Raw genomic sequence first — 72,089 nt, forward strand, 5'->3', positions numbered from 1 at the left:
GCCTTCAGCTCACTCGATCAACTACGTCTATAACTAGGCTTCCTGGCCTTCAGCTCACTCGATCGACCACCTCTATAACTAGGCTTCCTGGCCTTCAGTTCACTCAATCGACCACCTCTATAACTAGGCTTCCTGGCCTTCAGCTCACTCGATCGACCACCTCTATAACTAGGCTTCCTGGCCTTCAGCTCACTCGATCGACCACCTCTATAACTAGGCTTCCTGGCCTTCAGCTCACTCGATCGACCACCTCTATAACTAGGCTTCCTGGCCTTCAGTTCACTCGATCGACCACCTCTATAACTAGGCTTCCTGGCCTTCAGCTCACTCGATCGACCACCTCTATAACTAGGCTTCCTGGCCTTCAGCTCACTCGATCGACCACCTCTATAACGAGGCTTCCTGGCCTTCAGCTCACTCGATCGACCACCTCTATAACTAGGCTTCCTGGCCTTCAGTTCACTCGATCGACCACCTCTATAACTAGGCTTCCTGGCTTACAGCTCACTCGATCGACCACCTCTATAACTAGGCTTCCTGGCCTTCAGTTCACTCGATCGACCACCTCTATAACTAGGTTTCCTGGCCTTCAGCTCACTCGATCGACCACCTCTATAACGAGGCTTCCTGGCCTTCAGCTAACTCGATTGACTACCTCTATAACTAGGCTTCCTGGCCTTCAGCTCACTTGATCGACCACCTCTATAACTAGGTTTCCTGGCCTTCAGCTCACTCGATCGACCACCTCTATAACTAGACCTCCTGGTGTCACTTACAGTGTGGGAAAGATTAAGTGCAACACAAAGGGATAAGGTGATGGGAACCCAACATTAGAGAAGAGGGCAGTGGAGACCCCTATGCAGATCTAAGGTCACCCTCTCTGCCCTAAGCATCCCTATATAGATTCTGAACCTATTACCGAGCAGGATACCTAACTCCTGCTTGACCCTGGCAATAAGGCCTGCATAGGGAAGGACAGGATGAGCACTAGTCAATCCCTTCTACCTTTAAAGACAGATGGGATACACAAACAAGGGAACATGAGTCGCCCACCAGAGCAATGGGGATACTCGGTACAGGGTCCAGTCCCTCTTAAAGGGGATGTCATGGTGGCTGAGACCCGGTCCGTGGCCCTGGGCACTCAATAAAAGGGGAAAAGTCTTTAAAGGGAATTTGGTAATAAAGTTTATTCGTAACCCCACCTGTGGCTCTCGGTCAGAGGGACCGACGCTGCTTAAAGGGGTCCTCTGGGGAGATGTTGTTGCAGCAAGTTGGTGACGCTTCCCACAGGTGAAGCGGGGTCCCCAGGGCTTCCAAGGTGTATGGCAAGGATGGTGGGTTGCCGGTAAATAACAGATGACACAGAGTTGCAGTCTTTACCTGGTTTACTGATGGTAACAGGCCTCAGTCCAGGGTACTGGCAACAGGTACAGAAGGAGTCCAGGCAGCCTGAAAACAAGTAGAAATCTCCCTGGGCAGGTCAGGTTGGGAGCCTTCCTCTGTGTGCTGGTTTCATGGGCCCTTGCTATCTGTAGTTCGGTGGCAAGGTACCCCTTTCTCTCTCCTGTCCTGGGACAGTACCTGCAAGGCAGGCAGCTTGAGCTGTTCTCTTGCGGGTCTCAGACAGGGTGACTCCAGGCTCTATCTGCCGCTGTATCCCAGGTATGGTACGGGCAATTAACATACAGTCCTATGCCCTACGGTTCTACTGTGTACCTTGCAGTTATCCACAATCTCGGGCTCCCGATGCCCGGTTTCTGCGCTCTGGCTCACAGGAGGCCCAATCGCAGCCTCCTCTCCCTTCACTGTCTACTCCAGACTGAACTGACTCCTCCTCCAGACCAGGATGGATATCAGGGAAGTTCCCCTAAAACAGGGTTTTGAGCTCCCCTTTCTGGCCTGGAGTTAGATTATTTTGTGTGTAAGATTTATCTGCCAAAGAGATCTCACTTGTCTCCAGGCATGGCACTACCCTCCCTGAGAGGAAGGCAGCATCACTGTGGTACCCGAACTCCTGGGGTGCCACAAACACCTAGCATGAGTAGACTCAGAGAGAAACACAGATGTCCTCCATCAACACCAAAGAGGAAGATAGCCAACTGCTGTAGCTCCAAGCTTCAACAGGGAAATGGAAATATCGCCGGTAACTCCCAGCAGCAAGCTGGGAGTTACAAACACCCCAGTCCAGGTGTGTCAACTAGAGCCAAGGGAGGTTGCCACTGGGTCCTAAAGTCAGAAGGACCAGGAAGGAGTCTGCGATGCCAACCCCTGAGACCTTCTGCAGCCAGATGCAGTGTGGCTGTCTGCAGCCACTGACACACCCATGACACCTGCCCTTCAGCTCACTCAGTTGACTACCTCTTTAAGTAGTCCTCCTGGCCTTCAGCTCACACGATCGACCTGACGTGGACTAAGGTCCTTGTCCTGCTGTTCTGAGCGATACTCAGTTCTGTCATTCAGACCTTCTTGCCTGGACCAAGGTCCTCGTCCTGCTGTTCTCCCTCTAAGGTCCGGCTATAAGCCAATTGAATTGACATCGCATATCTGTGTTGGTACAAGTCTAGACAATGTTTCACCCTCTGCTTTCGCCTCAGCGGTTTTCATATTTTCTAACTGCGTCACAGTAGATCATATGTCCCTGTGCTTCTGGACTCTCTCCTCTCACTATTTAATCAAGCTTCTTGTTTTAGTTCCTGCATTGTTCTGTTCGTTCCCATCTCTTTTGTCTCTGGACAATAGATGGTGACAATCGTCCACACAAGTCTCCATGTATATTCCAGATGCATTATTTTTATTTATTATTATTATTTATTATTATAGCACCATTTATTCCATGGCGCTTTACATGTGAGGAGGGGTATACATAATAAAAACAAGTAGATGCATGAGTCACTTACTCCCTTTTTACGCAGATTCCCCCCAATAAGTCCAGGAGGGAATAGGCTACTTCAGACCTGTGTATTACCAGAGGTCAGGAGAAGAGTGGACCCAGTGATTCGACACGCGAACATAGAGGAGAAAGATTTATGAAAGTATTCATCGTTATTGGCCCAATTGGGGCCCTAATAATGGGATGACTACTATTTGGGAGCTCTGTTATTGGGGGGTGACTACTAAATTTGACTACTGCATAGAGACACTAAATGGGACCGTGACTGAAGGGAATAACTGTCAGTAGGCACTAAAGACAACTACTATGAAACGGGAATTATTAAAAGATATGGACCCCTTTGGAGTATTTTTTTTTTTACTTAAATTAATGTATTTTTAGCGGAAATTTTTTTTTACAATTGGGTTTCATTAGAATTTTTGCACCATTTGCTTTCTATAGTCTTTTTGCTGCACTGTCTATTGCTGGCTAGAAGATGAGTTCACCGAGAACCCGTCAGTGAGTTTGTTCTGATGGGAAAGCTTATAACTCTTGTCTTTCTTCTGAGATCCTGATTTATGATTTATACAAAGTTCAGCTCAACTTTAATGTGAGAATAAATCAGTACTATATGCGATACTTGAAACTTTATACTATAGCTTTCATAAAAAGAGAAAGTGCCTTAACCTTCTTCACAACCAGAGGACACTATCTCTGTAAATGTTTAGGCCCCGTCTCACATAGCGAGATCGCTAGCGAGTTCGCTGCTGAGTCACAAGTTTTGTGACGCAACAGCGACCTCCGTAGCGATCTCGCTATGTGTGACACGTACCAGCGATCAGGCCCCTGCTGTGAGATCGCTGGTCGTGTCGGAATGGCCTGGACCTTTTTTTGGTCGTTGAGGCCCCGCTGACATTGCTGAATCGGTGTGTGTGACACCGATCCAGCGATGTCTTCACTGGTAACCAGGGTAAACATCGGGTTACTAAGCGCAGGGCCGCGCTTAGTAACCCGATGTTTACCCTGGTTACCAGCGTAAATGTAAAAAAAAAAAACACTACATACTCACCATCTGATGTCCGTCAGGTCCCTTGCCGTCTGCTTCCTGCTCTGACTGAGTGCAGCCGTACAGTGAGAGCACAGCACAGCAGTGACGTCACCGCTGCGCTCTGCTCTCACTGTACGGCTGCACTCAGTCAGAGCAGGAAGCAGACGGCAAGGGACCTGACGGACACCGAAAGGCGAGTATGTACTGTTTTTTTTTTTTGGGTAACCAGGGTAAACATCGGGTTACTAAGCGCGGCCCTGCGCTTAGTAACCCAATGTTTACCCTGGTTACCCGGGTGCTGCAGGGGGACTTCGGCATCGTTGAAGACAGTTTCAACGATGCCAAAGTCGTTCCCCTGATCGTTGGTCGCTGGAGAGAGCTGTATGTGTGACAGCTCCCCAGCGACCACACAACGACTTACCAACGATCACGACCAGGTCGTATCGCTGGTCGTGATCATTGGTAAATCGCTATGTGAGACGGGGCCTTTTAGAAAATCATCTCAGTTACATGAAACAATAGTTAAGGAGTGGGGAGAGGAGGGGGATGCAGCTGCAGTTTGTCAGTTAATCTGCATGACAGGGAAGAGAGGAGGAGCAGGGAGAGTTCTGATTGGCTCAGAGCACATAATACAGTACAGGAAGAGTCCATTTACCGGTAAGAATGGGGGGGTGACATGTATTTGCAGAAAGGAACATAACATAGGAATACACCCAAATAATGCAAGTTACGGACATCATTTCTGGCTGGCAAATACATCTGCTTTCAAGAAAAATCATATCAAGCGAAATAGCACTTTCATTTTTTGGGTCATCGTAAAGTTCGACATGAAGTGCAAGTAAAAAGTATATAAAATACAATATTTGGTATAACTGTATATAATAAAGTAAACATTTGCCATAAATTCCCCTTCGATACTTCTGCATTTTACTGTTTGACTAGACTTTTCCCAGTTATTCCCTTTAATTCATTGATATTAGCGCATACATCAGACCCGTTACGGGACGATATGAACCAATAAAAGTTTTATATTTACATATTTTTCAATAAAGAGAAATGTAATGTAATAAAACTCTGACTCATGGCTCCAGAAACCACATGAATTTCTGCTTGGTTGCCATACAGGATAGATAGCGCATAAATCAGATGGAAGACTGCAGAGGAAAAAACGAGATGCAGGAGAGGAAAAGCTCGGGAATTAATGTCATCCTGAAAGCCGCTCATTCATTCCCATGTCAAGATTAATATCCTATAGAGAAAACGTCACACAGCCAGGAATCCGCAGCTGCGGAAAAAAAAGGTATCTCTCTGTATGTAAAGGGTTAATTTATCGGAAAAGATTAGTCATTCTGTAACGTCTTCGTATTACTTTTATAGTCCAGTTACTATTAGTAGAAAATTAAAAAGTAACAAAACTTTTATTTATTTATTTTATGAAAGTTATGAAACTTTGCAAATCACTTTATTAGGGTATGTGTCTTCATTCCTGTAGAAATTGCGCAAAAGTGGTTTCCAAAAAGTTTTTCTGATTGTTCTCGGAAACAGTCAACAATTTGTTGACAGGCACACCCTTAATAAGTCAAAGGGGTTGGACAATCTACACTTATTAGAAGGCTCTCCAGACGATCACTTAGCTATTATTTGGATCTCTAGTGATCACCAGTGATCTATGGGTAAACTTGGCAGTAAGGGTTCAATTCCCCTGCAGCGCCCCCACAGGCGAAACAGATAATTACCCAGTGTCCTATTAACAGTATAGTAAGGATTCTACCGACCTTTACAGACGCTGAACAAGAAGAAAAATTAGTTTTAGATTTAACCCCTTCCCGACATGCACCGTTCATGTTTGTTCCATGTCAGGTACGGTTGCATGGATCGGCCTCCGGAGCATCTGCCTCTGCTAGAACAGAGCAATGAAGACATAAAAGTAAAGGGATCTTCCCATCTTCATCAATGGGTGTTGCTGGATACTGCTTGTAAATACAAGAACAATCGTAATTTACGGCTTATTAAAAATTTCAGCTGTTCAAGAGATATTATCACTTTTCTTTTCTTTTGTTTGCAGCTTGTTGCCTTGGAGATCGACCACCGCTGCTAGACCGCTGCTATTGAGTCTGTTAATACTTGTTTCAAGTTGGCCAAGATCGCTGGAGCGCACTGTTTTCACCTAATTCTGGCCAGCTTCAGCATAGTGCTTACAAGCTCAATAGAAAAGAGCTTGTAAGCACTGAGCATGTTCTGCTGTCTGATAGCAGTCGTCGGTAAACAAGGAAACAGGGCGTAAACAAAAGAAAGAAAAGTGTTCAAATCTCAAGCACAGCTGAAAAGTTTAAGAAGCAGCGAGATGAAAAAGACTATTCAACAAGAGATGGGAATGACCCTTTTATCAATCCATATGGTAAAGTGGAAAAAAGTCGAAACGCCAGACAATAACTTTTTGGTTGTCACAAAAAAAAAGATGCTATACAAAGTCATCTGTACCCCAAAATCTTACCTATAAAAATGTCACCTCACCACGCAAACAAGCCCCTTAACAGCCTCATGGACAGAAAAATAAAAAATAAAAACTAGTCTGCAAAAATTGCAACACTGGGCAAGTTTTTTCTTTTTGCAAAGTTCTAAAAAATTTTAGCCATTAAAATATATCTGAAAAAAAAAAAGAAAAAACTATACAAGTTTGTTTTTGATGTACTGTAATCAGATTGGAGCATCATGATGCAGGGTAATTTTTCGATCGAAAAATAAAAAAGTTATGGTTCTTGGAAAAAGGAAAGCAAAATATTGCTCAGTCAGGAAGGCGTTAAAGGTGTTGTCTCAACTTTGTCACAAAATAGAGGATAACTTGCTTGCAGATCCCTGGTGGTCCCACTGCTGTAACCCGCACCGATCCAGAAAGCAAGGCTCTGAAGTTCCCATTTAGTGTATGTGCCAAATGAGTCTTTTTGCTGAGTTTTAGGACTGGAATCTAGCGGAAACTCCATGTTTTTGATACATATTTGGCGTTTATACTCAGAAAATATGCACATATTCATTATCTATCAAACTTCTGTAAATAGCCATGTACAGTGCTTGGCTGATACCTGTACATTCAGGGTGGGAATGACCCATCAATGTATCAGAAGTACTGGCATAACAATGAGCTCTGTAATACAACACTGCCATAAAATATCCAGCACAAGACAACCATATTGGACCCTAGGAAACCTACTCTGACTCTGAACACTTCTTCTTGTTCAATTACCGTATATCAATAATATATTTTTTTTAAAAACAGCGCCACCCCTGTATACAGGTTGTGTGTGGTATTGCAGCTTAGTTCCATTCATTTCAATGGAACTGCAAAACCAGACACAACTATTCAGAAAAAAACAACCATTCTTTTTTTTAACAACGTACAGTATATCATTTGACACAATCTGTAAACGTTTTTTGGCAATTTTTTTCAAGTTTTTTTTCAATATGAAACTTTTAAAATTGCTAATGGAAGGTTGAACCTACCTGTGATTGACTTTCCTTCCAGACTGTGAGCTCATATGGACGGTGACCTGCACATATAGTATTATCCTAATGATACAATATTGGCCTAGTTATTATGTTTTTATGTACCTTACGGCAATTTTATGTTGTTGCCAGGGATTTTTTTTTCCTTTAAAACAGTCATTTTTGTAATTCTGTGTCAAAGTAAATGAAATTGAACATATTATAGACATACATCAAAGGAGTGTAATTTGCGTGACCCTCCCGAACATACAGTAGGTAATGCACATATAAAGTGCACATCTCGGCCCTGGCGTTGGGAGAGGTGATAATAGGACTATCCTCGCTGCTACTTGGCTTTCATTAGTCAGCGCTGACAGCTCATTTTGCAGTGATATATACAGATAGTTCTTTTGCACTTCCTCCAAAAGTTTGAGGATCTTTATAAGATTAGTAAAAGAAAGGGCTAGCTTTTTCTATTTTTCCTGCAAACATTACTACTTATGGTCACAGGCAGCTTAGTGCTATTAAGTGGAATTTCTGCAATACCAGGCACAGCCCGTGGACAAGAGTGGCGCTGTTCTTGAAAGCAGATCCTGTTTTCTAATCTCAGACCACAACTTTCATTTCTTTATTTTAGCTGATGGCTTCTGCAATCAATACGCAATCATAAATTCACCTGATCTTTGTGTATGAAACATCTCAAAATTGGGACACAACATACAGATAACACAGTTCTCTACATATTTATTCAGAATTACCATATTCGTAATAACTTTTTTAAAACGTCTAAGTTGAGTTTTTTGTGTAACCATGCCCCCTTTAAGATGTCATGCCCTTTAGACCCCTTCTTATGGACTGACCTGAGTTGGAGTAGTGGTATTGCAACCATTAGTGGCAGCACTGGCAGGTTTCGTAGTCGGGAAATAGCCAGTGGTCGGTACACGGTAGCAGCAGTATAATCTTGAGTTTAAGCAGCAGGTAGAAAGAAGCTAGACTAAAGGCTGGGAGCTCAATAAGCTCGCAAGGTAGGAAGTGCAATGCCAGGTTTAAGTAAGGTGTTCAATCAGGAGAGCACAGGGTGGAGCCAATTAGGAACTTAGGGTGGAGACAATCAGGAACAACACAGGTACTAGTATCTCAATTAGCAAGGAACTGTTCAGTGAACTGCATAACTCAGAGGGAAGAGCTGCTGGGTTTGAGTCCTGACACCCCTGTTTCTCACCGTCACAAAGGGCTTTAAGGAAGAGACTTTAAAGTTCCAGGAGACATTTTCCAGACCCAGGAGATTTGCCAACTCTTGCGATGGTCCAGGATTCCAGGAAGTCTCTTTTTTCAAGGACCCATCTGCACATTTTAAGAGTGTCCGTTAATTATTACCCCTTGACTTGCTTATTTTTCTCCTGAAGCTGCATGTTATATTAAGCAGTCTTCTCAATTCCCAAATATCTGCAAGAATCCTGCATATTTTTTTCAATTAACAAAATGCAAAGTGAATGAACAAAAGTGAAATCTGTGTTTTCCCTTTACTGTGACATCACTATGCTTATTTTATCTGTTCTGTGACGTCACTGTGTGTATTATCCCTGTACTGTGACACATTAGTGTTTATTACGCTTGTACTATGACATCACTGTGTTTATTATGACCCTCCTGTAAGATCACAGTTTTATTATCCCTGTACTATGATATCACTGTATTTATTACAAATTTACACTCATACTATGACTTCATTGTATAGGATGGATAGATAGATAGATAGATAGATAGATAGATAGATAGATAGATAGATTACTAAATAGATAGATAATAGATAGATAATAGATAGATAGACAAATAATAGTTAGATAGATAGATAATAGATAGATAGACAGACAGATAATAGATAGATGATAGATAATAGATAATAGATAGATAGATAGATAATAGATAGATAGATAGATAGATAGATAGATGCTAGATAGATAATAGAAGATAATATATAGATAATTGATAGATAGATAATAGATAGATGGATAGATAGACAAATAATAGTTAGATAGATAGATAGATAGATAGATAGATAGATAGATAGATAATAGATAAGATATATAATAGATAGATAGATAGATAGACAAATAATGGTTAGATAGATAGATAGATAGATAGATAGATAGATAATAGATAGATAGATAGATAGATAGATAGATAGATAGATAGAATCATATAAAGTGCGTTATGCCTTAATTGATCATAACCAGTCTCAGGTGTACATCTTGATTGGAGACACGACTGACCCAATAATCATCACACTCGTTGTCTTATATATGTGATACTTCAGATTTTGTATCTACACTACAGACTAGAAAATTGGAAAAGGAAGGCATTTTAGCTTCATTTGATGTAGTTTCCTTATTGACTTCTATAGATAACAGAAAAGGAATTGAAGCGATAAGACGGAGATTGCTATCCACCAAATTCATGGATATTAATCAACAGTTTGTTATTAAGCTTTTAGATTTTTTTCCATCATAACTATTTTTTGTTTGGTGACGATTTTTAAATACAGCAATGTGGAACCACGATGGGGGCCAACATGGGGCCCACATATACAAACTTTGTCATGGCCACAATGGAGGAGGACCTAGTCTATGTATCCCACCACGTCACTTCAAACATGTGATGACTTGATGGAGGTACATAGACAACATCTTCCTCCTTTACACGGGCACACTGGCAGGGTTATATAATTTTCATATATATATGAAACAGATTGATGCTACTATTAAATTTACACAAGTTATCTCTAACAATAATATACAATTTCTGGATGTCCTTGTCACGCAGGAAAATAAAAAACTAACAACTTCCCTGTACGTTAACCCTACGGACTGTAATGATTCTTTTTAGATATAATAGACATCATCCAAAATGAATGATAGTCATCACCATATAGTCAATACTTAAGGATTAAAAAAATTGAAAGTGCTGAAAATAAATTACAAACTAATTTGGAAGTACTACCACATACTGGTGACTACAACATACTAGTGACTACTATGTACTGGTGACTACAACGTACTAGTGATTACTATGTACAGGGGACTACATCGTACTAGTGACTACTATGTACTGGGGACTACAACGTACTAGTGACTACAATGTACTGGGGACTACAACGTACTAGTGACTACTATGTACTGGGGACTACAAAGTACTAGTGACTACTATGTACTGGGGACTACAACATACTAGTGACTACTATGTACAGGGGACTACAACGTACTAGTGACTACTATGTACTGGGGACTACAACGTACTAGTGACTACTATGTACTGGGGACTACAATGTACTAGTGACTACTATGTACTGAGGACTACAACGTACTAGTGACTACTATGTACTGGGGACTACAACGTACTAGTGACTACTATGTACTGGTGACTACAACGTACTAGTGACTACTATGTACTGGTGACTACAACGTACTAGTGACTACAATGTACTGGGGACTACAACGTACTAGTGACTACTATGTACTGGGGACTACAACGTACTAGTGACTACTATGTACTGGGGACTACAACGTACTAGTGACTACTATGTACAGGGGACTACAACGTACTAGTGACTACTATGTACTGGGGACTACAACGTACTAGTGACTACTATGTACTGGGGACTACAACGTAAGGGCACCACAATGGCAGTTTGCAATTTTCACTCAGCAACATGCACTGCTTCTGAAAAACACACATGGAGTCAAAATCGTTACTACATCTGTAGATACATTTCCTAAGGGGTATAATTTCCAAAATGGGGTCACTTAAGGGGGGATTCTACTATTCTAGCACTTACGAGCTCTGTATATGGAGACCGCAAACTATACTAGCAAAATCTGCGCTCCAGGAGGCAAATAGCGCTCCGTTCCTCCCGATAGCTAAGCAGTACTGTACAGCCACATATGGGGTATTTCTACATTCAGCAGAAATTGTGGGAAGAATTTTGGTATCAAACAAATTGTACCACTATCATGACGCACAATATATCATGTGAAAACATTCTCAGAATCGCCGGGATCAATTGAAGTGTTCCAGAGTTCAAGTGTTCACCTCATAAAGTGACAGTGATCAGAATTGTAAAAATTGGCCTGGACGGGAAGGTGAAAACAGGCTTTAGGGTGAAGGAGTTAAACTTTTTTTCTTACAGTATATAAATGTTTTGGAGCAACATTTTAATTCTTCTTTATTTATTCTTTACTTGCAGATCACTATTTCCACAATCCGTTTTGGGGAGAATGACTCATCAAAGATGCATGAAAACAATTTTTTGGCAAAGAAAGGATTTTTTAAAAATAGTTTTGTTTTCTGAATTATTTACTGGCCTTTATAGGGGTAACCTGCACCCACAAGCAATACCCATCAAAATATGGATAGATAGAAGATAGATAGATAGACAGATAATAGATAGATAGATAGATAACATATAGATAATAGAGAGATAGATAATAGAAAGATGATAGATAGATAGATAGATAATACATAGATAGATAGATAGATAGATAGATAGATAGATAGATAGATAGATAGATAGATATGCAGCGCCCCCACCGCCGCAGGGCCGAGGGGTACCCGGTACCGGGCCTCTGAGTCTCTGCTCTGGGGTTGTCACGGTGGCTAGGCCCGGTCCGTGACCCTGCTGGTGGGGAGGCGACGTACAGTGAATGATAGATAAGGATGGTGATGCGGTGTAGTGCCGGACGCGGTAAAATAATGAGGACACCAGGTTGCAGTCTCTTTACCTCTTTACTGAAGATCTCTGGGTCCTCAATCCGGAATACGGTTAACCAGGCTGCGCAAGTCCGGCCGGTCCAATGGCACCTCCAGAGTTCTCTTTGCAGGTGGAAATCTGTGCCTTCCTGCTAGCGCTATGTGTTGTGGTCCTCCCCTGCTGTGCTTACGGGATAGTCCCCACAACTGTTGTGTCTGTTTCTTAAGTTCCCTCACAACTCAATTAGATGATGTTCTGCTAATCTTCCGTCCCTCCCTGATGTTACGGTTAGGACGGCACCCGTATGACGGGTAGGCTCGGAGCTCTTCCGGGACCCTAGAGTCGCCCCTCTCCACTAGTTGCCCCCTATGTCTTCGTAGGTGTTTTAGGTGAGACAGCCCGCCTATGACTGACTGTCCTGCCGTTGGTTTGAAGTATTGCTTGAAGCTAGATTTATGAATACTTCCTCGGCGTTCCGGCCGCCGGTTGTGCGCCTAAGTAGAATCTTGCAGCACGACTCCTACTGGTATTCTCCTTGTTGCTTTGATCTCGTTTCTCACTCAGCACAATCTATCTCGCTTCCAATCCTTCCTTGGGCACCGCCGCGATACTGAGCAGGCACGGTCCCGTTACATTCTCTCCAGTTGCCAGGCCTCTGTCAGGATCACACCCCTGACAGGGACCCTACCGAATCTTCCCCCCACAACACCCTCTGCCACAAGGTGTTGCTTGGTTCCAACCCAGTCAGCTTTCTTCCTAACTTCCTGCCTGACCCCCAGTTTTACCAGTATGTGAGGAGTGGCCTAATGAATAGAACCCTTAGCTCCCCCTGTAGGCCCGGCTGTGAAATGTATTGGTGTCTGTGATTCCTGGTCAGATGAACTCCTTCAGTGCCATCAGACGTACCATAGCTCCCCTTAGCGGCAGAGCCACAGTACTGCAACAACCAGGACTCTGGGGCGCTGCACTCCCCCCCGGTTAAATCCAGTACTCCTGGACTGGGAAGAAAACAACAATACAGGTTAGCAAAAAGACATACAATTTTGTTGAGTGCAATAGCAATAAGTATACTTGAACAGAGCTTCCCTTTATGGGAGGTGAGGACACTTGAACGTTACAAACATGGTTAAATACTTTTAAATAACTTTTCTATAAATAACTCTCTTTACCCAACCGGGTATTCTACTAAGTGCAAAATTTTTAGACATTAATTCAACATTGCCTTTAAGGATGTACACTCTGAATCCACTAAAGACCTTCTTATAACACATTATAAGGCAATTAACTTCATTCTCCTTCTTTAAATCTGCAGGACCGCCTGTCCTAACGGCTCCAGACCTACTGCCTCTCCTTTCTTTACAGGACCGCCCCTTTCAGCCTGGGCCTACTGCCTTTTCAACTACTATACACTGTATAGAACATATATATTTTTTTCTTTCAATTTAAGGTCACTCAGCCATCTCTTTTTGGCTCCTAAGAGGACTCACCAACTAACCCGTACGGGTTCACTTTCTGTCCTCATTTTCTATCAACGTTATCAAACATTTCTTACAGTCAACTAGTTAGGTACACGTAACTTTTACATGTCAACATTATTACTTTCTTTCAATGCATCGTTATCACTTTACTGTTTTAACGCAGTATTGCTCATAAGTACACAGGTGAACATCCCCTTTAAGAGGGGACCAAGTCTTTATGAGGTAGCGCATCTTCTCAAGCTACCAGTCCATACTCAGCAAAGGCTCCGGTGCGGTATCTTCGCAAAGAGTCCTTCTTTAAGTAAAACCAGTAGGAAGCACCTTTAAGAAGGTGCAAACTATTTACAAGCAGTTTGTATCATGCACTGTTCATGATGGCCGCAGTTCTTTTCAACAGGAAACAAAAAGTAGAAAAAATAACCAAAAAGCAATAGGGATCCCGGGTCAACAAAGGGATCCCTTTAAGAGTTAACCCTGGACGGGTTTTAGCAAAAACAAACAGTTTGGAGAACTATTTACATATTCAGAATATTAAACATTTATCCGAACCATTCAGGAGGCAGCACCGGCGGAGGCAACCCCTTTGGGTATTGCGAACCGCCCGGTACTGCATAAGGGGGTCCGTTATCCCATCTGGGAGTCTGGGTACCCACCGTCTTCAGTTCTGGGACAGTAGGCACACCGGCCACCCGAGGAGGCACCGGCTTAGCCACGACAGCAGTGGAGGTCACAATGCTGCAAGTCGTGGTCCTCACAACGGTGCATGTTGGGGTGACCACGGTGGTCTCAGTGGTGACCGTGGGCCGACCACAAGGGGGCACCTTGGCCACAGGAGATATCTTTTCCGGCACCTTAGTCGGGGGTTCCATCAGCTTTCTCTTGTGGACATTTAAAGCGAACCATCCCTTCTCCCCAAAGTGCCGGGTGTAGGTAACTTCATCCCCTGGGTGGAGGTCCCGGTCCGGGTGACCCTCCCTCAAGTGAGACTCGACATCTCTCCGATTGACAAACACTTCCGCATACAGGCCCGGTTCTTTGATGAAGCCCCAACCTCCGCGGATCCTAAAGGTGACGATGGTACCCTGCCTGCGCGGGGCCTGGTGAGCGGTGGGGTCCTTGCGGGCCCGATCCTTGACTGCCAAATCTTTCTGATGGTAGGCCTCTAGCCCGGCCTGGTATTCTTTCTGTTTCTCCTCCCATTGCTGCTCTAGCTGGACCTAGTATTCTTCCCAGCTTAGGGCCTGTACCATCTCTCCCTCCTGGGTCTTCACCCCGGGGAACCCCATAAGGTCGGATCCTGGGTTCACCCAGCGGCACACTGTGCGCTCTGCATGGACCTCACACAGCAAGGCAGTGGGTGGAATCGGGGCCTTCAAGCGGTGTTCCAGACCCGTGGGCTCCTCCCATGGCAACAGGCGCTGAAGTCTATGGGTCCCCGGGAGAGGGGGTGCCGCAACGGGGCCTACTAGCAAGTCCTCCGCCGGCGGGACAGGGTCGACGGACTCACCAGCCAATGCAGGTTCCTCCTCCGCGGCGGGTTCCGCTGGCGGTGTCGGCGAGGGCCTCAGCAGCAACTCCGGTAGTGATACAGGGTCCGATGTCAGAGGACTTCCTTCCGGCGCTACCTGGTGTGGAGCCTGGGCCCTCGCGTTCAGCTGAAGGAGCTGGTGGATCAAATCTCCCATCTCAGCCTGCAAAAGGTCAGCGCTGTCCGTGGAGAATTGGCTGCGGTACTCATCCGGGTAGTTGGGGGGAGACTTCTGCTTCCACCCCACATTCGGGTTCCGAGCTGCTGGCCATGGCGTCCTCCACGTGAGTCGCTTCCTGGTTCTTTTCCCGCTCTCTCCTTCGTGGGCGGTTTCGCTTTCTCTGTCTCCGCCCTCCATTGAGGATTAGGAGGCGGATTTATGCTGCTGACGGACACGTCCTCACGGTGCAGAAATATTTAGACTGGGCGGCCATTGTCGTTCGCGCTCTTCAGCTTGTCCACGCCTACTCCACGCCCTTCTTCTTCTCCTGCGCTCTCCTCAGCACCGTAATGGCGGCGGATTTTGGCGGCAAATGGCACAGCACAGTCCTCGCAATAAAGTACAGTCCAAGCACAGTAAATCACAGTTCCAAGGCACACATGACCTGATTCTTCAGGCTTAAATAGATCCTGTTCGTGATCCAAGTTGCAGCGCCCCCACCGCCGCAGGGCCGAGGGGTACCCGGTACCGGGCCTCTGAGTCTCTGCTCTGGGGTTGTCACGGTGGCTAGGCCCGGTCCGTGACCCTGCTGGTGGGGAGGCGACGTACAGTGAATGATAGATAAGGATGGTGATGCGGTGTAGTGCCGGACGCGGTAAAATAACGAGGACACCAGGTTGCAGTCTCTTTACCTCTTTACTGAAGATCTCTGGGTCCTCAATCTGGAATATGGTTAACCAGGCTGCGCAAGTCCGGCCGGTCCAATGGCACCTCCAGAGTTCTCTTTGCAGGTGGAAATCTGTGCCTTCCTGCTAGCGCTATGTGTTGTGGTCCTCCCCTGCTGTGCTTACGGGATAGTCCCCACAACTGTTGTGTCTGTTTCTTAAGTTCCCTCACAACTCAATTAGATGATGTTCTGCTAATCTTCCGTCCCTCCCTGATGTTACGGTTAGGACGGCACCCGTATGATGGGTAGGCTCGGAGCTCTTCTGGGACCCTAGAGTCGCCCCTCTCCACTAGTTGCCCCCTATGTCTTCGTAGGTGTTTTAGGTGAGACAGCCCGCCTATGACTGACTGTCCTGCCGTTGGTTTGAAGTATTGCTTGAAGCTAGATTTATGAATACTTCCTCGGCGTTCCGGCCGCCGGTTGTGCGCCTCAGTAGAATGTTGCCTCGGTCTTGCAGCACGACTCCTACTGGTATTCTCCTTGTTGCTTTGATCTCGTTTCTCACTCAGCACAATCTATCTCGCTTCCAATCCTTCCTTGGGCACCGCCGCGATACTGAGCAGGCACGGTCCCGTTACGTTCTCTCCAGTTGCCAGGCATCTGTCAGGATCCCACCCCTGACAGGGACCCTACCGAATCTTCCCCCCACAACACCCTCTGCCACAAGGTGTTGCTTGGTTCCAACCCAGTCAGCTTTCTTCCTAACTTCCTGCCTGACCCCCAGTTTTACCAGTATGTGAGGAGTGGCCTAATGAATAGAACCCTTAGCTCCCCCTGGAGGCCCGGCTGTGAAATGTATTGGTGTCTGTGATACCTGGTCAGATGAACTCCTTCAGTGCCATCAGACGTACCATAGCCCCCCTTAGTGGCGGAGCCACAGTACTGCAACGACCAGGACTCTGGGGCGATGCAGATAGATAGATAGATAGATAGATAGATAGATAGATAATAGATGATAGATAGATAGATAGATAGATAGATAGATAGATAGATAGATAATAGGTAGATAATAGATAGATAGGTAATAGATGGACAATAGATAGATAATAGATGGATAATAGATAGATAATAGATAGATAGATGATAGATAATAGATATATAATTGATAGATAGATGATAGATAGATAGATAGATAGATGATAGATAGATAGATAGATAGATAGATAGATAGATAGATAGATAGATAGATAGATAGATAATAGACAGATGGATGGATGGATGGAAAGATAGATAGATAGATAGATAGATAGATAGATAGATAGATAGATAGATAGATAGATAGATAGATAGATAATAGACATTATGCAGTTAGACATTAACCAGTTCTCTGGCATAAAAGTAACAACCAATGTAGAAACTTTCCTTTTTCTTTTATGTAAGAGATGTATCTTAGATACACAATGAGCCTCTTAAGCAGCCACTATATGAATTATCCTTTTGTGACCTCGGGAACATTATTTCGAGTGTTTATTGTTGCAGCATTAATATTATTCCTGGCTGCGCAGTCACAAATTAAATATGTATAGTCGCCTATCAGACTTCCTTGATGTGGCCTGCGGTGCCTGTACGGAGCGCGGCCAATTTCCTTTTCATCTGTCATTCTTCTAAAGGTAAACACATCATATCCTCCTCCCTTATATCCACATTCTTTTTTTAGTGGGGCACTATTACACCTATAAAAATGGTAATGCAGAAACACAAACCTTTCCACCTCCCCAGGTAGATTTTTCCATGCAAACTTCCGCATCCCAATATATTGAGTGTACAACTGAACCACGGTAGCAGTGTTGACTGTCGAAGCTTTGATCCATGACCTCCACCATGGACTTTAATAAGTCAATAGGACCAGGAGAAAATGGGGGTACTTCATGTATTATTTTTACAAACAAGTCACTCCGTCTCGACGTGACGTCCGTCCCTTCTTAATTGGATTTCTTAGCTGAGTTGTCCACTTTGGAAACACATACACATGGGGCAAATCAAAAAATCCTAAAAAGGACAAGGATGGCGACAGAGAAGTGCTGATCAAATATTGAATGAAGGGAGAACACGGAAGCTTCTATTGTTCCGTGTTTCTGATTAAACCTTCTTGGGTTTATTACCTTCAGGCAAATCAGCCTAATTTACAAATCTGGTCATATAAAAAGCGAGAAAGTCCCACCCGGAGTCATTCACCCTCATTTCCTACACTGGAAGGCAGCCTTCCTCGGTGAGTATAGAAGACCCAGACTGCTTTTATTTCGGTGGGGCTACAGAGGAACATACTGGGAGCTGTAATTTCACAAGAGCTAAATTTTCATTACCCCACATAGAAAGGACATTTACAAACTTTGTTTTGTTTTTTTTTTTATTTATTTATTTAGTTATTAGTATTTGCTATGGTTTTTTTAGTCAATTCAATTATTTTATTTTTTACATTTTTGAAAATTACTTTTTAGTTATGTACATTATCCATTTAGGATATTTAGGCTAGAATTAATCAAATAAAGAGTATTTTATGTTCTTTACAACCATTAAAACAAACAACTATATAGTTTGGTCCAAAATTTTACCATTGAGTTTTTGTACAAATTTACCATTTTTTTAAGTTATTACCAACCACAGAATCCAACCCTTTCCCCAAGAGATGATGAAAGCTTGAGAAAGGTTATCCTGATTTTACAGGACAAGATCTGATCCTGGCACTAAAAGCACATTGGGGTCTTGGTGACTTACTTTTCTTTTTTTATTCTTAAGAACACACAAAAAAAAATAAAGAATTGCATTCTTTGGCAATTGTTTTTTTTTTTTTTATTAGTTTTACTAAACTTTATTATTTACTGTAATCTGATTTATGTTTGGATAACTATTTTTCAAAATTGTTGGCTCAAATGTGCAAAAACTAAGATAAAAAAATTTTCTTTGAACTGCACTTTAAAAGATTGGGTAGTGGAACATTAAGAAGATTTGTAAAACTTTCAAAAGTATTTTTCTAATTATAGACATTATTTTTGGAAAAATATTAAGCAAAAATAGTTGCTCCTCCTGCATACGCTAACTCAAAAGAGATGGTGAAATTTTATTTTTTATTTTTTCATGCCTATGTCCCCATATTTTTTGTGCGATGGTCAGTCCTAAAATACTGTTAAGAGATTTTTTTCTACAAAATTGAAAAAAAGGCATTTTCCTTTACCAGAGTGGCTTTTGGGGTTGGCACCTTTTAGTGAAGACTGGTAACAATGTATTTGTCCATATAAATCTAAAAATGTTCACCGATTTGATATATAACTTTTCTCTGAGTTGAAGAAGAGATGGGTGTCTGTTTATGGAATCTAGGCTAAGTTCACACGTTGCAGATTTTGCACTGAAAATCCGCTGAAATTTCCAGTACAATACAAGTAAATGTTTTTTTTTCAAAATCCCAGTCAGACTATGCAAAAAAAAATCTGCTTGAAAGTGGATTTTCATTGCAGTTTTCACCTTATTAAATAAATGACACTGGGGGAAATCCGCAGCTAAATCCGTATTTGTTATTTGTGGATTTCAACTCGGATTTGTGGCCAAATACACAGCGGAGATTTTATACAAAGTGTGAACTTAACCTTAACATTCCAAACAATTTTTCTAATTTTTTTTTTTTTTAAATTACAAAATGTTTCAAATGTATTTTCAAAGAGATATTCCCACCCGAAGCACGGAGAAGATCCCCATTGTTAAAAATGAACATCGTTGTAGCGTGTATGGTGTTCTTCTTGGCTGCCACCCAAGCATGGCCTGAAGAAAGGGACTGGACAGAAGGGAATTACTGGCCCTCCCAAGATCTAAACCAGGTAAGACTCTCATTCCATATGGAAGAATCATAGTACGTATAGACTACCGAACAGTGTACTGTGTATTGGAGTAATAGCTTATAATTTATATCATGGTAATATTTTTGGAAATAAAATCTATGATGGACAAGTGAAAATCCTATAACATAAACTCTATATTGGATCTTATCTGGGATGGGAAGGTTGATAAGGCATCGATAAGAGCTATAGTCATCCTTGATCCCGTAGATGATAGATAATTGTTGTCTCGTCCATACAATTATGTCTCAGACATCCGCAGATAATGGGGAAATTTTTTTTTTTAATTGAATTGGATTTATTTAACCGATCACAATTGTGTACCCCAACATAACAACTGTAGATAATGGGGATGTCTGTTTGGACAAATGTAAGGGTAGACATGCTTTTCCACAAGATGATTTCCAACAATGGTTTGTCTTTGTCACCATGAGACCCCGGGCAGCCACCAATGGTCGCCTCATGGCCCGTCACTCTCTGGATGGTGCACTATTATGACTCCTCTTCGTCATTGCTTAGTTTGTTTTTGTGATTATCTGTACCATGAATAGATCTATCTAGATGGCCAACTACAAAAAAACGAGCTTGAAGGTTTTAAAACATTTCAGTCAAGACAATTTTGGATCTCCTTTGCCCTTGTTTCCAATCCTGTGGAGTGTGTTCCCCAAAGAGTACATATGATGTCCCCATGGGGTAATCATGCTAGGCTCATGATGTATATTTAGCAATCATCACTTTATAAAATCATATACTTGGGGGCACTTTGATTTGATTTGTTTGAGTAAAGGTTACTTGTTTCAATGTTGAGAAGCTCTTTCCTACACAATCTCAAGACTCCACGTCCATTTTTTTAACTCAACCATTATTATCTTCTAATATGTCTGTGGAGAATCTACAGATGGATCTAGAACCCAAATACTGATCCAGACCTTGGGCCTGACTAAGTGGCTAACTGTTCTTTACTAGCACCTCTGATGGTGGGGATAGGCTTGGGCCACAGGATAGCCACCAGGTGCTACTCTACGGCAGTGTCCAGACCTGCAGCAGCTAACCCACCGGTCAGAACAAGTATACAATGTACAGGAGAGGTGAGACAGATGCGTAGTCAGACGATCCGGGGTCAGGGCAGGCAACACAGGTTCAGGATACGTAGTCGAGGTCAAGAGCGGAGAGATCAGGCAGGATGAAAAGACAAGTTGGGTCAGAAACAGGAGGGATAAACAACAAAACATTTTGACTGGGAACTAGATGCTAACAGCAAACTGGAACCTAAGATCAGGTAAAGCTGTGGAGGGTGACACTGCCTGATATAGCACTGTGTGGTTAATGATGGGCTGGGCAAAAATAACCCTTCTGGACACAGCATAGATAAATTTCTGCAAGATCTGGGCACGTTCCCCAATAGCCATGAGGAGACATCAGGGATATGCAGCCAACTTGGAAGTGCTGCATGAGGAGTCAGCACTGCGGCCTGACATGAGGATAAGCAGAATGATGAAGGCAGTAAGTACGGCGCCAGAACGTGTGTGAGTTACCGCCGTGACAGTACTACCCCATCTTACTGTTACACTGTGACGGTCTTCGGTAAGGAAGTTGGGCCTCAAATCGCCCCTGGAACTGGGACCCTAACTATCACTGTCCTGGGGGTACTCTTGAAGGTAGAGAGGCCCGAGTCTCCCTGTTTACTATGCTCCTGTTAAACCCTGATCTGTCCCCTCCCCCACCCCATGAGGCATTGGTTAGAAATGTAAGGTAGACAAGACACAAAGACAAAACAGGGATAGCAGAAAACCTGTATCATACAAAAGCACTAACCAATAATAGGGGGAGATAGGGACAGAGAGGAATAAACTAAATGGGAACAGGGACCAGGAGAGAAACACACAGGCACTACAGCAGTCCACAGATCACTACAATTACAACTCTACTCCAACCACTTAGGTTTAACACATGGTACAAGAAGACAAATCTTTCACCAGCAGGGTCAAGAAGGTCTGATTAGTTTTTATAGGAAGAGGTAATGATAAGATCAGAAGCAGCTGAAATGAAGCTGCATGTTTTTGACCAGCATACAAAGGGTCATTAACCTCATTAGCACCAGAAGAATCTAAATCCATTTAACATGAGACACAAATCATACCATCTGTAAATAGCCAACCCTACCTATTCACACTTGTGAAGGAAGGCAAGCAAGATAAACACTTAAAGCATAAAAAATAACTTTTATTCAGGGAATATAAATGATAACAAAAAGATTGTTTAAAAACAGTAGCAATGGTGCCTCACAATGTAGGGGAGAACCTGACAAAAAATACCCATGGAGGCTAACAAGATAATAAATCCCGTGCATGTACTGTATAAAGGTACAAGTAACAATTACCAAAAGAGGGCCCAGTGCAAACTCGCAGCATAATAATAATAATAGTTAAATACAAATAATAGTAAAGGGATAGAACCTGTAATCAAGTCTCTCAATTAGGGCATTGGACAGAGGTCAAATTTTGACACCTCATTTAAATACCTGAAGTCATTACAGAATCGTAATGACCCGTCTGGCTTTGGTATTAGCACAATGGGGCTAGCCCACTCACTCCAGGACTCCTCGATGACTCCCAACTGAAGCATTTGCTTCACTTCGGCCTCTATGGCTTGCCTCTGTGCATCTGGCACCCGGTACGATTTCATCCATAAGTTTCCTCTCTGTGGTGGGAATAGTACCAACACCCAGTCCCCTTCTTTAAAGGTCCTGACCATGGCTCTTTTATTATACGTGTGGCTCTGCACGGCCTGGGCATCCATCAGATCTCCTTGACTGGCCGCAATCCAGTCCTGCATACTTGCCATGTGCTTGATCATACTTCGATGCGGAGTTGGCTCCTGTTCTCACGTCTCCTTGGCTGCATCCATCAACCCCCTCAGATGCCTGCCATACAATAGCTCAAACGGAGAAAAACCTGTGGACGCTTGTTGTACCTCATGGGTAGCAAACAGTACATAGTGCAATAACATGTCCCAATCCCTCCCGTTCCTTGGAGACCACCTTTTTAAGAATGGATTTAAGGGTCTTATTCAATCTCTCTACTAAGCCGTCGGTTTGTGGGTGGTACACCAACATGTGTAGCTGTTTGATCTGGAGCAGCTTACATAGCTCCTTGGTCACTTTAGACATAAAAGGAGTCCTCTGATCTGTGAGGATCTCCTTTGGCAGCCCAAGGTGACAAAACATGGCAAATAGTTCTCAGGCTATTAGTTTTGCCCATGTGTGGGGGAGAGGTATCGCCTCTGGGTACCGCGTGGCATAGGACACTATGACCAAAATATGTTGATGGCCACGGGCGGATTTCACTATAGGCCCTACCAGATCCATTGCTATCCGTCAAATGGTACCTTTATGATGGGCAAAGAAACCTATGGACTCCGGTAGTTTGCGGTGAGTGAGGTTAGTTGGCACTCTGGGCAAGTGTCACAGTACCTCTGGACTTCCGCGTAGTCCTCAGGCCAAAAGAAACGCTGTAGTATGCGTTCCTGTGTCTTTTTGGCCTCCAAGTGCCCTCCCAGCATGTGGGTTTGAGCCATTTCAAGTACCACCCGACAGTAGGATTGGGGCACAACCAGTTGTTCCACCACCTCATCCTGGATTTTATCCACCCTGTATAATAAATCCTGGTGGACAGCCATCAGGGGAAAAACTACCTCGGCACCCGGTTGCTGAGCCACTCCATTTATCTCTATCACCCTTTTTCGTGCCCGGGTCAAAGTGGGATCCTGGAGCTGAGCTGTCCTGAACTTAACCAGGGGACAGTTCCAGCTCGGGGATCAGTGGGGTCTCCTCGACCTCTCCTGCCAATACCTCTAGGGGAAACCTATCGGGGTTACACTCTGTCCCTAGGTTGGGGACCCCTACGGCAGGTATTCTGACTCGGGATCTTCAGATTCCACGTCCGAAACAACATTTAGCTTGGGAGGGTTAACCCTGGTCTCCCACATGGACCAGAATAGGGGCAAGTCTATTCCCAGCACAGTCCCATATGGAAGGGCCTTCACCACTCCCTCCACATGTTTTATCTCTCCACACGGTGTGGAAAAAGTAACCTCCGCAGTCAGGTACTCTTGGAGTTCCCCATATATACACCACCCTCACTTTCTGTCCCTTGGAGTTGTCCCTGGCAACAAGGGATCCATGTACCAGAGTCAGTAAGCTTCCCGAGTCCAAGAGAGCCTCCGTTTGGTACCTGTTGACGAGTACCTGGCACAGTTGGGGTTTGCCGCCAGCAGTGCCTGTAATTGCGGTGCAGACTGGCTGGGCATACATAGATGTACGGTGAGTATACCTGCAGTCCATGGGTTCAGCTGTCAGGGGCAGTTGGAAGCCATATGTCCGGGCCCTTGGCACCAACACTTGATAGCTGCGGCACGACTGGACCTTGAGGCCGATTTAGGGGAAACGGGTCTGTTGTCACTCTCACTTTGGGATACCCCCTCAGTATGGTTCTGTTCTGATTGGCCCTAGTAGAGGTTCATGGACATTTTGCAGGCTCCTGGGCTGGCGGTGCCCCCTGTGACAGCTGAAGTGAAGCAGTATACTTCTCAATCAGTCCCACCACCTGGTCCAGAATGCCTGTGTCCCCTTGCCCCACCCAATGCTGTATGGCTACTGGCAGAGCCCTCACCAGCCAGTCGACCACCACCCTCTCTACCATCTGGAAAGGGGTTAAGGTCTCAGGCTGGAGCAGTCATATTCCTTAGACCTGGTGGAACGAGACTCCGCAAAGGACCACTGGTACACCCGCTGAGCCCGCACATATGTATTAACCCCAAGTCGGGCAAGGATCTCACCTTCCAGTTTCTCATAGTCCATTGCATTGTCCCGACTGAGGTTCAGGTAGGCCTTCTGGGCATCTCCAGTCAGGAAGGAGACCAACACTTCAACCCACTGGGTCATCAGCAGGTGATCCCGCTATGCTGTGCATTCAAACACGGTGAGGAAATCCTCCAAATCATCCTCAGGACTCATCTTCCTCAGCGCTAAAGAGACTTTGCACCGGGCCTCCGCATGGAACGCGGTTGCTGGTGTGGACGTCTCTCGCAGAGACGTGATCTGTTGCAGGATCAGCTCATCCGCATTCTGCTGCTGCTGATTCAGGAGCTGCTGCTGGTGATTGTGCTGCTGCAATTGGAGCTGTTCCTGCTGCCATTGCTCTTGTAATTGCTGCTGCTCCTGCTGCTGTTGCTCTTGTTGCCGCTGCTCTGCTGCCGTTGCTCTTGTTGCCGCTGAAACTGCAGCTCCTGCTGCTGCAAGAGGGCCAACTGCTTGAGTATTTCCTCTATCTTTTCATCAGGCTTGAGCTGTAGCATTGCAGGCTTGATTACTGACATGCAGCACACTTTGGGCTATGCCTCAGTTCACACTGCCCGGATTCTCCAACCATATGCAGACCTCCCAACTGTCCTTGATCCAGCCGGACAGTCCTGAATTTGAGACTCTGTCCCGCTGTCCCAGCCTGTGATCTTACTTTTCCCGCACTGCTCTGAAGTTGTACCAGCCTCAGGAGAAACTACAGAAGCAGCGCACGGACAGGTGGGTCACATGACTGTCAGAACTTGTCCAGTCGGGAACCTGAACTCCGCCCCCTCTAGTGATGTCACTCACCTATTTCCGATGCATCCGGAAGCTGCAGGAGCTCAGAGTCATTAATGAGGAGTCTTCAGTCTCCTCACACGGTGCAGGGTCTGCCCATCCTGTGGCGTCTGTCTCTGTTACCGGGGGTGCTGTGTAGTTACCAGAGCCACTCCTGACACGCTCTCTCCTGAAATTAAGAAGCTTACAACCAGGAGTGAGGTGTGTGGGCATGTCTGGGGTCACGTGGTGTAAACATCAGTGTCGTTTTACCACAGATTACTAGCACAGCATGGTCTGTCAGTAGTCTGTGGTAAAAGTACCACTCCCAGCATGCAGTGTCAGTAGTCTGTGGTAAAGCTACTACTCCCAGCATGCAGTGTCAGTAGTCTGTGATAAATCTACTACTCCCAGCATGCAGTGTCAGTAATCTGTGATAAATCTACTACTCCCAGCATGCAGTGTCAGTAGTCTGTGGTAAAGCTACTACTCCCCACATGCAGTGTCAGTAATCTGTGGTACAACTACTACTCCCAGCATGCAGTGTCAGTAATATGTGGTAAAACTACCACTCCCAGCATGCAGTGTCAGTAACCTGTGATAAATCAACTACTCCCAGCATGCAGTGTCAGTAACCTGTGATAAATCTACTACTCCCAGCATGCAGTGTCAGTAACCTGTGATAAATCTACTACTCCCAACATGCAGTGTCAGTAATCTGTGGTAAAACTACTATTCCCAGCATGCAGTGTCAGTAATCTGTGATAAATCTACTACTCCCAACATACAGTGTCAGTAACCTGTGATAAATCTACTACTCCCAGCATGCAGTGTCAGTAATCTGTGGTAAAACTACCACTCCCAGCATGCAGTGTCAGTAATCTGTGATAAATCTACTACTCCCAACATACAGTGGCAGTAACCTGTGATAAATCTACTACTCCCAGCATGCAGTGTCAGTAATCTGTGGTAAAACTACTACTCCCAGCATGCAGTGTCAGTAATCTGTGATAAATCTACTACTCCCAACATGCAGTGTCAGTAATCTGTGGTAAAACTACTACTCCCAGCATGCAGTGTCAGTAATCTGTGATAAATCTACTACTCCCAGCATGCAGTGTCAGTAACCTGTGGTAAATCTACTACTCCCAGCATGCAGTGTCAGTAATCTGTGATAAATCTACTACTCCCAGCATGCAGTGTCAGTAATCTGTGGTAAAACTACTACTCCCAGCATGCAGTGTCAGTACCCTGTGATAAATCTACTACTCCCAACATGCAGTGTCAGTAATCTGTGGTAAAACTACTACTCCCAGCATGCAGTGTCAGTAATCTGTGATAAATCTACTACTCCCAGCATGCAGTGTCAGTAACCTGTGATAAATCTACTACTCCCAGCATGCAGTGTCAGTACCCTGTGATAAATCTACTACTCCCAACATGCAGTGTCAGTAATCTGTGGTAAAACTACTACTCCCAGCATGCAGTGTCAGTAATCTGTGATAAATCTACTACTCCCAACATACAGTGTCAGTAACCTGTGATAAATCTACTACTCCCAGCATGCAGTGTCAGTAATCTGTGGTAAAACTACCACTCCCAGCATGCAGTGTCAGTAATCTGTGATAAATCTACTACTCCCAACATACAGTGTCAGTAATCTGTGGTAAAACTACTACTCCAAGCATGCAGTGTCAGTAATGTGTGGTAAAACTACCACTCCGAGCATGCAGTGTCAGTAATGTGTGATAAATCTACTACTCCCAGCATGCAGTGTTAGTAATCTGTGGTAAAACTACTACTCCCAGCATGCAGTGTCAGTAATCTGTGATAAATCTACTACTCCCAGCATGCAGTGTCAGTATTCTGTGGTAAAACTACTACTCCCAGCATGCAGTGTCAGTAATCTGTGATAAATCTACTACTCCCAACATACAGTGTCAGTAACCTGTGATAAATCTACTACTCCCAGCATGCAGTGTCAGTAATCTGTGGTAAAACTACTACTCCCAGCATGCAGTGTCAGTAATCTGTGATAAATCTACTACTCCCAGCATGCAGTGTCAGTATTCTGTGGTACAACTACTACTCCCAACATGCAGTGTCAGTAATCTGTGGTAAAACTACTACTCCCAGCATGCAGTGTCAGTAATCTGTGGTAAAACTACCACTCCCAGCATGCAGTGTCAGTAATCTGTGATAAATATACTACTCCCAACATACAGTGTCAGTATTCTGTGGTACAACTACTACTCCCAGCATGCAGTGTCAGTAATCTGTGATAAATCTACTACTCCCAACATGCAGTGTCAGTATTCTGTGGTACAACTACTACTCCCAGCATGCAGTGTCAGTAATCTGTGATAAATCTACTACTCCCAACATGCAGTGTCAGTATTCTGTGGTACAACTACTACTCCCAGCATGCAGTGTCAGTAATCTGTGATAAATCTACTACTCCCAGCATGCAGTGTCAGTAACCTGTGATAAATCTACTACTCCCAGCATGCAGTGTCAGTAATCTGTGATAAATCTACTACTCCCAACATGCAGTGTCAGTATTCTGTGGTACAACTACTACTCCCAGCATGCAGTGTCAGTAATCTGTGATAAATCTACTACTCCCAACATACAGTGTCAGTAACCTGTGATAAATCTACTACTCCCAGCATGCTGTACTTGTAATCCATGATAAAACTACTACTCCCAGCATGGTAAAACTACTACTCAGCCTTAAAAATGAATCCAGAAAACAGACTGTTCCTGAACACAAAGATTGATTCCAACTTGAAGACTGATCCAGAACTTAAAGGCTACATGAGAAACTGGAGGCTGATCCAGAATTAGAAAACCCCAGAATCTGTAGAATGATCCATTTAAAGATTCTTCATTAAAGGCATCTTCCTGTGCTTCACTTTAACCATTTCAAATCTTTGTTGTTCCAGTAACACTGGCTAAAGTAAGAGATGTTGTGTGAGCGGATACCCGACGATAGGCGTAATGAGGTTTTGATTACCATGCAGAATGGTTTTTTTTCGAGAATATGCAATTGACAGAAATTATCAAGGGAGCAGGACGGCGCAGGAGAAACGGGATGATAAATCCATTAGGCTAAAATTATACTGATGTTTATTTCATTTTATAGTCCTCTTTAGTTACGATGAATCTGTGTGAAATGAGCTCATTCTGTTATGCATGGGAAAATATTACAATAGTCAAAAAAATGGAAACGTTCAATGTCACGGAGGCATCTGAGGTGGAGATATTATCAGAAGTGGCTGTAAAGTGTAAGTAAATGCTTCCTGATGGATGAGAAAGGAAGGTGCAGTAAATAAGTGTCGCTGATAATCTGTTGATAGATCCGGTTGTACAGCTCAAAATCTACTAAACACAGATAATTACTTGCACAGCAAAAAATTCATCAAGGGGACGTAGATGGGAAAATATAGAGTGTGTGTGACCAAATGGGATGTAATGGGCTCAGTGATCATGAGCACCAAAGAAAGTGGAAACGATCACTCAGTGATTATGAGCACCAGGGAAAGTGAAAATGATCACTCAGTGATTATGAGCACCAGGGAACAAGGAAACGATCACTCAGTGATTATGAGCACCAGGGAAAGTGGAAATGATCACTCAGTGATTATGAGCACCAGGGAAAGTGGAAACGATCACTCACTGATTATGAGCACCAGGGAACAAGGAAACGATCACTCAGTGATTATGAGCACCAGGGAAAGTGGAAATGATCACTCAGTGATTATGAGCACCAGGGAACGTGGAAACGATCACTTGGTGATTATGAGCACCAGGGAAAGTGGAAACGATCACTCCGTGATTATGAGCACCAGGGAACAAGGAAACGATCATTCAGTGATTATGAGCACCAGGGGAAGTGGAAGTGACCACTCAGAAATCATGAGCACCAGGGACAGTGGAGGTGAGCAGTCAGTGATCACGAGCACCAAGGAAAGTGGAGGTGAGCAATCAGTGATCACAAGAACCAGGGAAAGTGGAGGTGAGCAGTCAGTGATCATGAGCACCAGGGAAAGTGGAGGTGATCACTTATTACTTCTCAGTGTCAATGAGATTGCTGATAATTGCTCAGTGATTATGAGCGCCAGAAAAAAATGAGGGGAATCTGTGATTTAGAGCTGCAAGATGAGTGCTACTGTTCAGTGATTACAAGCACCAGGCAAAGTGGACGTGTTCACTCCAAAATAATGAGCATAATGGAAAGGGAATGTGAACTCTTTGTTGATATTAGAAGTAGGAAACTATCACGACTGCTCAGTAAATATTAACATCTGGGTTACTAAGGGTGATGGCTTAGTGATTATGGACACCAGTCAGTGTATGTGCAATCATTGCTCATTAATTATAAGCACTAGATAAAGAAAGTGTGATCTCCGGGAATGTGATCTCCAGGGCCGACCTTGTGGTGGCTTAGTGATTATAAGCACCAGAAATAGGTGAGAGATGATGTCCATTACTTGCGAGCACCAAGATACTGTAAGTGACTTTTAGCTTCAAGGGCAGTTAGAATAATAAAAAAAATGATTATAACCACCGGCGAGAACAGGGTGAATGCTCAGTGAATAAGAGCACCACGAAAAGTGAGTGATTATGAAAGTCAGGAAACTTACTGTAGATAAATGTTCAGTAATTATGAGCAACAGGGAAACTAATTAGAATAATGTATAGATTAAAAGCACCAGGCAAACTGAGAGTGCTGGCTTAGTGATTATGAGCACCACTGATGTGCGTGGTGATTGTTCAGTGATTGTAATGACAGAGAAAGTAAGAATGATTTCCAGCAGGGACCTTTGGTGTTGCTGGTCTGCACATCTGCACCGCAGAAGAGTGATCCAATTATGACTTGGCACCCAGATTCCTGTGTAACAATGACCATCAAACACCAGATGGCTCAGTGAGTATAAGTAACCAGGGAAAGTGATAGGGATTTCTCAGGAGTAATTAGCATAAGGGATACTGAAAGTGGTGAATTATTAATCTGAATTCTGGGCACATAAAAAATTAGGAATGGAATACTTGAGTAAATGGGGGGCTAAGCTGCAGTTCCAGACACATCCTATGGACGAGAGTGGCGCTGTTTAAGAAAAAAATACAACTTTTTTTTTTCTAATCTATCACAGACTTTTTAAATTTCCTGTAACTCCTGTATAAAGTACAATCCAGATTTGTATTTTTTTTTTTTTTTTTTGCCAGTCGTGGGATTTGCATTAAGGAGCCTAAATGCATCTGACAAGGTAAAAGGATAGAAATTCGTCAGATTCACAATGGTGGTGATAAATGAGCAGCGCTGCGGTGACAGGAGCAGAATGAGAGATCACAGCGACTAATTCTTGTCACGGAGCCTCAGCAGAGCTGAGCGTTCTCTATACAATGGGTAAAGCCTTTTGTTTTACTGCAGCACAGAGGATCAGATACATTGTCTTCATTCTCTATTGTTGTGATACATTTCTTTACATTAATGTATCCACTCTGGAACCACTTTAACTATTTATCACTATTTTTTTCAAGATCTCTGCTTGCTTTCAGTGAACGGAAACATTCTTGACCGCAGCCACACCACACCCTTCTGTCAATTTGGGGAAACTATGGAGCAGGTTGGAAATTAAAGTGAAACATTTATAAACATAAATATTTACAGATAAGACAACACATTGTATCAAAGTATAAAAACAAGAGAGAGATTTGTGATTGTCTGCAGCGGTATTCCCAATCACCGGCAATAACCGGAGATCTTGAAAATGGCGGCGAATTGAAACACAAAGTAGATTAAATAGTTGTTGAATTGGCGCAAGTAGGACCTAATAGGCGCTGGACTGCTAGATATTCTGGATTACCAGATGTTTGATAAGTTTATATATTAAATAAAAGTTTTCAAAGTGAATTTATTGCTAGAGATATCATGGCCGACACCCGACTAATGATACATACGTGATGTTATAATCATCTGTATCCCTCTAGGCAGATCTGGAGGAACCTGCATATGACAGATATCCTATGAGAATTGCAAGAAAGTTCCGTCCAGATCAATTTTATGGAATAATGGGAAAAAGAAATAGTGGTGAGTGTAATAAACTACCGTATAGCAGAAGTAGAGTATACCATGATGCTATTCATGTATTATAAATAATCCAGCATCGCACACTATATTTATGCACCATTTTTCTCTACTGGATTCTTTCATGTGCCACAAATAGAGTTTCTCCTAGTGCTGAACCTTCCATACTGGCAGAACATGTGGCTGCTTGTCACTCATTTGAGAAGGTCCCCTGTATTAGGCTATGTCTGAAGCTACCCACAGCCACCACCAGAGGGAGCTCCTGTATACAGACAGATCCCATTGAGATCCTTACCAGCTGTAAAAAGTCATATGCAATGAGCTCCCCCTAGTGGTGGCCATGGGTAGGCAGAATCATATAATTTATCAAGTCAAACACATCAAAGTTACCCAGCACAGATATAGTATGAGACCAAGCAGCAAACGAAAAAATGTATATATCCTGGTATGGAATGTAACTAAATAATGCATATATATGTTTTATTGTAGAATCTAAAAGAGCATCACCTAAAAGTAAGTAATGGCAACGTGATCTCATGTCTGTAGAAAAACTGACTATTTAGGAAGGTGAAATATGGTTCTCTGCAGAAAGTAGAGAAAGCAAGAGAGAGAGCAAGAGAAAGAGAGAGAGTAAGAGAGAGACAGAGAGCGCAAGAGAGAGTGAGTGAGAGAGATAGAGAGAGAGGGAGCGAGAGAGCTAGAGAAAGGGAGCGAGAGAAATAGAGAGAGGGAGCGAGATAAAGAGAGGGAGAGAGAGATAAAGAGAGGGAGCGAGAGAGAGTGAGAGTGAGAGAGATAAAGAGAGGGAGCGAGAGAGAATAAGAGAGAGCGATAGAGAGTGAGAGAACGATAGAGAGAGTGAGAGGGAGTGAGGAGTGAGAGAGCGCAAGAGAAAGCGAGAGAGAGTGAGAGAGATAGAGAGAGCTAGCGAGAGAGAGTGAGAGAGATAGAGAGAGGGAGCGAGAGATAGTGAGAGAGATAGAGAGGGAGATAGAGAGAGGGAGCGAGAGAGAGTGAGAGAGATAGAGAGAGAGAGTGAGATAGAGAGAGGGAGCGAGAGAGAGTGAGAGAGATAGAGAGAGAGAGTGAGAGAGATAGAGAGAGGGAGCGAGAGAGAGTGAGAGAGATAGAGAGAGAGAGGGAGCGAGAGAGAGTGAGAGAGATAGAGAGAGAGTGAGAGAGATAGAGAGAGGGAGCGAGAGAGAGTGAGAGACAGCGATAGAGAGAGCGAGAGGGAGAGAGGAGTGAGACAGAGTGCAAGAGAAAGCGAGAGAGAGTGAGAGAGAGTGAGAGAGAGTGAACGAGAGAGTGAGAGTGTGAGAGAGAGTGAGAGTGAGAGTGTGAGAGAGAGTGCGAGAGAGTGAGAGAGAGTGCGAGAGAGAGTGAGAGAGAGATGTACTGGGTAAGCATAGGAAGGATTTCTCTCCCGGGGTCTCATGAATCAGGTTTCTTTCCACTAACACAACAGAGGTGAATAGGGACTGAGGAGAACAAATCTGATCATAATAATTTCCCTGCTGCATTAATTATAGATTTGGGACAAGGAAGTTTCAGCTGAACAGAGATTATGTTCAGCAAATGTTTAGCGACGTGGAGAAGTGCGAGAGGCAGGACAGCTGTCCACAGCGCAGCAGAGATATCAGGCAGGAAATGGCAACTGGCACCGCACCAGCTGGACGGGTCACATCACACAGCAACGGCAATATAGCTGTAATAAAGGAAAGAATAAAATGGACATTATGTAACATGTACCAGTCCTGAGCTACATCCTATACTATACTCCAGTGAGTGTAACTCTGGGGTATAATACAGGAGGTAACTCAGGATCAGTAATGTAATGTATGTACACAGTGACCACCAGCAGAATAGTGAGTGCAGCTCTGGAGTATAATACAAGAGGTAACTCAGGATCAGTAATGTAATGTATGTACACAGTGACTGCACCAGCAGAATAGTGAGTGCAGCTCTGGGGTATTATACAGGATGTAACTCAGGATCAGTAATGTAATGTATGTACTCAGTGACTGCACCAGCAGAATAGTGAGTGCAGCTCTGGGGTATAATACAGGATGTAACTCAGGATCAGTAATGTAATGTATGTACACAGTGACTGCACCAGCAGAACAGTGAGTGCAGCTCTGGAGTATAATACAGGATGTAACTCAGGATCAGTAATGTAATGTATGTACACAGTGACTGCACCAGCAGAATAGTGAGTGCAGCTCTGGGGTATAATACAGGATGTAACTCAGGATCAGTAATGTAATGTATGTACACAGTGACTGCACCAGCTGAATAGTGAGTGCAGCTCTGGAGTATAATACAGGATGTAACTCAGGATCAGTAATGTAATGTATGTACACAGTGACCACCAGCAGAATAGTGAGTGCAGCTCTGGGGTATTATACAGGATGTAACTCAGGATCAGTAATGTAATGTATGTACACAGTGACCACCAGCAGAATAGTGAGTGCAGCTCTGGGGTATAATACAGGAGGTAACTCAGGATCAGTAATGTAATGTATGTACACAGTGACTGCACCAGCAGAATAGTGAGTGCAGCTCTGGGGTATAATACAGGAGGTAACTCAGGATCAGTAATGTAATGTATGTACACAGTGACCACCAGCAGAATAGTGAGTGCAGCTCTGGGGTATAATACAGGAGGTAACTCAGGATCAGTAATGTAATGTATGTACACAGTGACCACCAGCAGAATAGTGAGTGCAGCTCTGGAGTATAATACAAGAGGTAACTCAGGATCAGTAATGTAATGTATTTACACAGTGACTGCACCAGCAGAATAGTGAGTGCAGCTCTGGAGTATAATACAGGAGGTAACTCAGGATCAGTAATGTAATGTATGTACACAGTGACTGCACCAGCAGAATAGTGAGTGCAGCTCTGGGGTATAATACAGGAGGTAACTCAGGATCAGTAATGTAATGTATGTACACAGTGACCACCAGCAGAATAGTGAGTGCAGCTCTGGGGTATTATACAGGATGTAACTCAGGATCAGTAATGTAATGTATGTACACAGTGACCACCAGCAGAATAGTGAGTGCAGCTCTGGGGTATAATACAGGAGGTAACTCAGGATCAGTAATGTAATGTATGTACACAGTGACCACCAGCAGAATAGTGAGTGCAGCTCTGGGGTATAATACAGGAGGTAACTCAGGATCAGTAATGTAATGTATGTACACAGTGACCACCAGCAGAATAGTGAGTGCAGCTCTGGAGTATAATACAAGAGGTAACTCAGGATCAGTAATGTAATGTATTTACACAGTGACTGCACCAGCAGAATAGTGAGTGCAGCTCTGGAGTATAATACAGGAGGTAACTCAGGATCAGTAATGTAATGTATGTACACAGTGACTGCACCAGCAGAATAGTGAGTGCAGCTCTGGGGTATAATACAGGAGGTAACTCAGGATCAGTAATGTAATGTATGTACACAGTGACCACCAGCAGAATAGTGAGTGCAGCTCTGGGGTATTATACAGGATGTAACTCAGGATCAGTAATGTAATGTATGTACACAGTGACCACCAGCAGAATAGTGAGTGCAGCTCTGGGGTATAATACAGGAGGTAACTCAGGATCAGTAATGTAATGTATTTACACAGTGACTGCACCAGCAGAATAGTGAGTGCAGCTCTGGGGTATAATACAGGAGGTAACTCAGGATCAGTAATGTAATGTATGTACACAGTGACTGCACCAGCAGAATAGTGAGCGCAGCTCTGGAGTATAATACAGGATGTAACTCAGGATCAGTAATGTAATGTATGTACACAGTGACTGCACCAGCAGAATAGTGAGTGCAGCTCTGGAGTATAATACAGGAGGTAACTCTGGATCAGTAATGTAATGTATATACACAGTGACTGCACCAGCAGAATAGTGAGTGCAGCTCTGGAGTATAATACAGGAGGTAGCTCTGGATCAGTAATGTAATGTATATACACAGTGACTGCACCAGCAGAATAGTGAGTGCAGCTCTGGAGTGTAATACAGGATGTAACTTAGGATCAGTAATGTAATGTATGTACACAGTGACTCCACCAGCAGAATAGTGAGTGCAGCTCTGGAGTATAATACAGGATGTAACTCAGGATCAGTAATGTATGTACACAGTGACTGCACCAGCAGAATAGTGTGTGCAGCTCTGGGGTATTATTATTATTATTATTTATATAGCACCATTAATTACATGGTGCTGTACATGAGAAAGGGGTTACGTACAGAGTTATAGATATCATTTACAGTAAACAAATTTACAATGACAGACTGGTACTGAGGGGAGAGGACCTTGTCCTTGCGGACTTACATTCTACGGGATAATGGGGATAAGACAGAAGGTCGGGGGTGCGGCAGCTGTGGTGGTGGTGAGGCGGCAGGATACATTCCTGATCCTGTACTGATCCTGAGTTACCTCCTGTATTATACCCCAGAGCTGCACTCACTATTCTGCTGGTGCAGTCACTGTGTACATACATTACATTACTGATCCTGAGTTACCTCCTGTATTATACCCCAGAGCTGCACTCACTATTCTGCTGGTGCAGTCACTGTGTACATACATTACATTACTGATCCTGAGTTACATCCTGTAATATACGACCATTCTGATTTTAGAGCTTAAGTAAAAGTAGCATTTTCTTGATTAATGTGATTATTGATTGGTTTCCATTGATTCACAAATAAGCCGCTACATTAGATAATACATATTATAGTCCCCTCTCTGTAGATATCGTTGTATATTTCTGCACTTTAAAATTCAGGTCAGGAAAATCGAAGCAAAGAAAATATTGTCCTCGGTGACTTCTATAAATAATCTGCCTTGTGCCGCATAATAATTCACCGATGTTTTGTACCTCAGTACAGAAAGCAGATTCCTTTATCGGCCTGATGGGCAAGAGATCATTAAGTTCTGGTAAGTGTGGAGCGGAATATACCCAAATAAACACATAGGTGTAGCAGAGCTGAACTTATCGTTTCACAGTTTTTTGTGGACTGTGTGATTACCTATTATTAGAGTTGAGCGACTTTCATTTTTTTAAGATCGAGTCGGGTTTTGTGAAACCCGATTTTGTCCAGAGTCGAGTCGAGTGCAGTCGGCCGATTATCGCTAAAAGTCGGGGATCGACCGAAACACGAAACCCAATGCAAGTCAATGGGGAAGCATAGTCGGCAGTGAGTGGAGGCCAGGAAAACACCTACAGTGCCCATTTTAATGCCAAAAACATCCATTCTTGTTTCTGAAGCTTGTCAATCTTAATTAACTTTATAATAATAGTTGGGCATAGGGAATTGGGGGTCATTTGGCAAAAGTTGTGGGGGGAGTAGGGCTGGCTCAAGTTTTTCGTGGGCCCAGGAAATGCGGACTACGTCACGGCGGTGTTGCAGGGAAAGGTAAGTATTTCAACGTTGCAAGTGCTGTGATCCTGAGCAAGCAGGGGGGGCCCACTCGTTCGCATTGGCACTGGCACAGGGCCCCTCAAAGTACAGCGGTGTGTTTGCATGGCGGGGGCGCCTCCCACCAGCAGCGACACTTTTGCGTACTCTGAGGGGCCCTGTGCCAGTGACGTCGCCAACGAGTATGCCCCCCCACCTGATGAAGGAACCTGCACTTTCATCTGCACCTTCCTCTCTGTCCCTGTGTAAGGTGGTATAACATGCGGGAAGGGGAACCTTACTTTCAGCAGGGTCAGATTCTGGCTGTGTAGAGTGCAAGGGGAATGTAGTGGTCTAGGTCAATGTACCAGCAGACTCATCTAGCAGTGGCTGGGCAATGGGCAGGATGAGGAGGAAACAGATATAGGGCCAAAGAATAAAGTAGGCTAAATGCAGTTCAAAATTGGTAACAGGACTAAACAGGCGGCATTGCTTTGTTCAGTGGAGTAGCAAACCCAAGAGCAGCAGACACTGTTTCAAGGGCCTAACCACACTAGTAGGCCAAATGCAGTTTAATATCTGATAGTATAGGGCGAAAGCCAGAATGTGGAAGCTCAGCTTTGTTCAGTTGAGGACAACACCAGGCAGGGGCAGACAGACACCTTTAGTAGGCCGGAACAGCCAATTTTTTTAAAAAACAGCAGTTAGTAAGAGGCAGAAGGTAGAAGCTCAGCTTTATTCAGTTGAGGACAACACCAGGCAGGGGCAGACCCCTTTAGTAGGCCGGAACAGCCAATTGCATTTTTAAAAATGGTAATTTGGAACTGAAGGTTGAAGCTCAGCTTTATTCAGTTGAGGACAACACCAGGCAGGGGCAGACAGACCCCTTTAGTAGGCCGGAACAGCCAATTGCATTTTTAAAAATGGTAATTTGGAACTGAAGGTTGAAGCTCAGCTTTATTCAGTTGAGGACAACACCAGGCAGGGGCAGACAGACACCTTTAGTAGGCCGGAACAGCCAATTGCATTTTTAAAAATGGTAATTTGGAACTGAAGGTTGAAGCTCAGCTTTATTCAGTTGAGGACAACACCAGGCAGGGGCAGACAGACCCCTTTAGTAGGCCGGAACAGCCAATTGCATTTTTAAAAATGGTAATTTGGAACTGAAGGTTGAAGTTCAGCTTTATTCAGTTGAGGACAACACCAGGCAGGGGCAGACAGACACCTTTAGTAGGCCGGAACAGCCAATTGCATTTTTAAAAATGGTAATTTGGAACTGAAGGTTGAAGCTCAGCTTTATTCAGTTGAGGACAACACCAGGCAGGGGCAGACAGACACCTTTAGTAGGCCGGAACAGCCAATGGCATTTTTAAAAATGGTAATTTGGAACTGAAGGTTGAAGCTCAGCTTTATTCAGTTGAGGACAACACCAGGCAGGGGCAGACAGACACCTTTAGTAGGCCGGAACAGCCAATGGCATTTTTAAAAATGGTAATTTGGAACAGAAGGTTGAAGCACAGCTTTGTTCAGTTGAGGACAACACCAGGCAGGGGCAGACAGACACCTTTAGTAGGCCGGAACAGCCAATTTTTTTTAAAAAACAGCAGTTAGTAAGAGGCAGAAGGTAGAAGCTCAGCTTTATTCAGTTGAGGACAACACCAGGCAGGGGCAGACCCCTTTAGTAGGCCGGAACAGCCAATTGCATTTTTAAAAATGGTAATTTGGAACTGAAGGTTGAAGCTCAGCTTTATTCAGTTGAGGACAACACCAGGCAGGGGCAGACAGACACCTTTAGTAGGCCGGAACAGCCAATTGCATTTTTAAAAATGGTAATTTGGAACTGAAGGTTGAAGCTCAGCTTTATTCAGTTGAGGACAACACCAGGCAGGGGCAGACAGACCCCTTTAGTAGGCCGGAACAGCCAATTGCATTTTTAAAAATGGTAATTTGGAACTGAAGGTTGAAGCTCAGCTTTATTCAGTTGAGGACAACACCAGGCAGGGGCAGACAGACACCTTTAGTAGGCCGGAACAGCCAATTGCATTTTTAAAAATCATAATTTGGAACTGAAGGTTGAAGCTCAGCTTTATTCAGTTGAGGACAACACCAGGCAGGGGCAGACTCCTTTAGTAGGCCGGAACAGCCAATTGCATTTTTAAAAATGGTAATTTGGAACAGAAGGTTGAAGCACAGCTTTATTCAGTTGCAGCTTCTTGGCAATAATATAAAGAAGACGAGACAGGACAACACTCGTTGGATGCCATATCTGTGTTTTCACTGGAAAAAAAACTGTCAGTTAACTACTTTTAGGAGAAATTTTTTGTAGCTGGAGGCCACTTTTTGTATTGTACCAGTTTTTTGTTGTATGTTTGGAACTGAAGGTTGAAGCTCAGCTTTATTCAGTTGAGGACAACACCAGGCAGGGGCAGACACCTTTAGAAGGACGGAAAAGCCAATTTTTTTAAAAACAGCAGTTAATCTGAGCCAGAAGGTAGAAGCTCAGCTTTATTCAGTTGAGGCCAACTTGAATTAGGGACTGCAGACAGACTTTGCAGGCTGTCCCTTGTGTGGACCATGCATCCAATACATTAACCCATTGAGCCACAAAGGACACGTAACCTTCCGTGGCCAGGCCTACAGGTCCATGTGTCTGTTGTCAGGTATACCTTTGGACTGACAAATTGACAGAATGCAAGGACAATGCGGTCTTTAACATGCAGGTGGAGGGGTGGGATGGCTTTTCTCGCAAAAGAATTGTCAACTGGGTAGCTCATAGCGTGGTATATCGTAGTTCATCCTGGCTTTATTAATATTAAATTAAATTAAAAAATAGGCTCTATGCACTTTATAATTGGTTCCAGGGGTACACGGGCAGCAGTGGTCTGGTCAGTGGAGGCCTAGTGGAAGGAGGTACCTTAGACAGGCTTCGAAGGCCTAACATAATAAAATGGGCTGGCGGTAGGCACTTTATTATTGGTTCCAGGGGTACACGGGCAGCAGTGGTCTGGTCAGTGGAGGCCTAGTGGAAGGAGGGACCGCAGACAGGCTTCGAAGGCCTAACATAATTAAATTGGGCTGGCTGTAGGCACTTTATTATTAGTTACAGGGGTACACGGGCAGCAGTGGTCTGGTCAGTGGAGGCCTAGTGGAAGGAGGGACCGCAGACAGGCTTCGAAGGCCTAACATAATTAAATTGGGCTGGCTGTAGGCACTTTATTATTAGTTACAGGGGTACACGGGCAGCAGTGGTCTGGTCAGTGGAGGCCTAGTGGAAGGAGGGACCGCAGACAGGCTTCGAAGGCCTAACATAATTAAATTGGGCTGGCTGTAGGCACTTTATAATTGGTTCCAGGGGTACACGGGCAGCAGTGGTCTGGTCAGTGGAGGCCTAGTGGAAGGAGGGACCGCAGACAGGCTTCGAAGGCCTAACATAATTAAATTGGGCTGGCTGTAGGCACTTTATTATTAGTTACAGGGGTACACGGGCAGCAGTGGTCTGGTCAGTGGAGGCCTAGTGGAAGGAGGGACCGCAGACAGGCTTCGAAGGCCTAACATAATTAAATTGGGCTGGCTGTAGGCACTTTATAATTGGTTCCAGGGGTACACGGGCAGCAGTGGTCTGGTCAGTGGAGGCCTAGTGGAAGGAGGGACCGCAGACAGGCTTCGAAGGCCTAACATAATTAAATTGGGCTGGCTGTAGGCACTTTATTATTAGTTACAGGGGTACACGGGCAGCAGTGGTCTGGTCAACGGAGGCCGATTGTAATGAGTGTCTGCCAGTTAGTAGTCCAAAACAACAACTAAATGTGAATGTCTCGCATTAAAACAAAACAAAAACACTAAAGGGTGCAATCATTAGGTTTAGGGGTGGGATCCTCTGCGTTGTTTCAGACCTACTAATTTTGCGCAAAGTATTTACTGTGGTAAATAGAGGACACTGCCCCTGACTATGTTAAGTACCATCATACATGTCAACACAATGGTATTGTCAGTGGCAGGTATGGAAGGATGTCAGCGCATAGACTTAACATTGGTGGAAGTGTGAGAGATAACTGTGGAAGTGGTAGAGCAATGTTTGACCTGGGGGTGGGTGAACTCTCTTGAGGCCGGCGGGACCGCCCCAGGGCCCCTCATGTTACAACAGTGTGTCTGACGTTGGGTGCGCACCACCACCGCCAGAGACACTTTATTGTACTATGAGGAACCCAGTAGCAATGCCGTCGACCAAAAGCGAGTACACCCACCTCTTCAGACAAACAGCAGTCTCACGGGTGCTTGCGCCAAGTCGCGATACCACGGCCCCGTGTGGGGAGTTTGGCCATTTAGGGAGGTGTAAACATGTCGTATGCTGGACAATCAGCTGCAGCAAATTAGACATTAGAAAAGTAATTCACAGTAGTCCACAGGCAAGAGCTTTTCATAGGAAAGCTAGGTGTCGGCCGGGCAAGGTGGGGCAAAAGATTTCGAAATCCAGTTGTGGTTCATTTTAATGAATGTTAGATCGTCAACATTTTGGGTAGCCAGACGAGTCCTTTTTTCGGTTAATATTGAACCTGCAGCACTGAATACTCTTTCTGATAGGACACTTGCTGCCGGGCAAGCAAGCTCCTGCAATGCATATTCTGCCAATTCTGGCCAGGTGTCTAATTTTGATGCCCAGTAATCAAATGGGAATGACGGTTGAGGGAGAACATCGATAAGGGATGAAAAATAGTTAGTAACCATACTGGACAAATGTTGTCTCCTGTCACTTTCAATTGATGCAGCAGTACCTGTCCTGTCTGCGGTCATAGCAAAATCACTCCACAACCTGGTCAGAAAACCCCTCTGTCCAACGCCACTTCTGATGTGTGCACCCCTAACACTCCTAGTCTGCTGCCCCCTGGAGCTCGTGTGAGAACGATCACGTGCGCTGTGTGCTGGGAATGCCTGAAGCAAACGGTCAACAAGAGTTGATTGTTTGGTTGCTAATATTAGTTCCAAGTTCTCATGTGGCATAATATTTTGCAATTTGCCTTTATAGCGTGGATCAAGGAGGCAGGCCAACCAGTAATCGTCATCGTTCATCATTTTCGTTATGCGTGTGTCCCTTTTTAGGATACGTAAGGCATAATCCGCCATGTGGGCCAAAGTTCCAGTTGTCAAATCTCCGGTTGTGATTGGTTGAGGGGCAGTTGCAGGCAAATCTACGTCACTTGTGTCCCTCAAAAAACCAGAACCCGGCCGTGACACGCAACCAATTTCCTGTGCCCCCGGGAAAGGTTCCGCATTAAAAATATACTCATCCCCATCATCCTCCTCGTCCTCCACCTCCTCTTCGCCCGCTACCTCGTCCTGTACACTGCCCTGACCAGACAATGGCTGACTGTCATCAAGGCTTTCCTCTTCCTCTGGTGCAGACGCCTGCTCCTTTATGTGCGTCAAACTTTGCATCAGCAGACGCATTAGGGGGATGCTCATGCTTATTACGGCGTTGTCTGCACTAACCAGCCGTGTGCATTCCTCAAAACACTGAAGGACTTGACACATGTCTTGTATCTTCGACCACTGCACACCTGACAACTCCATGTCTGCCATCCTACTGCCTGCCCGTGTATCCTCCCACAAATAAATAACAGCACGCCTCTGTTCGCACAGTCTCTGAAGCATGTGCAGTGTTGAGTTCCACCTTGTTGCAACGTCTATGATTAGGCGATGCTGGGGAAGGTTCAAAGACCGCTGATAGGTCTGCATACGGCTGGCGTGTACAGGCGAACGTCGGATATGTGAGCAAAGTCCACGCACTTTGAGGAGCAGGTCGGAGAACCCAGGATAAGTTTTCAATAAGCACTGCACCACCAGGTTTAAGGTGTGAGCCAGGCAAGGAATGTGTTTCAGTTGGGAAAGGGAGATGGCAGCCATGAAATTCCTTCCGTTATCACTCACTACCTTGCCTGCCTCAAGATCTACTGTGCCCAGCCACGACTGCGTTTCTTGTTGCAAGAACTCGGACAGAACTTCCGCGGTGTGTCTGTTGTCGCCCAAACACTTCATAGCCAATACAGCCTGCTGACGCTTGCCAGTAGCTGGCCCATAATGGGACAACTGGTGTGCAACAGTGTCATCTGCCGATGGAGTGGTTGGCCGACTGCGGTCTGTGGAAGAGCTGTAGCTTCTGCAGGAGGACGAGGAGGAGGAGGAGGAGGGGGTGCGAACGCCTACAGCCAACTGTTTCCTAGACCGTGGGCTAGGCACAACTGTCCCGAAATTGATGTCCCCTGTGGACCCTGCATCCACCACATTCACCCAGTGTGCCGTGATGGACACATAACGTCCCTGGCCATGCCTACTGGTCCATGCATCTGTAGTCAGGTGCACCTTTGTACTCACAGATTGCCTGAGTGCATGGACGATGCGCTGTTTAACATGCTGGTGCAGGGCTGGGATGGCTTTTCTGGAAAAAAAGTGTCGACTGGGTAGCTCGTATCGTGGTTCAGCGTACTCCATCAGGGCTTTGAAAGCTTCGCTTTCAACTAACCGGTAGGGCATCATCTCTAACGAGATTAGTCTAGCTATGTGGGCGTTAAAACCCTGTGTACGCGGATGCGAGGATAAGTACTTCCTTTTTCTAACCAGAGTCTCATGTAGTGTGAGCTGAACTGGAGAGCTGGAGATCGTGGAACTTTCGGGTGTGCCGGTGTACATGGCAGACTGAGAGACGGTTGGAGACGGTATTGTTTCCGCCGGTGCCCTAGATGCAATATTTCCGCCTACAAAACTGGTGATTCCCTGACCCTGACTGCTTTTGGCTGGCAAAGAAACCTGCACAGATACTGCCGGTGGTGCGGAAAATGGTGGCCTTACAGTGACGGAAGGGATGTTGCGTTGCTGACTAGCTTCATTGGCCGAGGGTGCTACAACCTTAAGGGACGTTTGGTAGTTAGTCCAGGCTTGAAAATGCATGGTGGTTAAGTGTCTATGCATGCAACTAGTATTGAGACTTTTCAGATTCTGACCTCTGCTTAAGCTAGTAGAACATTTTTGACAGATGACTTTGCGCTGATCAATTGGATGTTGTTTAAAAAAATGCCAGACTGCACTCTTCCTAGCATCGGATCCCTTTTCAGGGATTGCAGACTGAGCTTTAACCGGATGGCAACGCTGTGCTCCAACAGGTTTTGGCTTTGACACGCGTTTTGGGCCAGATAGGGGCCCGGCAGATGGAACCTGTTGCGATGTTGATGCCTGCTGCGGCCCCTCCTCCACCTCCGCTTCTGAACTACTGCCGCCTGCACCCTGTTCCCCCAATGGCTGCCAATCGGGGTCAACAACCGGGTCATCTATTACCTCCTCTTCGAGCTCGTGTGCAACTTCGTCTGTGTCACTGTGTCGGTCTGTAGTATAGCATTCGTGGCGGGGCAACATAGTCTCATCAGGGTCTGATTGTGGATCTGTACCCTGAGAGGGCAATGTGGTGGTCTGAGTCAAAGGAGCAGCATAGTACTCTGGCTGTGGCTGTGCATCAGTGCACTCCATGTCAGAATCTACTTGTAATGGGCATGGCCTGTTAAGTGTTTCACTTTCTAAGCCAGGGACGGTATGTGTAAAGAGCTCCATGGAGTGACCCGTTGTGTCGCCTGCTGCATCCTTCTCTCTTGTTGTAGTTTTTGCTGAGGAGGACAAGGAAGCGACTTGTCCCTGACCGTGAACATCCACAAGCGACGCGCTGCTTTTACATTTACCAGTTTCAGAAGAGGAGGCAAAAGAGCTAGAGGCTGAGTCTGCAATGTAAGCCAAAACTTGCTGTTGCTGCTCCGGCTTTAAAAGCGGTTTTCCTACTCCCAGAAAAGAGAGCGTTCGAGGCCTTGTGTAGCCAGACGACGAAACTGGCTCCACAGCTCCAGACTTAGGTGGAATATTTTTATCCCCATGACCACCTGATGCTCCACTACCACTACCATCATTACCAGCTGACAATGAACGCCCACGACGACCTCTTGCACCAGACTTCCTCATTGTTTTAAAAACTTAACCAAAGTAACTTTATTTGTTGCTGTCAAACAACTTACACGGTGAGCTATAACTTCAGTATGATTTCAATATCCCTTAACAGGTTGGTGAGACCACAAGGAAAATCAGGCACAATGTTACACACTCTGTTTTCTGTGGCACAAAATCACAGAGATGACACACACGCAGGACTGTCACTCAAGCACTAATGTCAATATTATTCTCCCACCTAATTTTTTTTTTTTTTTTTTTTCTCAGGGAGACTTTAGAAACCAAATAAGATAAAATGTTTTTTTCAGGGACAATTTAGAAACCAAATATTAATAAAAAAAATAAAAAAATAAAATAGCCTTTCTATGGCCCACAATTAGAGAGAGAGAGGTGGCACACCCAGGAGTCAAGACTGGCACACAAGCTGAAAGGGCAATATTACTCTCCCACTGTTTTTTTATGTATTTTTTTTTTTCAGGGAGACTTTAGAAACCAAATAATATTAAACAAAGCAAAAAAATAAATAGGCTTTCTATGGCCCACAATTAGAGAGAGAGAGGTGGCACACCCAGGAGTCAAGACTGGCACACAAGCTGAAAGGGCAATATTACTCTCCCACTGTTTTTTTATGTATTTTTTTTTTTCAGGGAGACTTTAGAAACCAAATAATATTAAAAAAAGCAAAAAAATAAATAGGCTTTCTATGGCCCACAATTAGAGAGAGAGAGGTGGCACACCCAGGAGTCAAGACTGGCACACAAGCTGAAAGGGCAATATTACTCTCCCACTGTTTTTTTATGTATTTTTTTTTTTTCAGGGAGACTTTAGAAACCAAATAATATTAAACAAAGCAAAAAAATAAATAGGCTTTCTATGGCCCACAATTAGAGAGAGAGAGGTGGCACACCCAGGAGTCAAGACTGGCACACAAGCTGAAAGGGCAATATTACTCTCCCACTGTTTTTTTATGTATTTTTTTTTTTTTCAGGGAGACTTTAGAAACCAAATAATATTAAAAAAAGCAAAAAAATAAATAGGCTTTCTATGGCCCACAATTAGAGAGAGAGAGGTGGCACACCCAGGAGTCAAGACTGGCACACAAGCTGAAAGGGCAATATTACTCTCCCACTGTTTTTTTATGTATTTTTTTTTTTTTTCAGGGAGACTTTAGAAACCAAATATTAAACAAAGCAAAAAAATAAATAGGCTTTCTATGGCCCACAATTAGAGAGAGAGAGGTGGCACACCCAGGAGTCAAGACTGGCACACAAGCTGAAAGGGCAATATTACTCTCCCACTGTTTTTTTATGTATTTTTTTTTTTCAGGGAGACTTTAGAAACCAAATAATATTAAAAAAAAGCAAAAAAATAAATAGGCTTTCTATGGCCCACAATTAGAGAGAGAGAGGTGGCACACCCAGGAGTCAAGACTGGCACACAAGCTGAAAGGGCAATATTACTCTCCCACTGTTTTTTTATGTATTTTTTTTTTTTTTCACGGAGACTTTAGAAACCCAATAATATTAAAAAAAACAAAAAAATAAATAGGCTTTGTATGGCCCACTGAATGAGAGATGGCACACACAGGAGTGGCACACAAGCCCTGACTGAGGCCAATATTTTTCTCCCACTGATTGATGTAGTGTTTTTGTGTTGAGGTAGATTTTAGAACACAAATCAAGGAAAAAAATAAATAGGCTTTCTATGGCCCACTCAGTGAGAGATGGCACACACAGGGATGGCACTGTAGCAGAAATGTCAATCTTAATCTTCCACAAAAAAAAAACAAAAAAAAACAGGGACTGTCCTACAATTACTATCTCCCTGCAGTAATGTAAGCCAGGTATGGCAGGCAGCAATAGGAGTGGACTGATGCACAAATTAAATAAAAAGTGTGGACAAACAAAAAAGATAGCTGTGCAGAAAGGAAGGAACAAGAGGATATGTGCTTTGAAAAAAGCAGTTGGTTTGCACAGTGGCGTACACACAGCAATACAGCTATCACGGAGCCTTCTAGGGCAGCCCAATGAGCTACAGCGCTGAGGGAAAAAAAAAAAAAAAATAGCTTCCAGTGTCCCTGCACACCGAAGGTGGTGTTGGACAGTGGAAATCGCTACAGCACAAGCGGTTTGGTGGTTAATGGACCCTGCCTAACGCTCTCCCTGCTTCTGACGAAGCGGCAGCAACCTCTCCCTAAGCTCAGATCAGCAGCAGTAAGATGGCGGTCGGCGGGAACGCCCCTTTATAGCCCCTGTGACGCCGCAGACAGCAAGCCAATCACTGCAATGCCCTTCTCTAAGATGGTGGGGACCAGGACCTATGTCATCACGCTGCCCACACTCTGCGTTCACCTTCATTGGCTGAGAAATGGCGCTTTTCGCGTCATTGAAACGCGACTTTGGCCGACAAGCACAGGGGTCGGATCGGGTTTCATGAGACGCCGACTTAGCCAAAAGTCGGCGACTTTTGAAAATGAACGACCCGTTTCGCTCAACCCTACCTATTATCCTATAGAAAGCTAACAACTTATTGGACCTGATGACAAACTCAGCTCTCTCCCACGAGTGTTCATGGAAACTAGTGATCTGTAGATGTATGGATCTACATTAAATTCAACTTTCTCAATTTTTAACTGGTCATGCTGGAAAAATAAATAATCAAATGAGTTCATTAATTTAAAGAAGACAATCTTTCGACTTTGCTGTTGTAGGACTGAAGTTTAGTTTCATCTTTTGTATGAGAAAGTACAGAACAAGATAAAATTTTGAAGTTTGCTTTATATATTTAGTGTTGTTCTTTTGCAATCAAGAGCACATAGTTCACTGATAACACTGTATCTTAGTGTAGTCAGATCCCCTGTTAACTTGTCCCAGTGGTTTGTTCCACAATAATGCAGTAAGGCAGGATCAGACCATTACATCTGAGTAATGGGGGATTTGACTACACAGTGAAGTTAGTTATCTGAGAGCTCATTTCACTCCATTATTCTTCCTATTATAAAAAGCAACTGCATAAAGTATAATACCAAAAGTTTTCCTTAACCTGCTGTATATAATTATCTATTCTTCTGTGATAAGTAATTCTGTTGTTTAACCCCTTAGGACAAATTGATTTAACTGTCCATTCACACTGAGGTTTGCAAGAGTGGAAGGGGCTCAGGAGCTGAGCTCTCCCCACATGCAGTAATTGCTGGCTGCGTTACACAGCCGGCAAAGGTCTCTGACAGCAGTGGCCGGAGCTGAGCTCAGATTGCTGCTGTTAACCATTTAGTTGCTACTGCCAATCACTTTCATGACATGATTAAAGGGCACCAATAGGTTTCCATTGCAGCAGATGCCATCTGAAGGCTCCTGTCACTGCCATCTTGGTCGTCCTGTGAAGCTCAGCCACGGGATAAGCTCCATGGGCCACCATGATTATTCCTATATACTGCAATATTACCGTATTGCAATGTATAGAACTAGCAATCAAAGAATCACAGGTTTAAATCATCTGAACGGACTAAAAAATAAAGCAGAATATAAAATAAAGCTCTTGAAAAGATTTTTTTTTAAAGTTGCCAAAATAAAAATGTGTGAATCTCCTCTTTTACCCAGTTAAAAGTAAATAAAGATAAAATAAACATATTAATGAAAAAAAATTAAAATACCAAAATTGATGGGTTTTTTTTTTTTACTACTGCATCTCCTTAAAAATAATAATTGTGAATTGTCGGCTCACCACACAAAAAAATAAGCCCTCGCACTGCTGGAAAAGCAAAGACGTTGCGGATCTTGAAAAATGGAGATCCAAAATTTATAAAAAAAACAATGCTTCTTGGAAGAAGGGAGGGAAAAACAGAAGTGCTAAAATGAAAATTGGCTGAGAAGGGAAGGAGTTAAAGAGAACCTGTCATGATGAAAATGCCGTCTGCCCTGAGCTCAGCTGAATGATATATAGTTGTGATGGAAAAGTTTGTATAACTTTTTCTACTGTATAACATTTTAATCTTTGCTTATTTGGGTTTAGTAGTCCAGTAGGCGGGCCTGCTTAGTGATTGACAGCTGTTCCAGATAGATTTTGACTGAATGGGTCCGCCTACTGGACTCCTAAGCCCAGAATGAGTTTATTAGATTGCTAATTCTAATAAATATGTATCCACAATCTGATATATTTTTCTGCTCAGCTAATACTCTGAAGCATGGTGCCTGCAGATTGGACGGCATTCTCAGCGTTTTTTATACTCTTCAGTATAATGGTTCTCAGTACTGTTTATTTTGTCAAAGTTCCGTATATATATACTGTATATTATCTCTACCCATTATCCAATCACGTTCTGTATCCTGCCTCATTTTTTTACACCCACTCTTATTTGGGACTATTGTGTTCATAATTTCCTGGAGTTGCTGGGACCATAAATGATCCAGAAATAAGCCAGACCTGGTCCCAAACAAATCACCAATTTCACCAATAACGTCTAATTAAAAAAAAAAAAAAAAACTTAAATTCTGCTCTAAGAATTGATTTTCTTTTGTCATAGACTTGGCAGAGAATGGAGAGAGGAGGTACCATTGTCCGCCATATCATAGATGTCTGCACACTTACCTTTCCGTTAAAGGACTCCTTTTCTAATTTTTGCCTTATCAGGACATGCTGGTAAAACTCTCAACAGGCTGCAATTCCCATCACGACCACTGAGTGGCCACAAATAGAGACATAGAGTGTAAACATCTCCCAGCAGAGTATCACAAAATGACATTTGTTTTTTAAAGCTCGCCATCCTGCTCCACTAATCTCAGGAAATGTCGCGCCAAGCTGTTTGATTGTTCGATCACCAGGTCATTCTGACCCGTAGCCAGGCTTTCCTTCATCGGGGCAAGGGATTATTTTTCTGACTTCATAGTGTATCTTATTACCCTGGATAAGGCAAAGTGATATGCCACCTATTGGCACTCAGAACATGGCACATGCCTCCTGTTGGCACCCAGAATGTGGCACATACCTACTGTTGGCACTCAGAAAGTGGCCCATGCCTCCTGTTGGCACTCAGAAAGTGGCCCATGCCTCCTGTTGGCACTCAGAAAGTGGCCCATGCCTCCTGTTGGCACTCAGAAAGTGGCCCATGCCTCCTGTTGGCACTCAGAATGTGGCCCATGCCTCCTGTTGGCACTCAGAAAGTGGCACATGTCTCCTGTTATGACTCAGAATGTGGCACATGCCTCCTGTTATCACTGAGAATGTGGCCCATGCCTCCTGTTATCACTCAGAACTTGGCACATGCCTCCTGTTATCACTCAGAACTTGGCACATGCCTCCTGTTATCACTCAGAACGTGGCACATGCCTCCTGTTATCACTCAGAACTTGGCACATGCCTCCTGTTATCACTCAGAACTTGGCACATGCCTCCTGTTATCACTCAGAACTTGGCACATGCCTCCTGTTATCACTCAGAACTTGGCACATGCCTCCTGTTATCACTCAGAACTTGGCACATGCCTCCTGTTATCACTCAGAACGTGGCACATGCCTCCTGTTATCACTCAGAACTTGGCACATGCCTCCTGTTATCACTCAGAACGTGGCACATGCCTCCTATTATCACTCAGAACGTGGCACATGCCTCCTGTTATCACTCAGAATGTGGCCCATGCCTCCTGTTATCACTCAGAATGTGGCCCATGCCTCCTGTTATGACTCAGAATGTGGCCCATGCCTCCTGTTATCACTCAGAATGTGGCACATGCCTCCTGTTATCACTCAGAATGTGGCCCATGCCTCCTGTTATCACTCAGAACTTGGCACATACCTCATGTTATCACTCAGAATGTGGCCCATGCCTCCTGTTATCACTCAGAATGTGGCACATACCTCCTGTTATCACTCAGAATGTGGCACATGCCTCCTGTTATCACTCAGAATGTGGCACATGCCTCCTGTTATCACTCAGAACATGGCACATGCCTCCTGTTATCACTCAATGTGGCACATGCCTCCTGTTATCACTCAGAACGTGGTACATGCCTCCTATTATCACTCAGAATGTGGCCCATGCCTCCTGTTATCACTCAGAATGTGGCACATGTCTCCTGTTATCACTCAGAACGTGGCACATGCCTCCTGTTATCACTCAGAATGTGGCACATGCCTCCTGTTATCACTCAGAATGTGGCCCATGCCTCCTGTTATCACTCAGAATGTGGCACATGTCTCCTGTTATCACTCAGAACGTGGCACATGCCTCCTGTTATCACTGAGAATGTGGCACATGCCTCCTGTTATCACTCAGAACGTGGCACATGCCTCCTGTTATCACTGAGAATGTGGCACATGCCTCCTGTTATCACTCAGAACGTGGCACATGCCTCCTGTTATCACTCAGAACGTGGCACATGCCTCCTGTTATCACTCAGAATGTGGCACATGTCTCCTGTTATCACTCAGAACGTGGCACATGCCTCCTGTTATCACTCAGAACGTGGCACATGCCTCCTGTTATCACTCAGAACGTGGCACATGCCTCCTGTTATCACTGAGAACGTGGCACATGCCTCCTATTATCACTCAGAACGTGGCACATGCCTCCTGTTATCACTGAGAACGTGGCACATGCCTCCTGTTATCACTCAGAACGTGGCACATGCCTCCTGTTATCACTGAGAACGTGGCACATGCCTCCTGTTATCACTCAGAACGTGGCACATGCCTCCTATTATCACTCAGAACGTGGCACATGCCTCCTATTATCACCCAGAACGTGGCACATACCTCCTGTTATCACTCAGAATGTGGCACATGCCTCCTGTTATCACTGAGAATGTGGCACATGCCTCCTGTTATCACTCAGAATGTGGCACATGCCTCCTGTTATCACTCAGAACGTGGCACATACCTCCTGTTTGCCTCTCCCCCAGCTATTCACCCTTTATTATGCATCTACAGTTTCCAGCCGCTCCTTTCCGTTCAGCACCGCACCCCTCGGAGGGCCCTTTTTCCTTCCCCCTCGCTTGTTTCTGACTCTGCCACCATTAGCCTTTATACCTGCTCTCCGGGTTTTCACCTGCTCTTCCCATCTACATACAATCAGCTCCTCTCCAGTATAATTCTCAGCAATCAATATTTCCTTCACCCGTCCTAAATAATGGCCAGATAAGAGATTTCTGATCCGTCCCCTCCTCATGGCTGATTATGCCGGGATTCCCAGCGGTGGATGTGCTGCAGGTAGACGTCGCTCGCAGGTCATCCTGCCTTCACCCCTATAATGACATTCCCTCCGGGGGATCATTAGTTAGCGCTGTGCCTTATGCCGGCTCTCAGAGCGATGGAGCAGATACATAACCTCTGCGCTGAGGATAATTACATTTCCTCCTACTTTTACAGTCAGTAGATTTTTTTCTGCACAATGAATCAGTGATGGACAGTAATGATTATCTAATGACAGCAGGGAAACAACGCACCCGACAATATTTACCGCCAGCACCTAACTTATGGCAGTTTTGGTCTGAGCGAGGATCCTCCAAGCGAAACAATGGCGCTTTATTTTTGCAATGGTTCCCTATGGTGGGCGGATGCCTATACCCAAAAGTTGTCAGTGGGGGTCTGGGCGCTAAGACCCCAGCCGATTGCTACATAAATGGGCAGAGTTGCTGAGCCGGACACTGCGCCCCTGAGCTGCGCTGCTTCGTAGCCGAGCGCCCCTGCCCCTTTTTTTCAGCGATTGGTGGGAGTCTCAGCTCCCGGACCCCACTGATCGAAACTTATGACATCTATTTGAAAATGATCATTACTAGAGATGAGCGAGTCTCCCAAAATTCATTTCTGGCAGATTCGATTTAGTAGGAATAAAATTGGATCTGAATCGCATAAAACAATCATTATGTCCGGACCCCAAAGCATGATAAATGGAGGACCGGGAAGGGGTTAAAAAAATAATAAAATATTATATGATACCCCCCTGTCGTAGGTGCTGCACTTCAGATCGGTCTGTGGTCTGAATCCTCAGGCACCCCCCCACGGTCACACCAATGACGTGCATCACCCCCCCCCCCCACGGTCAATTAAGGCAAGACCATGAGGAACCTCGTCAGCACCAGAGGATCCGGACCAAAGAGCGACACCTTGTAATGTAGCCATCTTCCCATAATGTACCCGTCCAACTATGAAGCGGAATATTCTTGGCATTGCCCGTGCCGCCTGGGTGTCACTGCCTATGTCGCCCTCTGTAGAGCCCATGTGAACAGGCTTTACCAGGCAGGGAAATCATTCAATGACCCCATGGCGGAGTCCGCACCTGTTCTTACTCCCAGACGCAGAAAAAGGTAATTTTCCAAAACAACACTAAAAATAAAGTCATATAAAATTCTAGATCCGCCCTCCCCTCCCCCGTCATACAGTAACAGGTGCGTTGTGGAGCCATTCAAAGAGGACGACAAACCCGAAGGAAACGTGACTCAGACGTAATGGATCCTATTACCGTAATGAATCCTGCAAATGCAAAACACAACTAAATCTCCGGGATATGGAAACGAAGCGTCATCATCATCCTGGAATGAAAAGTTTTGTAACTTTTTATCAGACTTTATTAAATCATTAACAATTTTCAAGATTCTGCTGCAGCCAGTGAAAAATTACTTGTAGTTTGTCAGAGACCGGAAACATCAATGGAGCTAATCTGTTTTTATTTTATTTTTTTGCAATGGAGGATTCACTACAATTGTATCCAGGCTTAAAAAAAATCTGAGGCCGAAACATTTCACCTGCACTGATACATTGTAACAAAGTATTTCATATCTATCTAATATCTATATGTCCTGCTTCATAGCTATCTGTCTTATGAATATCTCACTATTTACTGCATCTATTGCACATCTATCTATCTATCTATCTATCTATCTATCTATTATCTATCTATCTATCTATCTATCTATTATCTATCTATCTATCTATCTATCTATCTATTATCTATCTATCTATCTATCACCTATTATCTATCTATCTATCTATCTATCTATTATCTATCTATCTATCTATCTATCTATCTATCTATCTATCTGTCTATTATCCATCTATTATCTATCTATCTATCTATCTATCTATCTATCTATCTATCACCTATTATCTATCTATCTATCTATCTATCTATCTATCTATCTATCTATCTATCTATCTGTCTATTATCCATCTATTATCTATCTATTATCTATCTATCTATCTATCTATCTATCTATCTATCTATTATCTATCACCTATTATCTATCTATTATCTATCCATTATCTATCTTTCTATCTATCTATTATCTCTCTATTTATTATCTATCAATTATCTTTTATCTATCTATCTATCTATCTATCATCTATCTATTATCTACTGTCAGCATTTGATATTCACTGATACGAAAAAATCTTTAAAATGGTCAAGAATTGTGTTTGGACAATTTGTAGTTCTTTATCTTTACCATCAATGTAAACCGCCTGCTCAGTTTTTTCTATTCCAAAAATGTTTTAACCTTTCTGTGCCAGGTCCACTTTTGTCTATATCGCAACATTTTGTGGGATTATTAAAAAAGCGAAGGGTCTACACGGTTCAGAATCCAGAATTAGTGCCGAACTCGCCTACACCCTGTATGGCACCACATGTCATATGTGTGGAGATATATGTGCATCCATAAGGTGCTTCATGGCACAAATGCAGCATGGAGGCACATAGGTGATATAGGGGTACATAGGGGTATGGAGGTTATATGGTGGTGTATGGAGGCACATAGGGTTATAGAGGTACATAGGGGTATGGGGCACTACATTATACAGATATTTGTCTGTGGTAGAATAGCAGCTTATATTAGTCTTGTCTCATAAACCAGATATATCGCTTATCCTCAGGATGAATGATATCTGTATGATAATGCGCTGTGACGTCCACAGATCACAGGGGTCCCAAAGTCATGGTCTCACAGGCTCAATATCTCTTCATTCATCCAGGGGACTGTGGACTTTCACTCTTGGGGTCGATGAAAGCACTCAGACCCAGTGATCATATATTTATCATCTGCCTAGTGGATATATGACAAGTTTCATCACGGCCAGGGCCACTCTTTTACTAGTATGGCAGCCATACACGGCCAGGGTTGCTGTATGTCGGCTTCGTGTAACTCCTGGTTATTACCTATATTGCATTTGTATAAACCCCAAGATTGCATCGAATTAGAGCAGCCCCCCAAAAGGTTAAACATTGCCTTTAATCTTCATCACTACTTTCTTTTTCAGAATCAGAAGACAGAAATACTGAGTACGAGTCCGTCAGAAGACGTAAATGATCAGCGCCTGCCATCGTGTGATAGACGTGTACAATGGACAGTGGTGTCCAGATCGGGATAGTAGCAGAACCCGTGTCCAATAAAGTATTTATTCTCTACACCCGGCACTGAGTCGTTCTTACATCGAAATCGATATATTATAAGGGTTTGTTATACCGGACCCAACAGGGAGGTCCCAGGAGCACCGGAAGTATTTAATGCAATAGCTATGGGATTATCAGGTGTTAGTGAGATTTATGGGCGACCTTGAGAAGTCAGGACTGTTGGGACTTAAAATGACTTTTTACTGAGTTCTGAGAATATACAGGAACAAGTTCAATGAAGGAATAATTGAATTATCCCTTATCCCCAGAATAGCCGATAACGTGATGATCCCTGGGGCTCAACTGCTGGGACCCTCAACGATCCCGAGAAGAAGTGCACATGCTCTACCTCTGCTCCATTCATTGTCTATAGGACTGTCAGGTGACTTTGTGGTTCATCGATGTGTAGGAAGATCAATCTTGAGCAAGCCTAGATGGGTCCACCAGGGTCTTCTCTGCCATTACCTTAATAGTATCAAGTCATCAGTATCAAGTAATGCTCGGACTGGCTGTCGGTTCTCCCCACCCGAATGTGACAGCTGCATAGAAGTACATGCTGCCGCGCTCGGGTCGGGAGAGCTGCCTGTTGTGAATTCTGTTTTTGGCTCCCTCTGGTGGCTACTGGTGGTACTGGCTTACTTTTGTCTTTTGTTTCCAGTGCACCTGTTCCCATCAGGGTTTGGGAGTTTCCTATTTAGTCTGGCTTCTCAGTCACTCTAGTGCCGGCAATCAATGTTATCAGAGCACCTCTGTTGCTTGCTACCTGCTCCAAGTCTGCAATTCAGCTAAGTTGGATCTTTTGTATTTTTGTGTTTGTTTTGTCCAGCAAGCATTTATACACTCTTGCTGCTGGAAGCTCTAGTGATCTGAAATTACTACTCCGGTGTCATGAGTTGATATCGGAGTTAAAGTAATTTCAGGATGGCTGATTAGGGTTTTGAGGTGACCGCGAAGTCCTCTTTTGTATTTTCTGCTATCTAGTCAGAGGGCCTCTCTTTGCTGAACCTATATTCATACTGCGTACGTGTTTTCCTCTTACCTAACCGTTATTATATGTGGGGGGCTACTATCACTTTTGGGGTTTCCCTGGAGGCAAGTCAGGTCTGTGTATTCCTCTACTAGGGGTAGCGAGATCTCCGGCTGGTGCGAGACGTCTAGGGATAAAAACGTAGGCACGCCCCCCAGCTACTGTTATTTGTGTGTTAGGTTCAGCATCGCGGTCATCTGAGTTACCATCTTCCTAGAGCTAGTCCGTTTTTGCCTAAGTCCCTGCCATTGGGAACCATGACAGTATTGCCGGCCAAAATGTATTAAAGGTATTGGCTGAAGAAAGAGAGAAAAAAGAAGTTTCTGACACTTTTTTTTTTTTTTTTTTTACTCAGAAGTTCTGTCTAGCCATAATTTCAATCTGCTGTTTTTTTTTTTTTCTCTCCTCTTAATCCCTGAATGGCTCAGATCTCAGCTGTTGAGAAATGGATATCCAGAGTTTAGCTTCAAACCTGAATACTCTTGCCTCTAAAGTTCAAAATATCCAAGACTTTGTTATACATGCTCCTATGTCTGAACCCAAGATTCCTATACCTGAGTTTTTTTCTGGAGATAGATCTCGTTTTTTGAATTTTAAGCACAATTGTAAATTGTATCTTTCTCTGAGATCTCGCTCCGCTGGAGACCCCGCTCAGCAGGTTAAAATTGTTATTTCCTTGTTACGGGGTGACCCCCAGAATTGGGCATTTGCATTGGCACCAGGGGATCCTGCGCTGCTCAGTGTGGATGCGTTTTTTCTGGCACTGGGGTTGCTCTATGAGGAACCTAATTTGGAGATTCAGGCTGAAAAAGCCTTGATGGCCCTCTCTCAGGGGTATGATGAAGCTGAAATATATTGTCAAAAATTTTGAAAATGGTCTGTGCTTACTCAGTGGAATGAGTGCGCCCTGGCGGCGAATTTCAGAGAAGGTCTCTCTGACGCCGTTAAAGATGTCATGGTGGGGTTTCCTACGCCCACAGGTCTGAATGAATCCATGACTATGGCTATTCAGATTGATCGGCGTTTACGGGAGCGCAAACCTGTGCACCATTTGGCGGTGTCTTCTGAGCAGGCACTGGAGAATATGCAATGTGATAGAATTCTGTCCAGAAATGAACGGCAGAATTATAGACGTAAAAATGGGTTGTGCTTCTACTGTGGTGATTCTGCTCATGTTATATCAGCATTCTCTAAACGCACAAAAAAGGGTGATAAGTCTTTTGCAATTGGCACTTTACAGTCTAAGTTTATTTTGTCTGTAACTTTGATTTGTTCATTATCATCTATTACCGTGGATGCCTATGTGGATTCTGGCGCTTCCTTGAGTCTTATGGATTGGTCCTTTGCCAGACGCTGTGGGTTTAGCCTAGAGCCTTTGGAAGTTCCTATCCCTTTGAAGGGTATCAACTCCACACCATTGGCTAGGAATAAACCACAATACTGGACACAAGTGACTATGTGTATGACTCCTGACCATCGGGAGGTGATTCGCTTCCTTGTGTTGCATAACTTGCATGATGTCTTAGTGCTTGGATTGCCATGGTTGCAAACTCATAATCCAGCCCTTGACTGGAAAACAATGTCTGTGTTAAGCTGGGGATGTCAGGGGGCTCATGGGGAAGTACCTTTGGTTTCCATTGCTTCATCTACTCCCTCTGAAATTCCGGCATTTTTGTCTGACTATTGTGATGTTTTTGAGGAGCCCAAACTTAATTCTCTCCCCCCTCACAGGGATTGTGATTGTGCTATAGACTTGATTCCGGGCAGCAAGTTTCCCAAGGGTCGTTTGTTTAATCTGTCTGTGCCTGAGCATGCTGCTATGCGGGAGTATATTAAGGAGTCCTTGGAAAAGGGACATATCCGTCCATCCTCATCTCCTTTAGGAGCAGGTTTTTTTTTTGTGGGTAAAAAAAAAAACTCCCTGAGGCCCTGTATTGATTATCGCCTGTTGAATAAGATTACAGTCAAATACCAGTATCCTTTGCCACTATTGACTGATTTATTTGCTCGTATTAAAGGGGCAAAGTGGTTCTCTAAGGTTGATCTTCGGGGTGCGTATAATTTGGTGCGGATTAAGCAGGGAGATGAGTGGAAAACTGCATTTAATACGCCCGAGGGCCATTTTGAGTATTTGGTAATGCCTTTTGGTCTTTCTAATGCTCCTTCAGTCTTTCAGTCCTTTATGCACGATATTTTCCGTGAATATCTGGATAAATTTATGATTGTGCATTTGGATGATATTTTGATTTTTTCGGATGACTGGGAGTCGCATGTTCAACAGGTTAGGAAGGTTTTTCAGGTTTTGCGGGCCAATTCTTTGTTTGTAAAGGGTTCGAAGTGTATTTTTGGGGTTCAGAAGATCTCTTTTTTGGGGTACATTTTTTCCCCTTCTTCTATTGAGATGGATCCTGTCAAGGTTCGGGCCATTTGTGATTGGACGCAGCCTACTTCCCTGAAGAGTCTTCAGAAATTCTTGGGCTTTGCTAATTTCTATCGTCGATTTATAACTGGGTTTTCAAGTGTTGCTAAGCCTCTGACTGATTTGACTAAGAAGGGTGCTGATGTTGCCAATTGGTCCTCTGCGGCTGCGGAGGCCTTTCGGGAGCTTAAGCGCCGCTTTTCTTCTGCCCCTGTGTTGCGCCAGCCTGATGTTTCGCTCCCTTTTCAGGTCGAGGTTGATGCTTCCGAGATTGGAGCGGGGGCGGTTTTGTCGCAGAGAAGTCCCGATTGCTCAGTGATGAGACCATGTGCATTCTTCTCTCGAAAGTTTTCGCCCGCCGAGCGAAACTATGATGTCGGTAATCGGGAGCTCTTGGCTATGAAGTGGGCATTTGAGGAGTGGCGTCATTGGCTTGAGGGTGCTAGACATCAGGTTGTGGTCTTGACTGATCACAAGAATCTGATTTACCTTGAGTCTGCCAGGCGTCTGAATCCTAGACAGGCGCGCTGGTCGCTGTTTTTCTCCCGGTTTAATTTTGTGGTTTCATACTTGCCGGGTTCGAAAAATGTGAAGGCAGATGCCCTTTCTAGGAGTTTTGAGCCTGACTCCTCTGGTGATTCTGAGCCTACGGGTATCCTTAAGGATGGGGTGATTTTGTCTGCTGTCTCCCCAGACTTGCGACGTGCTTTGCAGGAGTTTCAGACTGATAGGCCTGATCGTTGTCCGCCTGGGAGACTGTTTGTTCCAGATGAGTGGACCAGTAGAGTCATCTCGGAGGTTCATTCTTCTGTGTTGGCAGGCCACCCTGGAATCTTTGGTACCAGAGATTTGGTGGCCAGGTCCTTCTGGTGGCCTTCCCTGTCTCGGGATGTGCATACTTTTGTGCAGTCTTGTGATGTTTGTGCTCGGGCCAAGCCTTGCTGCTCTCGGGCTAGTGGATTGTTGTTGTCCTTGCCTATTCCGAAGAGGCCGTGGACGCACATCTCTATGGACTTTATCTCGGACCTCCCGGTTTCTCAGAAAATGTCCGTCATTTGGGTGGTGTGTGACCGTTTTTCTAAGATGGTTCATTTGGTACCCTTGCCCAAATTGCCTTCTTCATCGGAGTTGGTTCCTTTGTTTTTTCAAAATGTGGTTCGTTTACATGGTATCCCGGAAAACATCGTTTCTGACAGGGGATCTCAATTTGTGTCTAGGTTCTGGCGAGCATTCTGTGCAAGGATGGGCATTGATTTATCTTTCTCGTCTGCTTTCTATCCTCAGACTAATGGCCAGACGGAGCGAACTAATCAGACCTTGGAGACTTATTTGAGGTGTTTTGTGTCTGCTGATCAGGATGATTGGGTCGCCTTTTTGCCGTTGGCAGAGTTTGCCCTTAATAATCGGGCCAGTTCTGCCACTCTGGTTTCTCCTTTCTTTTGCAATTCAGGGTTTCACCCTCGTTTTTCATCTGGTCAGGTGGAATCTTCGGATTGCCCTGGAGTGGACACTGTGGTGGATAGACTGCACCGGATTTGGAGTCAAGTGGTGGACAATTTGAAGTTGTCTCAGGAGAAGACTCAGCAGTTTGCTAATCGTCATCGTCGTGTGGGTCATCGTCTTCGTGTTGGGGACTTGGTGTGGTTATCTTCTCGTTTTGTCCCCATGAAGGTCTCTTCTCCTAAGTTTAAACCCCGGTTCATAGATCCTTATAAGATTTTGGAGATTCTTAATCCTGTATCTTTTCGTTTGGACCTACCAGCATCTTTCGCCATTCATAATGTCTTCCATCGGTCGTTGTTGCGGAGGTACGAGGTACCGGTTGTGCCTTCTGTTGAACCTCCTGCTCCTGTGCTGGTGGAGGGTGAATTGGAGTATGTTGTGGAAAAGATTTTGGACTCTCGCGTTTCCAGACGGAGACTCCAATATTTGGTTAAATGGAAGGGATACGGGCAGGAAGATAATTCTTGGGTGACTGCCTCTGATGTTCATGCCTCTGATTTGGTTCGCGCCTTTCATAGGGCGCATCCAGATCGCCCTGGTGGTTCTCATGAGGGTTCGGTGCCCCCTCCTTAAGGGGGGGGTACTGTTGTGAATTCTGTTTTTGGCTCCCTCTGGTGGCTACTGGTGGTACTGGCTTACTTTTGTCTTTTGTTTCCAGTGCACCTGTTCCCATCAGGGTTTGGGAGTTTCCTATTTAGTTTGGCTTCTCAGTCATTCTAGTGCCGGCAATCAATGTTATCAGAGCACCTCTGTTGCTTGCTACCTGCTCCAAGTCTGCAATTCAGCTAAGTTGGATCTTTTGTATTTTTGTGTTTGTTTTGTCCAGCAAGCATTTATACACTCTTGCTGCTGGAAGCTCTAGTGATCTGAAATTACTACTCCGGTGTCATGAGTTGATATCGGAGTTAAAGTAATTTCAGGATGGCTGATTAGGGTTTTGAGGTGACCGCGAAGTCCTCTTTAGTATTTTCTGCTATCTAGTCAGAGGGCCTCTCTTTGCTGAACCTATATTCATACTGCGTTTGTGTTTTCCTCTTACCTAACCGTTATTATATGTGGGGGGCTACTATCACTTTTGGGGTTTCCCTGGAGGCAAGTCAGGTCTGTGTATTCCTCTACTAGGGGTAGCGAGATCTCCGGTTGGTGCGAGACGTCTAGGGATAAAAACGTAGGCACGCCCCCCGGCTACTGTTATTTGTGTGTTAGGTTCAGCATCGCGGTCATCTGAGTTACCATCTTCCTAGAGCTAGTCCGTTTTTGCCTAAGTCCCTGCCATTGGGAACCATGACAGCTGCCGGCCAGTCCGAGCATTGTCTTGCGGTCCCTGTCCGAGTTATACGGCCGTCTGACTCTTCCCTAAGAGTTGAGCAAAATAATTTGCAGGACGTAGGTCCAGTGGCCATGCCAGTTGTTAATGGCAGCCGGACTGGAGTCCTGCGAACCTCCTCCTTCCTACAAACATGTCCGATGCCTCCTATGAGTTGCAGGCAGTTTTGGTGAGGCCAAGGATATCCAGGGAGTCTGGAAGGTCTCCACTTGTTTGGGAGTCACTCAGACATTGGCAAGTCTTTTATCTGAAGTGTGAGCAGATCCTAATGTGTTTTCATCTACATCAGGGTAGGAATGGCCCATTGGGGAACCAAAGGATCTTCCAAAGAGCCTACTTTCTGAAATGATTCTAGAGACCATGGAAACAAGATTACCCTTAAGGGCTTTTCCCTTCTTAATCCTCTGTACACAAGATAGCTGATTGCTGGTGGTCTGACAGCTGGGACCCCCATAATCCTTAAAACAAGGCTTTGAAATAACCCGTTAGAATGAAGCTTTGGTCGAACAATCACACCAGGTTTCATTCATTGTCAGCGGACGGTTTCTCGGACAGTACCATAGACAATGAAGTGTTGGATCCACACTGATCAGCAAGTTATGTCCTTCCCCGTGGAAGTTATGAAGTTTGGAATAACCCTTTAAAGTCTATTTCCCAGAAAACATCATCTGAAGTGGACATTAGAGCAGATTTTATTTGCTGTTGTCATTTATCCCAATTAAAACGCTTAATATTTCGATGTTAATCGCTTCCAGCCATAGGGAAGCCAAAAGGATAATGTCCGTGCTAACCAAAGTCCGATCTTGGGCAACACTGCGAACAACCTATTATTCTACAGAGACGGAAAATAATATATTTTACATTTAATATCAGAAAATGAAATGTTTCCTTCAGTATTTGTAGATGTTTTCAGCGAGGTATTTGTTCTACAAGATTACGGGTATTATCTCAAATATTGGGGCAGATGTCAAGGGATCTGGAGATTTTGAAGGAAAATGACAAAAGGCGTCTATATTTATTTTTCCTTGCGGTGTTGGCTCAGAATAAAACAGCAGCTACTTTCTCTGTTATCAGCAGTCGTCATACTGTGTATACCGTATGAGCTCCTGAGTCTGTCTTATAGGAGTGAAATTGGGGAGAAGGGTATTTATTACAGTCAGGCCTTGTCCTCCAGCCGTATTCTTATTCTATAAAGTCATGTTATTATTATAAATATAATGAAAATAAAAGACAAAACTTCATCTGAGAGCAGCATAATGTAGGGGCAAAGACCCTGATTCCAGCGATGTGTCACTTAGTTTACTGAGTGCAGCAGTTGTGACACAATCAGCGCTTTTAAATGTAGCATGTAGCAGAGCTGAGAAAGCTAACCCCGCCCACATCACAGCTTTCTGCGACCATTGTCTATTGACAGTAAACTGCTTATCAGAGGAGGGGGAGTGGTCAGACCAGTGCTCATGGGAGCATCAGTCCAGGCAGTGATAATCTCCTGATGATAAAACATTTCTTGTACGGAAACAACAGACTAATGAGCGAGACATCCCTGAAATCTGTGTCTCAACCTCTACCTCATGGAGTCCTCAAATTACGTAGCAAAAACCTGCTGACAAATCCTTTAAGTGAATCAACTCTAATACAGATCTAGCTGAGGAGCCCTTAAAGGGGTCATCCACAGATTATTCTTATGTGATTTGGACCCTATAGCGCTAGATGGCGTTTCTTCCACCATTTCCGACTTGTATTCATAAAACCAGTAGCCTGCACTGCGTATAGGGGGCTCTATAGCAAACTCTAAAATGGGATCACATTATAGGGGTGGGTTATTCCAGCCAGGCTGTAAGGACCTTGTGTTTGCATCGAGCTCCATGCCAATCCCCAAATTACATTGTTACTATGAATGAGTCCAGTACTGAATATAATAGCCCAGCAGCTAAAGTGATGGGACCCCCAGGGCTGGGCCCCTCTCTCTGGGATCTCCACATTCTGCTCCTGTATGTAACATGGGGTATAAGACTACATTTCTATTTATTATTCACACATTATTTTTCCCATGTTATATAACAGAACATTATAGCAGTGCCGGGGTTGTTATTTGGAGCTTTGACTTTGGGATTGTACATGTTTTATGGTCAGTTGTCAGAACAGAAAATCCTTGTTTGTTTAAGGAGTTAATTAAGAAACCCCTGAGCTGACAGCTACTCGATGGCCCTAATGAATAACCCATTGTGCCGCAGTGTAGAATGTAATTCATCACTGGCTCTAAATGAATCAGTCTGACAGATGGAAATCACAGAGGGAAGACGATCACCGCATGAGCAAGAAGTAGTGGTGCAGCTTCCTGGTCAGGGGGCCGCTACTGGGACCCCTATAAGGAGCCGGCTCCTTCCTTATTTCCTATATTCCCCCTTCCGGACTGGTAATTCCACTGTCTCTGGATATCACTTGGTACATTCTATAGGGGGGTCACAATTACATTTTAAGAAGAATGAAAGCCATATTGTTACACCAACATACCTGTTGTGATCCTAATGGCAGAGGATCTCAGGGTCTTCAGCAAAGTCTGCAAACATAAAAACTAGCTCTTAGGGTATGTGCACACGTTCAGGATTTCTTGCAGAAATTTCCTGAAGAAAACCGGAAATTTTCTGCAAGAAATCCGCATTTTTTTTTTTGCGTTTTTTTTCCGTTTTTTTTGCGTTTTTTTAACATTCTGCAAGCGTAATTAGCTTGCAGAATGCTAAAGTTTTCCAAGCGATCTGTAGCATCGCTTGGAAAACTGACTGACAAGTTGGTCACACTTGTCAAACATAGCGTTTGACAAGTGTGACCAACTTTTTACTATAGATGCTGCTTTTGCAGCATCTATAGTAAAAGATAGAACGTTTAAAAATAATAAAAAAAATAAAAAAAATGCTTATACTCACCCGCAGACATCAGATCTCCTCACCGGCGTCCATTCCTATAGCTGATGTGTGCGCGCAGGGCCTTCCATGACGTCACGGTCACGTGAGCGGTCTCGACCAATCACAGGACAGTGACGTCATTCGGCAAGGTCCTTCTCCGCACACCAGCTACAGGAACCAGCCAGCGTGCAGCACAGAGGCGGGAACACTGCGCTGGACATCGAGGGTGAGTATAGGACTGTTTTTTATTTTATTTCTTATTTTTTGACCACTTATATGGTGCCCAGTGCGTGGAGGAGAGTTTCCTCTCCTCCACCCTGGGTACCAACCGCACATAATCTGCTTACTTCCCGCATGGTGTGCACAGCCCCGTGCGGGAAGTAAGCAGATCAATGGACCCCTAGGTGTGCGGAATCCCCGCAATTCCGCATTTTTAATGAACATGTTGCTTTTTTTTCCGCTATGCGATTTTTTCGCGGAAAAAATCGCAACATTTGCACAAAAAATGCGGAATACCTTGTAAATAATAGGAGGCATATGTTAGCGTTTTTTTCGCGTTTTTATCACGTTTTTATAGCGAAAAAACGCGAAAAAAAACGCTAAAAATCCTGAACGTGTGCACATGGCCTTAGGGAGGTGGTAACTGAGCTGACCACATACCTGATCCTAGCCCACAACTAATAGCAGCCGGGGAACGTACCTACGTTGGTTCTAGACGTCTCGCGCCAGCCGGAGATCTAACTAACCCTTTCAGAGAAAATACAGACCTCACTTGCCTCCAGAGAAAGGTACCCCAAAGTAGATACAGGCCCCCAACAAATAATAACGGTGAGGTAAGAGGAAAGGACAAACGTAAGTATGAACTAGATTCAGCAAAGAGAGGCCCACTAAATAATAGCAGAAATATAGAAAGTGGACTTATGTGGTCAGCGAAAAAAAACCTACAAAAATATCCACGCTGAATATCCAAGAACCCCCGACTAACGGTATGGGGGGAGAATATCAGCCCCCTTAGAGCTTCCAGCAAAATCAGGAATCACATTATGAACAAGCTGGACAAAAAACAGAATAATACAAATAAACAAAAAACAAGAAAGCAGGACTTAGCTTATGTTGCAAAAATCAGGACCAGTAGACAAGAGCAACCAGACAAGGACTGATTACATGGATGCCAGGCAATGGACTAAGACTCCAGGAAGTTTAAATAGAAACACCCAGAGTCTTAACGAACCAGGTGACTACCAACCTGGGGAAAGAGTATCCAAGAGCCATACCGCGAGTGACCACCAGAGGGAGCCAAAAAATATAGTTCATAACAGTACCCCCCCTTTAAGGAGGGGTCACCGAACCCTCACTACGACCACCAGGGCGATCAGGATGGGCAGCGTGAAAGGCACAAACCAAATCGGCCGCATGAACATCAGAGGCGACCACCCAGGAATTATCCTCCTGACCATAGCCCTTCCATTTGACCAGATACTGAAGCCTCCGTCTAGAGAGATGAGAATCTAAGATCTTCTCCACCACATACTCCAACTCGCCCTCAACCAAGACCGGAGCAGGAGGGTCAACAGCAGGAACCACAGGCACAATGTACCGCCGCAACAAAGACCTATGGAACACATTGTGAATGGCAAACAACACAGGAAGATCCAAACGAAAAGACACCGGATTAAGGACCTCCAAAATTCTATAAGGACCAATAAAGCGAGGCTTAAACTTAGGAGAGGAAACCTTCAGAGGGACAAACCGAGAAGACAACCAAACCAAATCCCCAACACGAAGTCGGGGACCCACACCGCGGCGGCGGTTGGCAAAACGCTGAGCCTTCTCCTGTGACAACTTCAAGTTGTCCACCACATGATTCCATGTCCGCTGCAACCTATCAACCACGGAATCCACCCCAGGACAGTCAGAAGGCTCAACATGACCCGAGGAGAAACGAGGATGAAAACCAGAGTTGCAGAAAAATGGCGAAACCAAAGTAGCGGAACTAGCCCGATTATTGAGGGCAAACTCAGCCAATGGCAAGAAGGTCACCCAATCATCCTGATCCGCAGAAACAAAACATCTCAAATAAGCCTCCAGCGTCTGATTAGTTCGCTCCGTTTGGCCATTAGTCTGAGGATGAAAGGCAGACGAGAACGACAGATCAATGCCCATCTTAGCACAAAAAGATCGCCAGAATCTGGACACAAACTGGGATCCTCTGTCAGACACGATATTCTCAGGAATGCCGTGCAAACGAACCACATTCTGAAAAAACAAAGGAACCAGATCGGAAGAGGAAGGCAACTTAGGCAAGGGCACCAAATGGACCATCTTGGAAAAACGATCACACCACCCAGATGACAGACATTCCCTGAGACACCGGAAGATCTGAAATGAAATCCATGGAAATGTGTGTCCAAGGCCTCTTCGGGACGGGCAAGGGCAAAAGCAACCCGCTGGCACGAGAACAGCAAGGCTTAGCCCGAGCACAAGTCCCACAGGACTGCACAAAAGAACGCACATCCCGTGACAAGGAAGGCCACCAAAAGGACCTAGCCACCAAATCTCTGGTACCAAAAACCCCAGGATGCCCTGCCAACACCGAGGAATGAACCTCGGAAATAACTCTGCTGGTCCATTTATCAGGAACAAACAGTCTGTCAGGTGGACAAGAGTCAGGTCTACCAGCCTGAAATCTCTGCAACACACGTTGCAAATCAGGAGAAATGGCCGACAAAATCACTCCCTCTTTAAGAATACCAGCCGGCTCTGAAACTCCAGGAGAGTCAGGCACAAAGCTCCTAGAGAGAGCATCAGCCTTCACATTTTTCGAACCAGGCAGGTATGAGACCACAAAGTCAAAACGGGAGAAAAACAATGACCAACGAGCCTGTCTAGGATTCAGGCGTTTAGCAGACTCGAGATACATCAGATTTTTGTGATCAGTCAAGACCACCACACGATGCTTAGCTCCCTCGAGCCAATGACGCCACTCCTCAAATGCCCACTTCATGGCCAACAACTCCCGATTACCAACATCATAGTCCCGCTCAGCCGGCGAAAACTTCCTGGAAAAGAAAGCACATGGTTTCATCACAGAGCAACCAGAGCCTCTCTGCGACAAAACAGCCCCTGCACCGATCTCAGAAGCATCCACTTCAACCTGAAAGGGAAGTGAGACATCAGGCTGGCACAAAACAGGCGCCGAAGTAAACCGGCGCTTCAGCTCCCGGAAGGCCTCAATGGCCGCAGGAGCCCAATTAGCGACATCAGAACCTTTCTTGGTCATATCCGTCAGAGGTTTAACAACGCTAGAAAAGTTAGCAATAAAACGACGGTAGAAATTAGCAAAACCCAAAAACTTCTGAAGACTCTTAACAGACGTGGGTTGAGTCCAATCATGAATAGCTCGGACCTTGACTGGGTCCATCTCCACAGCAGAAGGGGAAAAAATAAAACCCAAAAAGGGAACCTTCTGCACTCCAAAGAGACACTTTGAGCCCTTCACAAACAAAGCATTATCACGCAAAACCTGAAACACCATCCTGACCTGCTTTACATGAGAATCCCAATCATCAGAAAAAACTAAAATGTCATCCAGATAAACAATCACAAATTTATCTAGATACTTCCGGAAGATGTCATGCATAAAAGATTGAAACACTGAAGGAGCATTAGAGAGCCCAAAAGGCATCACCAAGTACTCAAAATGACCTTCGGGCGTATTAAATGCAGTTTTCCATTCATCTCCCTGCCTAATGCGCACAAGGTTGTACGCACCACGAAGATCTATCTTGGTGAACCAACTGGCACCCTTAATCCGGGCAAACAAGTCCGACAATAGTGGCAGAGGGTATTGAAATTTAACCGTGATTTTATTCAGAAGCCGATAGTCTATACAAGGTCTCAAAGATCCGTCTTTCTTGGCCACAAAAAAGAATCCCGCACCAAGAGGGGAAGAGGATGGACGAATATGTCCTTTCTCCAAAGACTCCTTTATATAAGAACGCATTGCGGTATGCTCAGGTACCGACAGATTAAATAATCGTCCCTTAGGAAACTTACTACCAGGAATCAAATCTATAGCGCAGTCACAGTCCCTATGAGGAGGCAGTGCACTGGACCTGGACTCACTGAACACATCCTGATAGTCAAGCAAATACTCAGGAACTTCTGAAGGAGTGGAGGAAGCAATAGACACCGACGGGGAATCGCAATGAATTCCCCGACAACCCCAACTTGACACAGACATTGCCTTCCAATCCAGAACAGGATTATGAGCCTGTAACCATGGCAGACCCAAAACGACCAAATCATGCATCTTATGCAGAACAAGAAAACGAATCACCTCCCGATGTTCAGGAGTCATGCACATGGTCACTTGTGTCCAATACTGCGGTTTATTCTCCGCCAATGGCGTAGCATCAATTCCTCTAAGAGGAATAGGATTTTCTAAAGGCTCCAGGACAAAACCACAGCGCTTGGCAAACGACAAGTCCATAAGACTCAGGGCAGCACCTGAATCCACAAACGCCATAACAGGGTAGGAAGACAATGAGCAAATTAAAGTCACAGACAAAATAAATTTAGGCTGCAAGTTACCAATGGCGACAGGACTAACAAACTTTGTTAGGCATTTAGAGCATGCAGATATAACATGTGTAGAATCACCACAGTAAAAACACAACCCATTCTGACGTCTATGATTTTGCCGTTCAGTTCTAGTCTGAATTCTATCACATTGCATTAAGTCCGGTGTCTGTTCAGACAACACCGCCAGAGGATTAGCGGATTTGCGCTCCCGCAAACGCCGATCAATCTGAATGGCCAGCGTCATAGAATCATTCAGACTTGTAGGAATGGGAAAGCCCACCATCACATTCTTAATGGTTTCAGAAAGGCCATTTCTGAAATTTGCGGCCAGAGCACACTCATTCCACTGAGTAAGCACGGACCATTTCCGAAATTTTTGGCAATACACTTCAGCTTCATCCTGGCCCTGAGAGATAGCCAGCAAAGCCTTCTCTGCCTGAATTTCAAGATTGGGCTCCTCATACAGCAATCCGAGCGCCAGAAAAAACGCATCAACATTCGCCAATGCCGGATCTCCTGGCGCCAATGAGAAAGCCCAATCCTGAGGGTCGCCCCGCAAGAAGGAGATAACAATTTTAACTTGCTGAGCTGAGTCTCCAGACGAACGAGGTCTCAAAGATAGAAACAATTTACAATTATTCCTAAAATTCCTAAATTTAAATCGATCTCCAGAGAACAGCTCAGGAATAGATATCTTAGGCTCTGACATAGGACTGCTAGTAACAAAATCCTGAATGCCCTGCACACGAGCAGCAAGCTGATCCACACTGGTAATCAGAGTTTGCACATTCATGTCAGCAGCAGAGTTTCAAGCCATTCAGAGATAAAGGGGAAGGAAGAAAAAAAAACAAAAAAACTCAGAACTTCTTTTCTTTTAATCCCACTTCTGCAATGCATTAACTATTCAGTGGCCTGGCATACTGTTGTGATCCTAATGGCAGAGGATCTCAGGGTTTTCAGCAAAGTCTGCAAACATAAAAACTAGCTCTTAGGGAGGTGGTAACTGAGCTGACCACATACCTGATCCTAGCCCACAACTAATAGCAGCCAGGGAACGTACCTACGTTGGTTCTAGACGTCTCGCGCCAGCCGGAGATCTAACTAACCCTTTCAGAGAAAATACAGACCTCACTTGCCTCCAGAGAAAGGTACCCCAAAGTAGATACAGGCCCCCAACAAATAATAACGGTGAGGTAAGAGGAAAGGACAAACGTAAGTATGAACTAGATTCAGCAAAGAGAGGCCCACTAAATAATAGCAGAAATATAGAAAGCGGACTTATGTGGTCAGCGAAAAAACCCTACAAAAATATCCACACTGAATATCCAAGAACCCCCGTACCGACTAACGGTATGGGGGGAGAATATCAGCCCCCTTAGAGCTTCCAGCAAAATCAGGAATCACATTATGAACAAGCTGGACAAAAAACAGAATAATACAAATAAACAAAAAACAAGAAAGCAGGACTTAGCTTATGTTGCAAAAATCAGGACCAGTAGACAAGAGCAACCAGACAAGGACTGATTACATGGATGCCAGGCAATGGACTAAGACTCCAGGAAGTTTAAATAGGAACACCCAGAGTCTTAACGAACAGATGACTACCAAGCTGAGGAAAGAGTATCCAAGAGCCATACCGCGAGTGACCACCAGAGGGAGCCAAAAAATATAGTTCATAACACATACCACACAGTGTCCAAACAACAGTGCCGTAAAGTCATAGGTCCTGAATTCATCAACGTTTTCAGGCCACTATTCTGGCCTAAAAGCTCTAAAAAAAAGCACAAAATTTAGATGCAATGCCAAAGTTGTGCCAAAATTTTGCAACTTTTGGTGTTTTCACACCAGTTTCTCCCAGCATTACCAAAACTGGCAGAGCTTGGATGGGGGCATGAGATTTCAGGCGCGGCTCATGGAGGCGCCAAATTCATGAATGAGGAGTGTCTGACTCCAACAAGCTGCTGTTCTTGCCAGTCTAGATGAATCAGGTCCATGGTATGATACTACAACTGTAGAAAAAAAAAAAAATGTGGATCGCGCATCCAAAACTCAAAACGCAAAAATGTACCAAACTGAACATGAGGTTCTTAGTTAACATTTGGACCAGACTATATGAAGCCATGTCATGGTGAACCTCTTAATGGGTCCACGACCTTAAAGGTGAAGCTCCGAAGTGATACTGAAACCCAGATATATCATGACTCTAGGTCAGACACAGCACCACACCAACAAGAGCTGCAACACAGCAGTAACACCAAGTGAAAGGAGCTAAGAAACAATCACCTTCCACATGATTTTAGGCAAAACACTGAAAGCAAAATACGTGGAACCCCTCTTGTAGTCTCCTGCTATTTTAAAAACAGCCGGGCCAAACTTTTATCTCCATCTGCACCAATTATCTATTTATTGCTGCTTATTTTTTACTTAATCATGGCTTTTCCATAGATTATTTTTTTTATGGATTTTCTCATGTGACATGTATGTAACATACCTCTACTATTCAGACTCCGTAACTAAGGTGTGAATATGGGACTCTGGACAGACCATTTTTATGGATGTCTCTATGTACCGGTACTCACACGAAGAGATTTCATCAGAGAGCTTGACTCGACTGCAGAGGCTTGTATGAAGATTCCAGAAGAAGGTTTATTTTCAAGCTGAATTCTTGTAGCTATGCTCAATTACAGTAGCAGTAATAGTAGATAAAAAGACATTTCTGAACCAAAGTTGCACAGATGTGAACTTTAGACGAAGATGGCTGACCTACACTGAACACAGGAGGAAGAAGGAAGATGGGAGGTTTCACTGACATCAGAGCTGAGCTACAGGGAGAAAGACAGAACCGACTTATAAAAGGGGGAAACCTAATAGCGTAGCAATGTAACAACAACAATACGATCAAAATACAATACTCTCGTTAATAATTCCCAAGTCATCTACAGTTTACAGTTGGGTTGAACGCAATTTGATTGCATGTACATGTCACACCATACC

General features: G+C 44.3%; 1 protein-coding gene across 2 annotated transcripts; it reads left to right on the forward strand.

Annotated features, from left to right (window-relative positions):
- The first annotated feature begins 17,258 nt into the window (after positions 1-17,258).
- On the forward strand, positions 17,259-55,348 carry LOC143783383 (protachykinin-1-like). 2 transcript variants are annotated; one of them, XR_013217141.1, is made up of 6 exons: positions 17,259-18,246; positions 19,692-19,846; positions 31,476-31,575; positions 32,062-32,085; positions 36,366-36,517; positions 55,200-55,324. XR_013217141.1 is itself a non-coding variant. In XM_077271796.1 (6 exons), exons 2-6 carry the CDS (start codon positions 19,736-19,738, stop codon positions 55,247-55,249), a joined length of 339 nt encoding a protein of 112 aa, XP_077127911.1. In that variant the 5' UTR covers positions 17,259-18,246; positions 19,692-19,735; the 3' UTR covers positions 55,250-55,348. The 2 variants fall into 2 exon arrangements, 1 of the variants encoding a protein (XP_077127911.1); XM_077271796.1 differs by having other exon boundaries at positions 36,464-36,517; positions 55,200-55,348.
- The last annotated feature ends 16,741 nt before the right edge of the window (positions 55,349-72,089 follow it).

Source organism: Ranitomeya variabilis, chromosome 6 (genome assembly GCF_051348905.1).
Source record: "Ranitomeya variabilis isolate aRanVar5 chromosome 6, aRanVar5.hap1, whole genome shotgun sequence".
Lineage (NCBI taxonomy): Eukaryota > Metazoa > Chordata > Amphibia > Anura > Dendrobatidae > Ranitomeya > Ranitomeya variabilis.

Excerpts from the sequence above, each read along its gene's own strand:
- LOC143783383 (XM_077271796.1), top strand. The coding sequence starts at position 19,736 with ATGAACATCGTTGTAGCGTGTATGGTGTTCTTCTTGGCTGCCACCCAA. Across the intron at positions 19,847-31,475 it reads CCTCCCAAGATCTAAACCAG|GCAGATCTGGAGGAACCTGC; the intron begins GTAAGACTCTCA and ends GTATCCCTCTAG. Across the intron at positions 32,086-36,463 it reads TAAAAGAGCATCACCTAAAA|TACAGAAAGCAGATTCCTTT; the intron begins GTAAGTAATGGC and ends TTTGTACCTCAG.